Source organism: Miscanthus floridulus, chromosome 10 (assembly GCF_019320115.1).
Source record: "Miscanthus floridulus cultivar M001 chromosome 10, ASM1932011v1, whole genome shotgun sequence".
Lineage (NCBI taxonomy): Eukaryota > Viridiplantae > Streptophyta > Magnoliopsida > Poales > Poaceae > Miscanthus > Miscanthus floridulus.
The window spans coordinates 45,515,089-45,587,177 of record NC_089589.1 but is presented as its reverse complement, the minus strand read 5'-3'; the positions used below and the strand labels follow the sequence as shown (position 1 = coordinate 45,587,177).

At 46.3% G+C, this 72,089-nt stretch overlaps 3 protein-coding genes and 1 pseudogene across 4 annotated transcripts; 3 read left to right on the top strand and 1 right to left on the bottom strand.

The window, feature by feature from the left end:
- The first annotated feature begins 31,558 nt into the window (after positions 1–31,558).
- LOC136488542 (pistil-specific extensin-like protein) lies at positions 31,559–32,029 on the top strand. Its single transcript, XM_066485445.1, has one exon. It carries the CDS (start codon positions 31,559–31,561, stop codon positions 32,027–32,029), a length of 471 nt encoding a protein of 156 aa, XP_066341542.1.
- Positions 32,030–39,890: 7,861 nt separating this feature from the next.
- Positions 39,891–40,691, top strand: LOC136488541 (ankyrin repeat-containing protein NPR4-like; annotated as a pseudogene).
- A 7,100-nt stretch (positions 40,692–47,791) lies between these two features.
- Positions 47,792–49,378, top strand: LOC136490147 (uncharacterized). Of its 2 annotated transcripts, XM_066486630.1 has the most exons (2): positions 47,792–48,557; positions 48,723–49,378. In XM_066486630.1, exons 1-2 carry the CDS (start codon positions 47,868–47,870, stop codon positions 49,257–49,259), a joined length of 1,227 nt encoding a protein of 408 aa, XP_066342727.1. In that variant the 5' UTR covers positions 47,792–47,867; the 3' UTR covers positions 49,260–49,378. The 2 variants fall into 2 exon arrangements, with proteins under 2 accessions (XP_066342727.1, XP_066342726.1); XM_066486629.1 differs by having other exon boundaries at positions 47,792–49,378.
- Positions 49,379–58,717: 9,339 nt separating this feature from the next.
- Positions 58,718–66,594, bottom strand: LOC136488540 (uncharacterized). The gene is made up of 4 exons (XM_066485444.1): positions 66,330–66,594; positions 65,070–65,104; positions 64,362–64,439; positions 58,718–59,008 (listed from the first exon to the last, which is right to left on the bottom strand). The coding sequence occupies exons 1-4, from the start codon at positions 66,592–66,594 to the stop codon at positions 58,718–58,720; spliced, it is 669 nt and encodes a 222-aa protein (XP_066341541.1).
- Between the last annotated feature and the right edge of the window lie 5,495 nt (positions 66,595–72,089).

Here is a 72,089-nt window from a genome sequence, read left to right as displayed (position 1 = left end):
GAAGCGGAGATGGGGATAGCTCGAGCGACTCACCTCGCGCAGCCGGTAGGACGGAAGGGGCTGGCTGCTGCTACATGCGGCCTGGCGCTGGCCGACCGAGCTGGCAATTACCGAGGGGAGGACTATGGCAATCCCACGGCACTAGAGCGCTCGGCGCTCGTAGTATTGCCTCCCCACAACCCGCATCGAGCTCATCCTCGCCGTCGCACCTGCTTGCCAGATCCAGGCTTCTCCTCGCCGGATCTGGTGGGAGAGAGGGAGGGGCGGCGTGGGGGAGAGACGGAGGGGCTCGGAGGAGAGGGAGAGCGAGGGAGAGAGAGATGGAGTCGAGACAGAGAGAGAGAGAGAGAGAGGAGGGCAACAAATATTTTGGACGGTTCACTTAGTTAGCGTATATGGGGCATTTATAGGGGCGGCTCAATCACCAGCCGCCCCTACAAATATAAACACCGAGGGCGGCTGGTGAGTGAGCCGCCCCTACAAATCCTACCCATTTATAGGGGCGGCTCGTATCAACAGCCGCCCCTACTTATTCATTTGTAGGGGTGGCTGGTCTCGTGGATGCCGAACACGTCACTATAGAGGCGGCTCTATCACCAGCCGCCCCTAAAAAAATCTGTCCCGTTGCTACAAATTGTTTTTCACATAGTGGTACAACACTGTTCAATAGAATACACATACATCATTTTGCATTGTTCGATCTGTCTTGCTCTCTCTACTCTTAACAGTTTGGAGACTCTTCCGGCTCTGCTATAGTTACACTACAGTAGTGGAGCTGGAGCCCCAAGAGCCACACCAAACACAACCTAAATCAAAAGCGAACACACCATTGTCATCAGAAAAGCCAAAAACTAAAGTCATGTGTCCTATAAATAAAACAAAAAAAAAACAATTGAATGGTTCTATGTAGCACCCGCCAACACTAGTAATAGTAAAATTTATTTTTGGCCCCCTAATTTTAACTGATTATTAAATAAATGATTTAACAGGTGGAGGATACCGAACACATGTGAATAGCAAACTGCAAGAATTTTGCATAATGAAAAGTACTCTAATGAAAAGAGAAAAAGAGGTGCCGATGGTTTTCAAGCTTACTACAGAAATAACAAGTTTTACTCCTAGCTATTTTTTTTAGTTAGGGTCATCATGTAAAATGATTAATTTTAATAGACAGATTCATATGCTAAATTTCTTGCTGACAAGGTGCACTACATGGATTCTATTGTAAATGGCCCTTTTGTGAAAGCCCCACACAGTGCGTATAAACAGATTGGATATGAACTGATAACCACATACACGAATACAAATAGCTACAGTGTTTATCAAATTTAAATTCGGATATCATACTATTTAATTATAAATTTATTTTTCATTTCAACAACTAGATATTTTTTTTACTTACGACAAAGGTATATATTTTTTTTTTGAAATTAGTTGTAACTTGAGCATGACGCTAAAAAATAGCAAAGGACAAAAAATATAGATCTACTGTTGTTCCTACAAAAGCAATATAGTTATGTATATATGAACGGTACCACTACAAGGTAATATTTAAAATAACTAATTAGAATTATTAACAGTCGCTAAAGATTTTTTTGACTATCCACAAATGCTATTTTTATCTAAACATTAGTATTTTTCATCTTCAATTGCGTGCAGTACTAGAGCTAACCATGCGAGATAGACAGATAGTGCGGTGTTGCACATAGGACAAGCAACAAAATTGAAAAGTTTGAGGATTGAATGTGCTTTATTAGTTCATGATGTAATTGAGACAAAAATCGCAAAAGGTTGACTTTGCTAGTCCTGGTATAAAACTGAGCCCAAAAATAAATTTTGAAGAAATGGTCATTTTGAAAAGTTTAAAGACAAAAATGAACCTCAGACAATATTTGATGATCACAATGCCTATTCCACTAAAATAAATAGAGTAAATTTCACAAGCGGTTTATCGGGGACCAATATTAGGGTACCTAAAGAGGAGGAGCTAACGACCGTCGAACGTTGACTCATCCGCACAATAAAGAGCGCGACTATACCGCTTACCGAGTCACTCCTCGTCCGTCCACCGGGACCATGGGCCCCGCCCCAAGCTGACTCCACCTCGCCCAACGTCCAGGGGCTGGCTCCGCCTCGCCCGACGTCTGAGGGCAGACTTTGCCTCGCCCAACGTCTGAGGGCAGACTCCGCCTCGTCCAATGTCTTAGGCAGGCTCCGTGTCGCCCGACATCTAAAGGCAGACTCCGCCTCGCCCGACATCCGGGGGCTAGCTCCGCCTCGCCCGACGTCTGAGGGCAGACTCCGCCTCGCCCGAGGTCCGGGGGTTGGCTCCGCCTCGCACGACGTTAGAGGGCTAGCTCCGTCTCGCCCGACGTCTGAGTGAGGGCAGGCTCCGCCTCGCCCAACCCCCGAGGGCTAGCTCCGCCTCGCCCGACATCTGCACGCTGTTCCTTCATAACTACGCGCGCAGATAAGACAGGACACTCAAGTCAACCATAATACCGAGGACCATACCCAGCACGCCTGCAGGAAAGTACCGATAGCATATGACAAGATGGCCCTTTAAAGCCCTTCCGGACATGTCAGAGCCCGATCAGTGTTGTAGGCGCCAACATTTGTTTTACAGTGTCGTGGGCGCCGCCATTTGCCCTCGGGCGCGGATCCTGACGGAAGAATACGACAACCACTATGGTACAGGAGGAGACTCACATCCTCTACAGTGATGGACATGCGGTCACTGCGTCGTTCGCTCCCCGTAGGGTCGCGGATCAACACCCTAGTCCGTCGTGCCGCTCGTCGGGGCAAGATGAGATGTGACCACTTGCTGATCAAGCCAGAGCATGGCATCATCAGCGGGTGGACGCCCAGCATGGAGCTATCCCTGGCACCATCTTCCGTGTCAGTAGGGTTCGCTCAGAGGAAAAGGAAGACCCGACACCTTCGAAGGACCTTCTTTGCCTATGGTTTTTCTTCTTTCTCCCGTCTATAATCCCTACTTCCCCTTGGTCTATAAAAAAGGAAGGTAGGGCACCCCACTAGGGGGGATCGATCAACAGAACACACCATGCATTAGATAACACACAGCTGAGCAACAACAAAGCTCTTAGCGTCCTTTTAACCTTTCCATCAAAGACTTGGGACCTGTCCCTCTCTCGCCCATTTGTAACCCTGCTATGAACCTTTCAGTGCTAATAACACGAGCAACAGCCGCAAACTGGACGTAAGGACATTCTGCCCGAACCAGTATAAACCTTGTGTCTTTTAGCACACCATCTAGGTCCAACGCGCAATAATACAAATTTACTCGTTGGTGTTTACTCGAAACACCAACAGTTGGCACGCCAGGTAGGGGCCTTTGCGCGTTTCGACATTAACATTAGGGCACGGATGGCTAGCCACGATATCAGCTGGGTCCCGGGCGCACACGTGTGCCTTGGGGACCTAGACTTCATCGTCACAATGGGAGGAGAGTTGGCATTGGTTCACGCCGCCATCCAACCTCTCCCTTCCATCGGCCTCGACTACAGGAGGATTGGGCACCAACTCAGCGTCTCCCTAGGACCCTAGCCATCCAGGGGGACCCGCGCCACCTTGCCTTCTCTAATGCCAACGTCATGGCATGGCTCGTCGGAGGGGAACCCTTCTCTCCGGAACACCACATACGGAGCGCCCCAATAGTGCTTCCTTTCGATCCTCGCAACGCCACGACAACCGTTAGCCACCTTGTGGCACAACACATGGTTCCACCTCCCACGAATGATGAATTCGTGGGGGTGATCGAACACGTCACGAAGTCCTTCCACGACCTCCTGGCCGAGGAGCCAGAATCGCCCACGGGCTCTGACTTTAGCAGGGGCAGCCATCACCCCTCTCGCAAATGCTTCATGACGGGTACCCCTGAGGGACACATCGAAAGCGTCCGTGAGGGGGAAGCTACCCCAACAAATGACCTCAATGACGAAGCAGAGATGGAGATAGCGGCTCCACCACGTATGCTGGTGATGCAGCTGAAAGCCTAACACCGAGAGATCGAGGAAGCATGACTCTAGCTTGAGTAGGAATGCGCAGAGCTTGATCAGGAGATCGAGCGCTGTGGAGATAGTGGGCGCGCCCACACCATGGCCCACGACATGAACCGAAGGATCATCGCCGACGATGAAGCCCTAACTCGCTTCGCCCATGGGAGCCAGAACATCGCTGCCGCGGTGGCCTTGCTCCATGGCCTTCCAGAGGCCGCGACGCCCGAGGATCATAAGGTCCACCATGAGATTCACATGCTGCTCGAGCGTGCGGTGGCGTAGTAGGCCCAAAGCGCATTGTCTCGGCGACGCGAGCTAGCGCACACCCTTGGAGCACCTCGGTAGGGACACATCGGTCCACCAGGAGCCACATGGAAGTAGGCAGCGCACCATGGTCCTGGTGCGTCAGTGCCTCGGCCACCACCGTGACGTACGCAACACCCTCGATGCCCGTAGACATGCCTATAACAACCCAAGAGAGGGAGCCAGACGCGGCTATCACCCTTGTCTTGGCGGATGCTATGACAGCGGTGAGGATCGAAGTCTGAGCCCTAGCTTGCTAGGGCCTCAGGCCTTTGGCCATCACATCCTCAATGCTGCTTTCCTGCCGAGGTACTGACTGCCAACCAATATCCCAAGTACTCTAGGGAAACAAACCCCGGACTATGGTGCGAAGACTATCGGCTTGCTTGCTAAGCTGGTGGTGCGGATAATGATGACTTCATTATCTATAACCTTCCCCTGTTCTTGGCCAATTCAGCATGAGCATGGCTGGAACACCTGTCGTCCAACAGAATCTAGAGTTGGGCAGACCTGAGGGAGATGTTTGTGGGGAACTTCCAGGGCACATACAAGCGCCCTGGGAACCCGTGGGACCTCAAGAACTACCGACATAAGGTCGGTGAAACCCTCTGTGGGTACATCCCGCGCTTCTCCCAGTAGTGCAATGAGCTACCTAAAGTCACCGACGCCAACGTTATAGGAGCTTTCCTATCGGGGACTACCAACAAGTCTCTGGTTCATAAGCTAGGACGCAAGGGCCCATGAACCACCAAGGAACTCCTGGACATCACCACCAGCCATGCCTCTGGAGAAGAAGCGGTTGGAGCGATCTTTGATCATCTCGATGGCAAGACAAGGCGAGACGAGGGCATCGGCAAAGGCGCCTACAATCGTTCTGCCAAAAGGAAGAACAAGAAGTAATGGCGCGAGGGCTTGCTCATGGATTTGTGAATTTGTTCTAATAATGCGTAAGGATCGGCAATTGTCCAAAGTACAATGACACTTATCCGAGATAACCCAACCTATTTGACTAACCATCCCCTCCGGGGGAGAACTATCTCTTTGACTCTATCCGCCAGGTCCTGCGAGAGGAGCCACCGCTGTCTCTATCTCATCCCGCTCAGAGGCTTCATAGGCAAGCGCTAAGCCAAGGCTCATTGTCTCCAAGTCAATACTATCAGCGTAGTGGGAGCGGGCGATGGCAAAGGCTTGGGTGATCCTGAAGTAGAGAGCTTCCCTCTCAAGCTGGCGCACCTACGCTGTGATATCTATGGCATGGGCCACAAGCGAGCTGGTTCCCTCCGACCGCACCACCTCTAGGTCGTCGAGGACCACCCCGAGGGTAGCACGAAGGAGATCGTGCTCATTGCTCTCCACCTAAAGGCCCCTCCATGCCTTAGCGAGCTCCATGGCTAGCCTAGTGGAGACGCTCTTGGCCTCTAGCCTTTGGGCTACCGCAGTTCCGATATCGGCCTACAGGGAGCCGATCCTCTACTGCGCCTCATCGCACTCTTGGATGGCCTGGTCGTGCTCTTTGTAGGCCATGCCATGCTCTAAGCAGAGCCTCTCCATAGTCTGGTGCAACTCGTCTCGCTCCCTATGTAGCCGGGCAACTGCCTTGGCGTCTAGGTTCGCCCTCTGCTATAGGGCGGCGGACCTCTCCTCGGCTCCTAGCTTGAGCTCCCGCTCCTTCTCCACCTTGGCCAGGAGGTCGAGGATCCACTGGTGGGCCTCGGTGCCCCTTAGGAGTAGCTCCTCCTACTCCTTCTAGACTCTGGTGGCCTCCTCCTCATCCTGCCACCCCCTCGTCGACAGATCCTGGAACACCTTCACGACATCCTCTGTGTCCCGACGGGCCTCGGCCTCCTACTGTTGGAGACTGGCCGCCTCCTCAGCTAGGGGAGTCAGCTCATCCACCCTCTGTCGGGGGACAACAAGCTGGGCGCTTACATCCCCACGCAGTCGGGCCTCTTCAGCGAGGTGGTCCCATTTCCCCTTCTGCCCGTGAAGGAACCGGGACTTCTCCTGGCTACGAGCGATAAGGGACTGAAAGAAGATCAAGGTCAAAACAAAAATATACATGAAGAAATAAGAAAGCAAAAGGAGAGAATAAATGAATACCCGGCAAGTAGGGATGATGACGTCGCGCAGAATGCTCCTAGCCTGGTTTAGAGCTTCTAGCATGGCCAAGATCCCCTCGTTGAGACTCTCCCGCTCTATGCTCTCGGTAGCATAATCGAGCGAGAAGAGTATCGACGTCGGGTCTTATGGATCCATCCACTGGAGCAGTGGCTCTCCCCACATGGGTGAGTGGCTGCCCCCGACATTAGGGCTAAGGACGACTCCCCGCCGGTCCCCTCCACCACCGCCACGGCACCCGGGGACCTCTCGGTCATGCTTTGCTCCGACTAGCCCGCGTCGGGTGCCATAACTTGGGTCGCCGGTGGCGCAGATTGCACTACTCCCTCAGGCACCACCAAAGCTACTATTGGCTACGCCTGGATGGTCACAGTCACTGCTGCCTCCATTTGCATCGGAGGGGCCTCGACCGGTGGCGTCATGCCCACGGTAGTCGGCTCCATGAGTGCGAGCAGCAGCTCCATCGGCTCTAACATCGGCAGCAGAATCGCTTCCATCGCTAGTTGCTCGATGACCTCCGAGGGCGCTCCTTCAGCCTCGGCACCCATTTGGCCCATCGAGGGCAAGGGCACCATCGTAGGTGGCGCCTGACCAGCCGACAAGGCTATGACGTTGGCTCCGCTCCTGCCCAAAACAAGTGCGACATCGGGCGATGGTCGATGTCTCGCCTGAATGGCGACACTCTTCTTGGGTGCCAGTGCCAAAGAGTGGCCCTATCTTAGGACGCTGCAAGAAGCAAAAGGCGTGAGTCACACTAAAAACAAAGAAAAACACAGAAAAACATTGAAGTCAATGACTTACGTAGGCACCGTTGGGTGCAGGATACGTTTGGGGGATGAACCCCTAGGTCCTTGCTCTGCCCCCTCGGGATGGGGTCATTTGGTGCCCGCCCCCTGCTCCTGGGCCAAGGTGCTCGCCTCTCTTGCACTCGAGGGCACGGTGGCAGATCCATCCCCCTCCCTTGGCACCTCGGGCGTGGCGGCAGATCCACCTGGCCGATCCACCTGCCCCCACTGACTCTTGAGGCACGGCGGTAGGGCCGCTCCCCTCCGCTGACACCTTGAGTGTGGTGGTAGATCCGCCTGCCCCTACTTGTTCTAAGGATGGGCCAACAGTTCGGCCTGCCTCCACCGGCCTCACAAACTCACTTCCTCCCACATGAAATAGGAAGGGTCCCTGCATGGATGAGTGGATACCTATCAGTGTATCCTCGCTCTCTAGGTCATCCCACTTGGTGTTGACAACTACCTCATCTTCTTCTTCCTTGTCATCATCATCATCACTGTCGGTTTCCTCCCTATGCTCCCGCATGTGTAGCTTCTGCTGCTTCTTCCTCCTCTTGTCCTCCTTTGCCTTCCGCTGTCGCTCGGCTGTGGCGCGGTTGGTCGCCATCATGGCTGGGTCCTTCGACAGCAGAGCCAGAAGATCCATAAGGCGAGCTTCTTTGGCTGGTCCCCCTATCTCAATATTAGCATCAAGAGGTCGGAAGTTTGATTAAAAAAGAGGCATGAGGAAAGAAAACTTATGAAGACAATGTACCCTAGTTCCGGCCACATTGGGGGATGCCCTGTCACTGGGTATATGAAATCAAGGACAATGCCGATGTCGTCCCATGGTGGCTCCATTGCCTCCTTGATGCGCTGCACCACTATGGAGGGGGAGAGTGCTCCCTCGGTGAGCGCCGTCCCATCAAGTGATGCCTCGGCGCCATCATGTGTAGGGGAAGCGCGCACCTCATCAGTGGTGCCACCCTGCATGCATGGTAGGAGCCGATGACCCCAACCCCTTCATGCCCCTCTCCTTTAGAATTCGGACAGCGGTGAGATGGCCTTGGATTTTCTTCTTATCTTTCTCTGGGACTCCCTACCTCCTCCATGATTCTAGGACCTCTTTGATGAGGCGCTCGGTGAACTCTAGCAAGGGGGTGGCTGTGTCATTCTTGACGTAGAACCAATGTGAATGCCACCCCTTGTTGGAGGTCGACAGACGCATCAGCGGATACTCATTGATGCCATTGTTACGGAGTTGAATGCCGGCGCATCCCATTGGCACATTCAACTCCTGCTTCTTCTCCCGCTTCTTTGGGAGGGTGACGGCGAAGAAGTACCACCATAGGTCAAAGTGGGGACTAATCCCTAGGAACCCCTCACACAAGGCATGATGAGTACAGGCCCGATCTTCCGAGAGGTAGCCAGTAAGTTCGATTTGTGGAGATCTCGACATTGGCGATCCAGCTTCAAATCAGACGTGATTCGAACCCTGCAACCATTACACCACTGCTCCGTTGGTTATCAACCAAGCACAACTTGATTGACCACGCCAAGAAGGCTTTTCCTGTAGGCTAATCGAAGAGCACAAGCAAGAAGGTAAAACACGTAATCTGAAATTGCAAATATGAATGATGCGAATATCAATAGAGGATTCAAGAACTCGGTTCCAAAGGACTAATCAACACAGTGGAGGAGATCAAGAACGGGGGCCCTGGATCACTGTAAAAGGATTTGTCACCACAGTTACAATGAACGATTCAGTTTCTCGATGGAAAACTAAACTCTAAACAAAACCCAATTGTGTAGCAGCGGTGGCGGCTGTGTTTATAGTCTAAGACTCGACCTAGGGTTGGGGATGGCCAGGGGTTGGGTGCCCACAACTTGGGCTTAAGGCCCGACACGATACATGGCCAAGTTGGCCCAAATAGGTGACGCGGCACCTTGCCGTGGTCACACAGAATGATCCACGAACCTTCTGGAGCTGGGACCAGATCCAAAACGATGGTGTCGTCGTCCCCTTTCCAACGCATCCAAGAACGGCCCGTTTTGATGTCGTATGAGAAAGTTATGACCGAAACAGTGACGACGTGTCTGCTGAATCCGAGGGTGACATGGCAGCTGAGTTGGGAACGAATTGCAACTTGGGGAAGACCATGGCGTCGGTGTGTCCAGCATGGCGATGTCCTCATCAGGGCGACGAACGCCGCAATGTGTTGGATTCCATTGGGATTAAGATGTTGCAACTGCACCTTGTAGTAGTGTAGCAATCCCTAAAGAAACTTATGGGCGGGGGTGGTGAATCCCCGCTCATGGAAGTGAGCGAAGGATACGACATAGTTGTCGGGTAGAGATGGCGCGTCCTCATCACCGGGCAGTCACCACTCCTTGGTGGCAGTCCACGCACAAAGAAGACCACGGCGAACGAGGCCCTCCTGGCGCTGGATGGTGATATCAGAGCGGCACCATGGATCCATTGGAGGATTGGGGAGAGTGGATGCGAATTCGATGATGGCTGAGATGCGGATGTGGGAGGCTTAGGCGATTCGCAGTGGAGGTTGTAGATGCAAAGGCAAGGAGGCAATGTACGAAACCCTAGGGGCAAACCCTTTTGTTTTATAGGGGTGACGGGCACGAGGAATGCAACTGTCCGCCTAGATCTCTGGCCTGCCACGATCCATCACCATGTCACGACACAGGATATGCGCCCCCAATCCCTATCCTTTCCCTCCAAAGTCACGCTGGATGTTTCGCCTCCCAAGGAAGACTAGGACTCTTTACTAGCAAAAGGATACAAGTTAAAATGCATTCTTCCAGCCCATCTAGGCCTAGGAGTTTGAAGGCTGGCCCATCAACGGTTTCGACGGCCATCCCAAGGCACTCTTACGACAAAGGATGGGCCCATGATTGGCCAAAACTCAGGCGCATAAGCTTCATGGGAGTCTCGGCCTACAATCGGCTGGGCTGACACTGACTAGATCCCCACGAATGGGATGTTAGGATCCCAGTTGGGCTATCCGACTGAACAACCACCAAGTCTCATGACCATACCCACACAGGGTCCAACCTTGGCGAAGAAGAAATCACATCTTCAGGGCACGCTGTGGGCAACAATGGAAGGCTAGGGCTCTCAGAATCCTCTCTTTCAGAAAACCCTACACAGGAGTATCCTACTCCTCTATAGGCTCAGGGGCTACACCCACCGGGTGCGCTCACACACACCCACTGGCAAGTCAAAAATCCCCCGGGCAATTCTGCTCGAATCACCCGGGGGCTACTGTCGGGGACCAATATTAGGGTACCCGAAGAGGAGGAGCTGTCGACAGATTATCATCGGCAGTCCTCCGAGGGGTATTCCACGAAGGTAGATTGATCGGTAGAGGAGCGCGAGATCAAGAACAAGAAGGCAACAGAGACACACGAGTTATACAGGTTCAGGCCGTCAGTATGATATAATACCTTACTCCTGTGGTCTATTGGTTTGTATTAGCTATCGTATGATATGCCGTGATTTTAGAGGGGGTCCCTATCCACCTTATATAGTCTAGGTTGCAGGGTTACAAGTCGGTTAGATCTAAGAGATAACCAGAAAGTAATAACTGATTACAGGAATCTTGGGGATCATACATATCCTAACAAATCTCATAGTATCTTTAGGATATCTTCCTGATGTCTTGCGGAAGGCGCCGAGCAGAGTCGTGCCTCGCAAGGCTTCTTCTTGTGGGCTGGGCCACCCCTAGGGGCGCAGCCCATGTGGTCTGTCGTGGGTATCTGGGGTCGTACCCCCCACAGCTAGTCCCTGAGCACCTTGTACCCATTGTGCAACGCCGCCTTGAGCTTGTCCGAGCAGTTGCGAATGATGCCGAGCAGTCAAGCCCATGGTCCAACCACCATGCTTAACTACCGAGCAGCGTGAACCGTCGCTGAGCAGTATGAACCGTTGCAGAGCAACACGACCTATCACCAAGCAGCATGAACCATCACCGAGCAGCATGACCCAAGTACAGCTTGCCATAAGGGTGTAAGGAGCTCAAGTATAGAATCAAAAAATTCTCCATAGTGAACCAAGTGTGCCCACTTAGAGCCCGAACAAGATTGTAGGAGTCAATCTTCCTCTATAGTCATGCAGTCTTCGAGAAAAAATCCCGCACACTCACCACTAGGTGAATTGTGCCCACTTAGTCCCCGAGCCTGGTAGCAGATGATGTAATCTTGTGGTGCCAGGATCAGAAACTAGAAGAAAAAATAGAAAACCAGCCGAGCAGGCAAATAGTCCCTGGGCACGGCCCAAAAAGAAACACAGCACATTCACCGCAAGGTGAAGTGTGCCCACTTAGTCCCTGAGCCTGACAGTAGGTGATGTAGTCACGTGGTGCCAGGGTCAGAAACAGAAAAACAACCTAAAACCAACAAAAAAGACCACTAGTCCCCGAGCTGCAGGCGGAGTTATAGGAGTAAACCAACCATGGAGAAAAAACCAGAGTAACAACTGGGCAGTGTCAGTTACTGAGCCTCAATAAATGGCGGAGAAGTTGGCAATATTTAGGCGAGGAGCAACTGAAGGCAGCGATAAATGAGCACCATGGGCTGCGGTTTGTGCGGAAGCCCATGTAACGGCCCATTTGGCGCATCGGAGAAATCGTAGCGACGCTGATCGTGGGAATGGTTTCCCAAAAACCCTTGAGTTATAAAGGTGGGGAAAGTGCGTTGTAATAGTACCGCCACCCACCTTTGCCACTCCGCCATTTCATCTTCCATCTCAGCCACCACACCTCTTAAGCCAACGTTGAATCATCCGCACAATCAAGAGCGCAACTACACCACTTACTAGGTCACTCCTCGCCTGTCCACTAGGACCATGGGCCCTACCCCAAGCTGACTCTGCCTTGCCTGATGTCCAGGGGCTGGCTCTACCTCGCCCGACCCCCGGGGGCTGGCTCTGCCTCGCCCGACCCTCGGGGGCTGGCTCTGCCTCGCCCGATGTCTGAGTGAGGGCAGGCTCTGCCTCGCCCGACATCTGGAGGCTGGCTTCGCCTCGCTCGATGTCTAGGGGCTGGCTCCACCTCGCCCGACCCCCAGGGACTAGCTCCGCCTCACCCGACATCTACGCGCCGCTCCTTCATAACTACACGCGTAGATAATGCTGGACACTCAAGTCAATCGCAATACCGAGGACCATACCCTACATGCCTATAGGAAAGTACCGACATGATATGACAAGATGGGCGCTTTAAATCCCTTCCGAACATGTTAGAGCCTGAATAGTATTCTGGGCACCAACATTTGTTTTATAGTGTTGTAGGTGCCGCCATTTGCCCTCGGGAGCGGATCCTGACAGAAGAATACAACAACCACTATGGTCTAGGAGGAGACTCACATCATCTATAGTGATGGACATGCGGTCACTGCGTCGTCTACTCCCCATAGGGTCGCAAATCAACACCCTGGTCTGTCGCCCCGCCCATTGAGGCGAGATGGGATGTGACCACTTGCTGATCAAGCTAGAGCATTGCATCATCAGCAGGTGGACACCTAGCATGGAGCTATCCCTAGCACCGTCTTCCATGTTAGTAGGGCTCGCTCAAAGGAAAAGGAAGACCCAACACCTTTGAAGGACCTTCTTTTCCTCTGGTTTTTCTTCTTTCTCCCGTCTATAATCTCTACTTCCCCTTGGTCTATAAAAAGGGAAGGCAGGGCACCCCACTAGGGGGATCGATCAATAGAACACACCATGCATCAGATAACACATAGCTGAGCAACAACAAAGCTCTTAGCATCCTTTCAACCTTTCCATCAGATACTTGGGACCTGTCCCTCTCTCGCCCGTTTGTAACCCCTGCTACAAACCTTTCAGTGCTAATAACATGAGCAATAGCCGCAAACTGTACGTAGGGACATTCTGCCTGAACCAGTATAAACCTTGTGTCTTTTAGCACACCATCCGGGTCCAACGCACAATAATACAAATTTACTCATTGGTGTTTACTCGAAACATCAACATGGTTCTTGAACTTCTTCTGAGTTTTCATCCAGGTATGATACTTACAAAATTCCACATTTTTATCTCTAACCTTGTCCTGAGTTCTCCTTCCAATCCTAGGTACTTACAATTTGCACACATGGCTCCCTAAGCATGAACTTTTAGCTCCTTAAACTTGTCCCATGTTCTCATCTCAATCCCTAGTACTTACAAAATACACTGCCAACTCCCTAAACTTGTACTACTATACCATCATGGTCCACCTCCTCTCCCATGCACCCCCATACTATGTTTCACATGTCCATTGCACCCGTGTGGCCACATCACACTGAACCGCATTCATCCATCCATAGGGGTGTAGCACACTGGGATTGGGACATGTAACAAGGGATCAATGAGATGTGCAAACACAACTAGCATTTTGAACTTCTCCTAGTGTGGTGGACTTCTCCTAGTGTTTTACCATTCAATTTTTAGTATAAACTTTCCCTATTAAATGTCTCCTAGTGAGGATTCCCATGTGCATGACTAGTGGCAGTGTTTTATTACTACTTAAAAACACTAGGAGAATTCCACTATTTTGGTAGTGAAACCTAGCTTTCTAGGACCTGCCATGCCGCTTGGCTATCTGTGTCGTGCTTTCCCTACGCAAGTCCCATATGATGGTATGAGCCACCACCATGGCCCTCCTCGCTTCCACTCGACTCGCTCATGCACCACACCTCATCACCATGTTGTTGTCCCCCAGCCTTGTGGCAATTACACCAAACACTACCATTCTCACCACCACACTCCTTCAACTCCCCTATGACATAGGATCTCATGCTCATTCTCATTCTCTCTATCTCCTCACAATGGTTCCCCACCGATGGATGATGAGGATGACTTGAGAGGGGGGTTGAATAGTCATTTTTAAAACTAATTAGGAAGCCTAGCTAAATAAGAATGCGGAAATAAGACTAACAGTCTAGACATGACTTCACCCCAAAGCATAAGATCACTTGCACCCTAAGAAGAGATGAAAGATAAAGCCACTAAGGGTGACAAGCAATCAAGGAGCACGCCCACACAATTCTAGTAATGCTCAAACAAGAAGGCAGAACAACTAGAATTGAACAACAAAAACACTAGCAAAGATCAACTACTCAAGATAAGCATACTAGTGAACAATCTAGGAACTCTACTCTATTGAAAAGAACAACATAATGTAAATGCACAAGTAGAGAGTGGGCAAAACAATAAGTGGGATGGCACACGATATATCTCATGGTTCGGTGACTTATTGATCAGTTATTCCACATCATCGTGAGTTCAAGGATCATCGCTCCTCCGCTACCTCAACTATCTCACAAGGTAGGCTTTGGCGTGAGCACTAGACTATGAGCCAGCTAATCACAATGCAAGTCACTCCACGAGCCTCCAATCCACTAGAGTTGCTCTGTGCTTTCCTCCATCCGGATGAGCATAAGAGCCTCGTATAAAGTTTCCTCCGTAGCTATGGCACGGGCATGAGTGAGGTAGGCATATGCAATGTGGTGAGGGTGAGGGCGAGGACGGTGAGGTGCCAGGTAGATGAACCAGAATGGTACAATAATGCAACTTGAGGAAGTTGAGTTTGCAATTTGCAAGTAATGGGACACCAATAAAAATTCAGGACATGTTTAAGGACCTCTAGTGAAATTTACTCAAACAAATATGAGTAGTGATGTACCTTAACTGCCGGTTCTGAGCTTGAAAATGAGAAAATGATTGGGGCTGGGCTAAAACTGGCAGCAAAGGACAACATCACTGTTGATTTGTGGCTTGCACCGGCAGTGAATTGGCATACACTTATCACTGACGGTTCTAACCGATAGTCGATAGTGATTTGGTGCTATCACTATTGGTTTGAGCCAAGAACCAACGGTGATAAATAGCAGTACAAAAAGCTAGCGCTGTCCTCTTCTTCCTCCTCTCTTCCATCCCGAGCACAGAGGCGCGCGTTTGGGATGCTCCCTCTATTGTTGCGACTGCTCTTCACCCTGAAGCTAGCTCTTGGATTTGGAAGAATGGCTTGATCTTTTTTGCTTTAAGGTTAATAACAAGCATCCACTCCTTTGATTTTGTAGGTTAATTAGTGTTGTTTTGATGGCTAGATTGCTTGATTCTCATTCTAGTTCTTTCTCCAATCTAGAGAGCACTTTTCCAATTGGACTTTGTGCGAGGCTTCCAAGCAAATTGTGGTGAATCCATCATCCAAAAGGTTGGTGTCTTTGAACACATTTAAAATCCTAGCTAATTACATGGTGGTCAAGATCATTGTTAGTATGTGATGCTATAATTAGTTCTTGATAAGAGTAGAGTAGATTCTTTTACAATTTTGGTGAGCAAATTAATCCATGTGTCACCTACCAACACATTGTTTGGAGCTACATTGTCGTTCATGCTCATGTCTCCAATTTTAGTCCTTTTTTAAAAAAATAGTGTCTCCATTTTTATGTGGCATCGAGTAGAATAATTGTTCTTCACTATTGTGCAATAATTGTTTTTTATGGGGCTACGATTTTCAATTTATATGGCCGGGGCTACCAATTTCAATTTTCCAATAATTAGTGTACAATAATATTTTCCAAAAATGGGGTGACTAAATTAAATAAGTGTAGAATAAATAGTACTTTCGAGCTACAATTGTTGTTCATGAAGCTTGACTTCTTATTAATTTCTCTATAATTACTGTCTCAATATTTTTTTGTGCAGAGATGGATCAAGAGTGGATGCATCTGTCCCGAATGGACAAGCGATACATGCATGGAGTCAGCAAGTTTATCACCAATGCCAAAGCTCAAGCTAGGAATGGGAACCTTGTCTTCTGCCCATACAAAGATTGCATGAATCAAAGGAAATGGGCTCAAATTGAGTCTGTACGAATGCACTTGATTACCAGGGGGTTCATGCCAAACTATATGATATGGACTATGCATAGCGAGGTTGGTGTGAATGTTCCGTAGGAAAACGATGATGACATGGCCATGCCTGACGTAGCCAACCACAATGCTGACGAGGAACCCGATGTTAATATGGAACTATGGCCATAGTTAATGATATGTTTAGGAACACGCTAGCTGATGACACCAAGGATAACGATGGCATTTCTTAGCCGCTACATAATGTAGAGACTAGATGTCTTAGTGAAAGATAACTAAGAAAGCTAGAGAAAATAAGACAAGATGACAAAACACCATTGTATAAGAATTGTCCAATGAACAAATTGGAAGCCGACATAATGCGGTTAGAGTTCAAATTGACAAACGGATTGAGTGATAAAGGCTTTGATCAGTTGTTAGGTATAATAAGGAAAATGCTCCCAGAAAAAAATGAGTTGCCAGAAAAGACATACCTGACCAAGCAAATGATCTGTGCCATTGGCCTCAAGGTTGAAAAAATCCACGCATGTTCCAATGATTGCATATTGTACCATGGAGACGAATACAAAGACTTGGATATGTGCCCCAAGTGTGAAGCTCCATGGTACAAGGAAGGGTCGTCACATGAGGGTACCAAGACCAGAGGAGGTCCTATTAAGGTCGTTTGGTATTTCTCTATAGCTCCCCGGATGCATAGGACGTTTGCATGTGCAAAGTCAGCCAAGATGTTGTGCTGGCATGGCGAAGAGCGTAAGAAAGATACAATAATGTGGCACCCCGCCGATGGGAAGTACTCGAGGACAATCAATACTATGTTCTATAAGAACATCGGTGGAGAGGTAAGGCACCTTTGGTTTGGTTTGAGCACAAATGGGATGAATCCTTTCGACCAGGTTAGAAGCAATCATAGCACGCGACCAGTGAAGCTCTGTATATACAAACCTTCCACCTTGGCTCTGTATGAAGCAGTCATACCTCCATATGCCACTACTAATACAAGGGCCAAGACGACCTGAGAATGACATCGATGTATTTCTGGAACCAGTGATCGATGAACTAGTGGAGATGTTTAAAAAGGGTGTGAAGGATGTTTGGGACGAGTACAAAAAGGAACATGTCATGATCAAGGCAATACTTATTGCTATAATCACCAACCTGCCAGGTCGAGGTTGCTTGTCTAGAGAGAAGACAAAAGGCTATATTGGATGTGTTGGATGTGTCTAGTGCTTGGATGACACCGATGCCGTACATCTACCAAAGAACTCAAAGATAGTTTATATGGGACACCGTAGGTTCCTATCTAAGGATCACCCTTACCATAGGAATAGAAAAGATTTTGATGGGACTATCGAGAAACGCTTACCTCCAAAATATCAAGACGGGCATGCGATACTTCAAGAAGTCAACAAACTAGAGGTTGTCCTTGGGAAGGCGGACAATGTAGTAGCAGCGCCTGATGGGAGTGTCAGGAAGAAAAAATTGGTTTTCTAGAAACTACCTTACTGGCCAATGTTGAGTGTATGCCACTGTCTTGATCCCATGCACATTACTAAAAACGTGTGCGGTAATATGCTTAACACCTTGATTGACACCGGGGGACATCGAAGGATTCACTAGCCACATGTCTAGACATGCAACACTTGGGAATCAAGAAGGAGCTGTATCCCATGGCGCTAGAGGATGGCTAGTTCGAAACTTCCGGTTGCATTGTGGACCCTGAAGAAGGAAGAAAAGTGTGTGCTTATTTCTTTCTTCAATGAACTCAAATTCCCGATGGGCTACTGTGTGAACCCGAAGAGGCTAGTGAACATGAGAGAACTGAAGTTCAACTATGGCTATATGAAGGCCCATGACTGTCATGTCATTATGACTGAGCTGGTCCCTATTGCCCTGCATGGTATCCTCCCCCAAAGGTCGGTGCCCCAATCATAAAGCTATGCTCGTTCTTCAACACGATCTAAAAAGGTCATTGTTGTGTCCACGCTAGACCAGCTGTCAGTGGGACATAGCCTAAAACTCTCGTTAGGCTTGAGATGCATTTCTCACTGACTTACTTTGATATCTTAGTGCATCTACTCGTTCATCTTGTTGACCAAATTAGAGCCCTTGGCCCAATGTACCTGCATCAGATGTTCCCTTTTGAAAGGTTGATGAAAGTTTTTAGGAGGTATGTTAGGAACAGATTCGGGCCAAAATGGGGCATGGTTGAAGGATGGTCAATGGAGGAGGCCATTGAGTTATGCACATATATATCTAGACATTAATAGGGTCATAGTTCTAGAATCTCATCATGAGGGAAGACTAGGTGGCAAAGGAATGATCGGGGAGAAATCTATCATAGTAGACGACCCTATTTCTTTCAGATAGGCATAGTTTGCTATTCTCCTGCAAGCAGAGGATGTGATGCCATACATTGACGAGCATAGGCAATCGCTGCAAATTTTGTATTCGAGCAGGTCGCGAGCTTGGCTTGATAAAAAACATAAGGAGGAATTTATCAGCTGGTTGCGATGCTGCTTGATCAGGAACAACATTGGGTAATCGCTGGATATCTTAGCCAAGGGACCTTTCGAGTACATTGCTTAAGTACCAAGGGTATGAGATCAATGGATTTACATTTTACAGAAAAAAGCAAGATGGAAAGAGCACATACAAAACAGTGGTGTTCGTTTCGATGCTCACAGACAAAAAAGGCAACATGTAGGCGACAGTACTATGGTTTCATAGAGGAGATATATGAGCTAGACTACTGATCGATTGAAGGCAACTCTTTTTCACCGCTAGTGGGTCTGGCCTGAGGGAAATCACCACCAACAGAGAATGGTTTACTACCAGTTCATCTCACCAAGACCGCATACAGAGACAACCCCTTAGTCCTTGCAAAAGACGTTATGCAAATCTTCTATGCAGGAGACAATAAGACAAAAGGAAAGCTAAAAGTAGTCCTAGAAGGAAAAAGGAAGATTGTCAGTGTCGATAGAGTGACTGGATGAAGAAGACTATAGGGGCTATCAGAAAATGCCTGCATTTGGGGCGAACGTGCTTACATCTGGCGTGATCACGCTGAGGCCCTCATTATTGGACCCGACGAAGATAGTTAGATTATTATTAACTATACAATCATTATTCAGACGTTGTATCAATAATTCACATTGAATATCTAATTTATATTTTGTGCGCATCTCTATAATTAAATTATTGACTATGTAATCAAATATTGAGATGATGTTCACAAACACTATTATTTAATAATTATAGACCATTAATTAATTATCATAGAATTAAATAATCAAGACATAAATTTTTGTCTAATTTTAGAATATAAACTTACTGCATTATTTCTATTAATAAATAAAAAAGAAAAGCAAACTAACCCAACTCCCTATCCTAGCTTAGCGGTTAAGACCGTGCACTTTATACTCCGAGACCTGTGCTCAAATCCTAGGCGGGCCAAACTTTTTTGATTTTTCATTTATTATTTAGTAGTGCGTTATGACAGGATAAAAGAGAAAATAAAACCAATCTAACCGAACTCCCTATCCTAGCTCAACGGTTAAGGCCACGCACTCTCGACACCGCGATCCATGCTCGAATCTCAGGCGAGCCAAACGTTTTTTATTTTACATTTATTATGTAGTAGTGCTTTACTATGGGATAAAAGAAAACATACAACTAATTCTAACATAATCCCTATTTTAACATAGTGGTTATGACTCCAAACTAAGAACCCCAAGACCTGGGTTCGAATCCTAGGCGCAGGAAAAAAATTATATTTTTTATAAAAGGCTGCGACGGCAGGTAGCCCAACTGCTGGGTGTCCGCATGGCAGGGCCCATCACTGTCGGTTCCCATAACCGGCACAGAAGGCCACCTTCACTATAACCGACAGTGATGTCTAGATTCTCCTCACAAGCCAACAGTGCTCCCGCTGACCACCACAGCAGGAGCACTGCTCCCACCTACCCCGACAGCTTTATTTAAAAAAAACATACCACGATTGCTATCCCCTATAAAATGGCCCTCGGTCGGGAGCCTCTCAACAAATAAGTCTTGCCACCCTCTTGCTGCTTATTTCTCACTTCGTTCTCTCTAGCTAGTATACACATCTATGGCCTCTCTGTGGGAGAAAGCCCTCCACATACAAATTTTAATAAACGTGGTCATCCGCAAGGATGGTGCACACCAAAGGTACTAGAAGAATATTTCTAAAGATAGAGCAATGCCAAAACTTGGGGATGCCATGAGGTTGACAGAGTCATCCTATGCGGTGTGCTCTGGACTGTCTGACCAGAGTGGCATGGATTCATCGATGCTCAGCAATCGTCTGATGTGCTCTGGATTGTCTATGCGGAGAGGCATTCAACAACCTCTCCGTTTGTCTCCCGAAGGCGTAGCTCGTTAGCCATCTTTGGCATTCTCTGACGGCTATTCGACCCTACTTGGGTGCTAGAAGAATGCTTCTGAGATGGTTATCTTATAATGTATTTGTACACTTCGATTGTAACATTAACCTAGATAGAAATATGTTTTTGTTATCGTATATTTAATTTTATTGTCATGTCTTTATTATCGTATATGTAATTTTATTTCAAGGTTTCTTTTATGTTATGTTGTATTTCTATAACCAATATATATATATATATATATATATATATATATATATATATATATATATATATATATATATATATATATATATATATCGATGTTTGTGTCTTCAAATGGCAATGCATGTATGGATATTTTACATATATATGGTGCCCTAATAATTAATTATGAAGCATTTTTTGGGTGGACGACGGTGTTTTTGTACCCATATATGAAATAATGCAATTGATACGAAATTTTTGGACATTATTTGTGCATTAAATAAAGATCACAGGATTACTATTTTTTTTGTAAGTAATGACCTTTATTGCAGCATGGATGTATGCATAGAAGTATGTGTTGTCAGCTACATCACTGTCGGTTTTCATACAAAACCGACAATGATAGGGTTACATCACTATCGGTTTCATTACAAAACCAATAGTGATGGACACCATCAATATCAGTTTTGTTTTAAAACTGGCAGTGATATGTCTGCCCCCAATAAAAAGGAACCAGGAACGTACTGTACGGTTGAGATGGCGACTAGAGGGGGTGAATAGTCGTTTCTAAATTTAATCGCGTCGGCTAAGCGAAACAAATACAGAATTTAAAACAATCGGTCTAGCCAAGACTACACCCCTCTATCTAAGTATACAAGCACCTTATAAAGATCCTAATTAGGCAACAAAGGTGTCGGGCTAGCTAGAGCTCACCTATCCAATTCTAGGAGCAAGGTCACACAAACCTATGCCACTAGTACTTTAAGCAACGAGGGAGCTCCTACACATGCTAGTAAGCAAAAGCACAACGCTACCTAAGCTCACTAGCAATGCTCAATAACAAGGCTACACAAACTAAATTATAGAGTGCAAATTACTTAGCTACACAAACTAAGCAATGTGACCAACAAGGTTACACAAACCAAATTAGCCACGCAAGGGACCTACTTCTATGCTTCACAAGCAAGAAGGTAACTAGTGAGCTACACAAGCTAACTAAATACAAGAGCAACTACACAAGCACAATGTATATGAAAGTAACTACAAACTTGTGTAAGGGGATTACAAACCAATAGGAAGAACAATGTTGACATGGTGATTTTCTCCCAAGGTTCATGTGCTTGCCAACACATTACGTCCCCGTTGTGTCGACCGCTCACTTGGTGGTTCGGCGGCAAATTGGCATCACCCGCCAAGCCCGCACGTTGAGCACTGTAAGAACCTACCCTAAAAGTGAGGGTAGCTCAATGACACGCTCAACTAGAGTTGCTCTTCGTGGCTCCCACGGGGCAAGCACAATGCCCCTCACAAAGCTCTTCTTCAGAGCATCGCACAAGCTTCTTGCGGGCTTCGACGAAGACCACCACCAAGCCATCTAGCATGTGGCAACCTCCAAGAGTAACAAGCACCACTGGCTTGCAAGATGACCACCTATTGCCACTCTATGCAACCTCATGATGCAATCACACTAGAATCGCTCACTCACTCGATCGGATGAATACTATCAAGCTCAAGTCGGTTAGAGGGCTCCCAAGCACTACCACATAAGCCACCAAGGCTCTAGTGTGCTCAGCTATTGGCCAAAGGTAGACCACCACTTCTATTTATAGCCCCATGGGAAAAATAGCCGTTACCCCTTCACTGAACATTTTTCAGGACGACCGGACACGCAGGTCGTGTGCACCGGACGCATCCGGTGGTGACTGGACACGTCTAGTCGCCTACATCTGATCATTGCCTGATCCCCATGTGGCCCATTCAAACTAGCCATTGCCACCAATGGCTCTCTCTAACATGTCGGATCAGACACGTCTGGTGTGTCGATCGGACACAGGAGAATGCTAGTGCAACTTATCAAAGGGCGATGAATTATATTTTCCATAAGTTGATCGGCAATATTGTTGAAATCTATATTGATGATGTGGTGGTGAAATCCAAAGGGTACAAAGAACATCTAGCAGATCTGCGAGAGACTTTTGCAGTGCATAAGAAAACATGGTTTAAAGATGGATCCTAATAAGTGTGCCTTTGGAGTGTCAGCTGGACAATTTTTGGGTTTTATGGTCCACGAGAGAGGAATTTAGAGATTTTGCTGTTAGTATGGGAATTAAATTATTAAATTCTTCTCCTTATTATGCTCAAACTAATGGCCAGACAGAGGCATCTAATCACATTTTGATTAAGTTAATTAAGAAGAAAATTAAAGAGCAACCAAGAAAGTGGTACCTGACACTTAATGAAGCATTGTGGGCATATAGGATGGCTTGCCTTAGATCGATTAAATCATCACCTTATGAGTTAGTATATGGGCATAATGCTATTCTTCCTTGGGAGATTTAGACTGGATCAAGACGTGTTATATTACAAAATGATTTGACAGTCGAAGTCTATAAAAGCCTTATGATGAATGATTTGGAGGACTTAAGTTGTCATCGGCTGGGCGCTCTTGAAAATATTGAGGCCAATAAATTAAGGGTTGTAAAGCATTATAATAAAAAAGTCAAGAACAAATAGTTTTGCGAAGGAGAGTTAGTTTGGAAAGTAAGATTACCGATTTGGTCTAAAGACAGCAGGTTTGGCAAATGGTTGCCTAATTGGGAAGGTCCTTATCGGATTAAACGGTGTGCACCTGGCAATGCTTATATTTTGGAAATGCTAGAAGGGGAAGAGGAGTTTGATAGGACAATCAATGGAAAATTCCTAAAGAAGTATTATCCTAGTGTTTGGATTAATACTTGATAGCCGATTTGTTTAGTCATTGGCTCTAATAGCTGGTACCAGAAGGGTATGGCCTTTAGTTCAAAAATCAGCCCTAAGGGGAAAACCGATATGATATGTATCGCCTATAGAGCAAAAACAAACACAAAAACAATCAGACTTATATTTTAGCAGATTCAGAAACACATTCATAAAGAGAAGCAGGAATTTTATTCATTGATAGTTTGTTCCTAGTACAAACTAATCAAAAACTTTATTAATCACATCCTAGGCGGATGTAATGTCCACGATGGCCACAGCCACATCATCGAAGTCCTCGATCAACTCCTCATGCATGTTGGGGTCGTCGGCCATCGGGAAGCCTGGTTCCATGGTGCGGAGATCATGTCCAGTCTGGACTTGTGCTGTGGCCAGGACTACTGCTGCACCACGGTAGACATCATGGAGGGCAATCTCCTAGACGCGCACCAAGACATCGTGCATGCGGTTGTTGAGTAAGGGGCCGCGGGCGTTGACAGCCACCGTAGCTGCGTTCGCCGCTAGTTGGAGGTTCTCCAACTGCACCATCAGGGCTGGCAATCACAGAAATAAAGAAACTATGAAGACAAAGGTAGAAAAAATAAGAATAGAGGTTTTCTTGGAATCCATCTTACCCGCCACCAAGGTATCGGACTCAACCAACCATGCTCGGGCGGCATTGGTTTCTTCCTCGGCAGTGAGGAGGGCGGCTTGAGAGGGCTCGAGGCAGATCTCAAGCTAACCATTCTCCCTAGTTGCCTCGGAGTAACGGTCTTTGGCCACCCTCCATTCTTGGAGGAAGCACCAAGCGTCGTCGCCATTGTAGGAGTCGGAGGAGTCCGACGACGAGTCTGGTGCAAGGACGTTAGCAAACTCAGCATTGGAGGACTCGTCGGCCCTTGGAGGAGGAGGAGGAAGCCTATTGTTCAAGACAAACCTGTAGACACATCAGAAGGTGATTTGTTGATACGAGCAGGAGTCGTTTGGTCCTACCTCATGCGGCAGAGCCGCTGGCTCATTGGCATCTCCTCCTCCGGGAGGTCTTCCGCTACATGCTTGCCGCAGTTATCTTCACCGGCCATGGGTGTTGGTTTAGATCTTGAGGGGAGCAGAAGAGGAAACTACTATATGGTCTATGAAGGTGGAAGGTGACAAAAAATGAGAGCAGTTGCAAATGTAAATGTGTTTGAGGTCGAAGCCCTTGGCTAGTATTTATAGCCACGAAGGCGAGACAGTAGATATCTTGGGACATGTGAAAGTAACCCCAATTAATTGAAGGGGAAGCGCTGCTTTGCTAATATCGAGGGGAACATGGCATTGATGACTAAGAAGGAATTCGAAGGGTATTGTGATAAGAGCCATTTTTAGATTCGGTTAAGTCAAAAATGAAGTCAGAAATAAAAAATCGGCTAATTTAAATCGGCTCTTCTAGCCGAACCAAAAATATAGTTATCATTAGGTTTATGTGCTACAGTTACTAGAATGTAAATTACAATTTAAGAACATCATGGATTGCTTGTAGTGCTTTTAGCCAAATAGCATCAACTTCTGTAATTTGTTGTTTATCTTTTTTGGCTGATACGAGAATGCTCTAAAGACTGCTGCGAATGGCTTTGCCTTCTTTGACCTTGATCAGCATTTTTTGCTTCTTCTGTTTGATAGCATTAGGGATTTGAGTCAAGTTGGACTCATAACGTTTGATGATAGCCTTCACACTTTCTAGTTCTTTTTCAATTTTGGAAGAAGAATTCTTCAGATTGTCGATCAGCTGTGCCAATTCTTTGGCTTCCTGCTTGTTAGAGTTCTTCTTAGCCATCAAAGCTTCATGGTCCGTCAAGTTTCTTTGAGCCTTTTTCACCTTGGGAGCTTGATCTTCGATGTTGAACAAAGGTATCAAGGCTTCAACAAGATTTGTGGGCATATCCTTCTTAATGGTTAAGAAGATTCTTCTCATTGAATCTGCATCCTGGACCAAATTGGCTATGTTCCTCTCGAGCATTGGCAGCATGTCTTTTAGCCAATTTTTGGTCTCGTCTGATAATATTTCTTGAAAAGAGATGGCTGATGAGCTAATCTCACTTTCATATATGTATTCTTCAAAGTTAAAGGAGTAGCTTAGAGCTAGAGAATTAAGTGCCTACATGTGAACAAAAGGAACCTTATTAGGAATGGCAAATAAGTTGATAATGAGATGAATGGTGAGGAGGATACAACATCTTTTTTGGAAGAAGCTCTGGCTGAGGAGAAGGAACAACCGATGATGTGCCAACATCTTTTTCAATATTTGGTTGAATTGGCTCTGGATTTTCGATGCTAGTGTCTGTAGGCATCAAGAAGTTTTTTCGGTATATATTTGTTATAGAAGGACAAGAATGAGCATATGAATTTCTTACCATCGATTGTTTGCTAAGTTGGAGAATCAATAGTTTGGGTATCAGTATCAATAGGGTCATCTTCAACTGTTGGATTGTTAGACCTTTGCTCTTGTGCAGATGTTTTCTTAGGTAGTATCTGATAAAGGAGAATGATCAGAGAAGTGTGAGGATTACATAAGATTAAAAGGGTTGAGGAGATACCTTGGTAGCATCAGGATGTGAAGTAGAGAGGTTCTTATCTTCTGCTGTTTTGGGTCTGTCAGAAGCATTGGTTATTTTAGTTGTAATTGGCTCCTTGGGAGGATTAGCCGATGAGGGGTTGATAGAAGCCGATTCAAATGCCTGAGATAACAATTTGGCACCCAAAATAGATTGAGATGCAATAGTCGATGACTACAAGAAAGGGATTGAATTAGAAGTTGGATATCATCTTAAGAGGAAAGATAAGTTAAGTTACCTGAGCAATTGATGATTTTGTTCTGCGAAGTCTCTTCCCAATGGTGGTTTTTTGAGTTACACCTTGGGTTGCCTTGCATTTTGAAGACTGATATGTGAGTATTGTTGGGGCAGTTGGGGTTTTCATAAAGTTTTTTAGAGTGGGTGCAGTTGATCCCATTCTTGAGGCTGAACATGGTGGATAATATTCTATGGGATGCCCTTTCCTGTCCAAGCTTGGCGGATCAAATTCGGTATCCTACAAAAGATTTGTTAGTTGAATTGATAGGAGAACTTGTTAGATAATCCTTCTGAAAGAAAAATAGTAAATTACCTCACTATCAGAAGTAAATTCTTGATCCAGGGCTAAACAGTTGGGATGAATTGGACTGTAGAAGAGGTGAGAGTGTCATTCTTGCCACCAGGAGTCAAACAAATTTGAGAAGAATGTAGCTCTTGTCCATTCATGCAGTCAAAAAGAAGGAAGGTCTGATCCTAGTTGAAAAACTCTAGAAGCTTCCATCATCTCACTGATACCTTCTCTTGGCTTTAGAGTATTCCTAAAGAATAGCCAAGGAGGTAGTTGACCAAGGCTGAATTGACAGGCCACAAAAGAAGGATTATAGAATTCATAAGTTGGAAGGTTATCTGGGAGAAAAGAACCAGTAGCCATTTTGCTGCGGCCATGGCAAAATTCGGCTGGCAGTACATAGGGTTTGATAATACAACTAAAAATTACAACAGCTATTTCATCTGAGCAACCTGATTCAAACCAAAATTTGACTGGTAGAACTAGTTCATTGTCTTCATCCTCATCATAAGACAACCAAGTCAAGATGTTTGCATCAAACCCTTTGAAGAATTTCTTAAAAAGGTGGCCTACATCAACAACAATTGTTATGGCTGAAGCAGCTTCACCATAATTCATACACTGTCGAGTTCTTCCTTCTTTTCCTTTGTAATCTTCAGCAAGGTTGGAAGAAGGGAAGCTCAGATTCCTGAGATTGGGCCTTGCAATTTTATAAATGTACAGATTCAGTCACAATTGTATTAACCACCAAGGGTCACTGATGGTATGCATTGGTTCATCTTTCAGCAATTGAACGGACACTTGGTGCATCAGGTGATAAGCAGGCCCCAGCATATATTTTTCGAGGGGGATTTCATTGCCGGCTGCTAGATGTTCTGCCATGTATCTATGATTATAAGTTGGTCCACAAGATGACCCACAAAATATGAATTTTTTCAGCCCCATATTCAGGAAAACTACATGCTCTCTTTCATCAACAATCGATCCATCTCCAATATGGTTCAGAATATAGCTTGTCCATCCTATGCAGTCTGATATTTTGACTAATTTCTTGGATCCAACACTTAAGAAATCATAGGGTTGCATTGATCATGTTATTCTAAAGCCAGTCAACATGTAAATATCGGCCAAACTGATGGTCATTGGACCTTGACCGAAAACAAAAGCATTCAAAGTGTTGGACCAAAACTAAGATGCAGAAATCAGAAGTGAGTCATTCCTCTCCATTCCAGATAGTGAGAGTGTCAGGCATTGATTCAAGTCATAAATTTTCCAATCTCCAGCCTTTTTCTCTAATACCCTACGTAACCAATCCCTCCATCCCTTAGGCATTTTAGGCCAGTTTTTAAAGGGAGTTTTGTTGTTCCAAGAAGATAAATCTACTATAGATTGTTTGAAGGTGATTCGGTTGATTCCTTGATTGATGAAATCGGATGGATCAGGGTCACCCATGGGTCCAAGATAATAGACATTAGGAACAACAGCTGATGGAATCATAATTTCATTCCTCATTTCCTAGAAGTCAATTGGGATGAATTTAAGAAAAAGAAAAATACGGAGTAGCGGCTAACACTTGAAAGGCAGAAGTTTGAAGGCATACCTCGGGAACGTGATCGCTGGTTGCCATTGTAGCCAAAATGAATCTGAATTTGAGGAAAGTTACTTGAACAGCACCTTGGTAGAGCAGAGGATTTGCTAGGGTTAAGGCTTTGGCGTTGGCGGCTTTGGCTGTTGAAGTTTGTTCGAGAAAGAAGGGGAAAGTAAGCAGACCAAGCAAATTGGAAATGATACTATTGGGGTATTATATAGACTTTGGTCCGAGAAGTCAGGAGCCATACGCTTATTTTTGGAATGAGCGGTTGTGACACGGGGAACAGATGAATAGGAATTTTGAAATAAAATTATTTTTATCCCCAAATTGGGGGGCATGTGTTTACACCAAATTTGGGAAGAAGAACGTGGGAACTCGAAGCTTCTAGGATTATGCCATCAAGGAATCGATTGGATGAGAATCGGTATCAGCTGATTTAGATGTAATGTTAGAATCGGCTATTTTATGGATGACGTCAGCAGACAGCGTCAATAGGTTATACTTGAGTAGCGCCAGGGAGATGTGTCGGACTCTGCTAATAAGAAAAATTGGGGTCCATGTTATTATTAAGTTAGGAAGTTTTCTTTTATTCCAAGAATTGTAATGAGTCGTATTTGAGTAGTATTGACGTTTAGGTTCCGGGTATAAATATTAGACCCTGGTTATTGTAAAGAGGGACGAACATTCAATCAATATAATCTTTTTGGCTTTCGCCATCATATTAGGAGTAGGAGTATTGTAGATCTCGATGAATTCTTCAACAAACAGGGCTACATCGACTGATCGACCTATAGCTTGCTTGTGAGTACCGTCACTACTTGTATTGTGCTTGTAAAGCTGCATCAGTTGATTGATCTTTTATGAGCCATAATATAAGTTAGTTATCGATCTGTATCGTAGTTTGTAAGGCTGAATCAGCTGACTGATCTCTTATGAATCATAATATAGATCAAAGATATCGATCTTGTGTTAAATAACTTGTTGTTTAATACAATGTCACCAGTTATCGAATTTGCTAAGATTAGTAAGATTTCCTTGTTGTTTTATGTTGATTCACTAGTTATCGATCTTGCTATAATTAATGTTTTATTAATTATAACAAAATTACCCGATTGAAATAGAGATAGATTGGCATCATATCATCTTAATCGGTCGTCTTTTGATCTGATCATGCTTCAAATCTTATAATTGAAGGCTTAATTCCACTAGATCGGCTATTTTATCTCCATTCCAGTCAAACATAGTATGTATCCAAAGACATATTTCAATCTTGAATAAACTCATTAGTCAATGAGGTCTAATCTAATGACACTACCATAGTTGCATCGATCCGGTCGAACCTCACTAGTAAGACTTTAGATTAGAAATTATCGATTAGTGGTCTTGTTCATGATCAAGATATGTACTCTGTTTGTTTGCTATGACTGCATCGGCTATTTTAGCCGATTTGCCTATACTCTCACGCATATAGCATGTTTTCATGAATCTATCAACATATAGATGGTTTTGTAGATTTTTTGGCTTTAGTTTGTTATCATTATCATAGCTGTATCGATTCGATCGAACCTCACTGTTGATGAGAATAGATTAGATTCAATCTGTTTGTAGATTCATTTATATTAGACAGTCGATTTGTTCGCATGTTATACTCTTTTCAGGGATACGCGGGATATCGACAATTTAGTCGATAACCTCATTGAATCGACTATTTAGCCATACATTTGGAACTGTTTGGTACAACACCGACATGTTTTATCTTATATTACTGATAAGATTTTCTCTCCTTGTCAATTGCAGATCAAATTGACTGGCATGTCGTTGAGTTTTCATAATCAACTGGTTCTGTGTTGAAGATCTCAGGTATCGTTCCACTCAAATCTTTCGGCTTACTGTGTGTTGATCACATTGCCATATTTTTCTGTCAACACATGGATAGCGAGCGGATGAATCCGACGCTGTACAAGGCAGCAACTAAAGGGAAGGTTGCGAGGCTGAAGTAGCTGGTGAATCCGAAGGACCCCAGCGTCCTCAGCTCCATGAGCCCCAGCTCAACACGGCGCTGCACCTCACCGCCATGCACGGCCACACCGAGTTCGCTGGTGAGGTCCTGGACATGTACGAGGAGCTGCTCGTCACCCGCAACAGCGATGGCGACACCCCGCTGCACCTGGTGGCCAAGGCGGGCAAGCTGGAAGTGGTGAAGCTGCTTATCAACCGTGCTCTTACCTAGCCACAAGACAAGGTGAACCCTCTGATCATGACCAACAAGGCCGGCAATACTGCCATGCACGAGGCAGTGCTGCACGGCTCGGGCGTCGTGGCGGTGATTCTGCTGGACGCCAACCCCAGCCACGGACACAACCTCAATGAGCAGATGGAGTCGCCGCTGCACATTGCCGCACGTGAGGGCCTCGTCCAAGTCATCAAAAGGATCATCGATTACCCTTGGGTCGAGCAGGAGTACTTGCCCTCTCATTCCCTCAGCGGCAGGCTCTGCACCAAGCCGTGCTCGACCGAAACCTCTGTAAGAGCTACTCCATTTCTGTTGTCCCGTATATATCACTACGGGAAACAAAGCCTTTGCCGAGTGTCAAAAATCAGGCACTCAGCAAAGACCTTCTTTGCCGAGTGCGGCACTCGGCAAAAAAGGGCACTCGGCAAAGGACTTTTTTGCCGAGTGCTAGGCTCTCGGCAAAATCTCGGCACTCGGCACAGGCTGCCCCACGTAATGGTGTTCAGCCACGTCCTTCTTTGCCGAGTGCCTGCTGTTAGGCACTCGGTAAAGATTTTTTTTAGAAAATACTTTGCCGAGTGCCCCTGACACGACGCTTGGCAAAGATTCAATATCTTTTTTTTAAATGTCTTTGCCGAGTGCCTAATAGCTTCGGCACTCGGCAAAGGGAGGAATTAAAAAATTACATTTTTTTTTAATTACCTTTGCCGAGTGCCCCTGTGAAGGCACTCAGCAAAGACCCCATTTGCCGAGTGCCATGCCCTGGCACTCGGCAAAGTTTTTTTTGTTTTTTGCCTCCAAATTTTTTGTGCAGCACTTCTAAAGTACCAGGAACTCCTAGTTAGAATTTGGGGATTTTTTGTGGCTTTTTGATATATTTAGTTACTTTATTTTGTTTACTTGAATTTTTTTGAAAAATATAAATTTGAACTGCACGTGGTACGAATAATGGAATTTAATGATTCAAAAATTGATAGTCATGTTAGTGAGTGTAGTGTGAGGCTGTATCTAGGAACGGACCCAAAATTTCAGACATCTTGTTCATGAAACATGACTGCGAACTTGCGTGCGAAGTGTTTTTAAATTCTATAAAAAGCAAACAAAGTCCGAAAATAATGAAACTTGTTGAGATATCGTGATATCGTATGTGTAGGCTATGATAAAAATTTTAGAAGATTTCGTGCACGTTGTCACATACGATGCCCACGCAGGCCCGCCCGCGCTCCGTGCGCCACCCTCCGTGCCCACACTGGCCCGCCCCCGCGCCGCATGCTGCCATCCTCACCCACGCCGGCCCGCCCTCGCGCTATGCGCTGCCATCCGCGCCCACGCCAGCCTACCCCCGCCCCAGCGCCGCGCGCCGCCCTCCCCTCCCCGTGCACCGCGCCTGTGGCCGCCCACACGCCCACCAGCCACCGGGCCACACGCCGGCGCTTGCCCTCGCCCCCGCGCCCGCGTGTGGCCGAGCGTGGCCAGGTCGCCCACGTCGGCCTACCAACGCCGAGGAGCCAGCCCTACCCCCGGCCGTGCCCCGTGGACCGCCCGCCCCGACGCTGCCCGTGCCCGACCCTGTTCCTGACTCCAACAACCCCGACCCTGACCCCGACGCCGCCCGCCCCTACCCCCGGCGCCCATCAGGTATGCCCTCTCTCTTGTTGTTGTCGTGGTAGTGATAGTTGTAGTAGTATTAGTTGTAGTAGTTGTGCTAGTGGTAGTAGTAGTAGTAGAAGTAGTGGTAGTAGTAGAAGTAGTGGTAGTAGTAGTAATAGAACTAGTGGTAGTAGTAGTAGCAATAGTGGTAGTAGTAGTAGCAATAGTGGAAGTAGTAGTAGAAGTAGTGGTACTACTTGGATATATTCTTCTGCATGGATTGATATCCAAACTACATGGCTTCTCTTGAGACATATGTGCTTGTTGGCCATCGTGCCGCTGTTTTTTGTAGGTTTTGGAAACCTCACCATGCAGGGGAGGTTCTGCCAAAATTTTTTTAAATGATAGTATTTTGTTCCATTTTTGTAGAGAAGAGCCCGTCGGAGCCAAGTCAGAGTTCCCGTTGCCGTGTCGGTCTGCCTGCACCGCGTCGCCTCGCCACTGCACCAACCCGCCATGGCCCCGCTAGCCTGACTTCGCCGCCACCCTAGGTATAACCCCTCTTTCCGTATCATGGTTGTAGATCACGTAACCCAGTTAGGCGTCTCCCGTTCGAAAGAGATACGGTTGGAGGTATGCAGATCTTTGCATATCTATGACCGTATCTATTTTGGATTGTCCATGTTTTTTGGATAGCCCGCGGATGCATAGATGGGTTAGTTTCCATGGTCTGCTCCGGTCCGAGAAAGAGTTTTGGCATCACCTCCCTATTGTTCTCTGGATACGCACTCTTCTTTGGCAGGACGTGTATCTAGAGAACAGCGGGGAGGTGCTGCCAAAATTCTATCTCGGATAGGAGTAGAGCATGGAAACTAATCTCATCTACGCATCCGCGGGTGGGATTAGGACCTATCCTCACCTATTAGACAGTAGGAACACCATGTAGATGCAATTGATAGTTACATTACTCACTGATACATATGTTAGAGGATGGATGACCATCAGTGGATGTACACGGGCCGGAGAAGTCAGAGTGATTACACCACGAAATGGATGAACAAGACCAATGCTTTCTTGAACAGTGCATTTGGCAAGGCTGCTAAAGGACATTGCCTAGTTTTGTGTCCCTGCAGCAAATGTGGAAATAGGAGAAGGGTAAACAAAGGTGGAAATGGGTAAACATCTTGTGAAGAATGGATTTACGTCGGACTACACCCAGTGGGTCCACCATGGTGAAGCCCATCGTATGAGAGAGGAGGTGGTGAGACCATGGGTGGAGGCTTTTGATGCTGATGCGGGGGTAGCAGACATGTTAGATGACTTTCACCAAGGACAGTTCGATGAGGGACATGAGAAGGAGGAGATGGAGGCGATTGCACATGCATTCTATGACATGATGGACTCGGCACAGAAACCCCTTCATGATCGGTCAATGGTGTCTCAACTGGATGCCATTGGACGCTTAGTGGGGTTGAAGTCTGAGTTAAACTTGAGTCGAGAAGGCTTTGATAAGATGTTGGCCATGATTGGCACCCTACTTCTGAAGGGCCACATTCTGCCAAAGAGCATGTACGAGTCACAGAAACTCCTTCGTGCATTTAAGATGCCGTATGAGCAGATACATGCTTGTCCAAAGGGGTGCGTCCTATTTAGGAAAGAACATGAGCATGCAAAGTTCTGTCCAAAGTGTAAATCCTCCAGGTACCTAGAGGTAGACTCTGATGATGGCCAGAAGAGGCAACTTATGATCCCCGTGAAAATCCTATGGTACCTTCCATTCCTACCGAGGATCCAACGGCTATACATGACCGAGGAATCCGTGAAACAGATGACATAGCACAAAAATGGCAAACGGTATAATCCTAAAAAGATGGTACATCCATCCGATGGTGAAGCTTGGATCCGCTTTAATGACAAACATCGTGACAAAGTAGATGAGGCTCGTAATGTACGTGTCGTGCTGGCAATAGATGGGTTCAATCCTTATGGAATGATGTCTGCCCCATACACATGTTGGCCCATCTTTGTTATCCCCCTTAATCTCCCCCCGGTGTCTCCTTTCAACGACATAATGTATTCTTGTTGTTGATAATTCCTGGACACCCAGGGAGTAATATGGGTGTGTTCATGGAGCCCATGTTTGATGAATTGGTCCGTGCTTGGGACGAAGGGGTATGGACATACGATCGAGCTACAAAGACAACCTTCAAAATGCACGTTTGGTACCACTACTCCCTGCATGACTTCCTGGCGTATGGGATATTCTACGCCTGGTGTGTTCATGGGAAGTTCCCATGCCCAATATGCAAGGAAGGTGTGAGGTTCATTTGGTTGCAGAAGGGTGGCAAGTATTCGTCGTTCGACAGACATCATCAATTCCTACCTCTTGACCATCCATTCAGACAAGACATCAAGAACTTTATGAAAGGTGTCAAAGTGACAAACCCTACACCGCGGATGATGACTGGTGTCGAGATTCATGCTCAGATAGATGCTCTTGTGCCCAATGAAGAAGGTGGTTTTGTGGGATATGGTGAGCAACATATGTGGACTCATATCTCAGGCATGACGAGGCTCCCCTATTTCGATGACCTTCTTCTACCACATAACATTGATGTAATGCACACTGAAAAGAATATCGTCGAGGCACTTTGGGCAACACTCATGGACACTAATGTTCCCTGATGGGTATGCAGCGAATCTAAAGAGGGGAGTGAACTTAGGCACTTTGTGAGTCAACGGGATGAAGAGTCATGACTACCACATATGGATTGAGCGGCTTCTTTCGGTGATGGTTTGAGGCTATGTCCCGGAGCATGTCTGGCAAGTGCTGCTAGAGTTGAGCTACTTATTCCGCCAGCTTTGTGCCAAGGAGCTCTCTCAGACCGTCATTGATGACTTGGAAAAAATGGCACCCGTGTTGTTCTGTAAGTTGGAGAAGATCTTTCCACCTGGCTGCTTCTTGCCGATGCAGCATTTGATTGTGCACCTCCCGTATGAGGCATGGATGGGGGGCCATGCAGGACCATTGGTGCTATCCAATCAAGAGATGTCTGAAGACTCTTCGCAAAAAATGTAGAAATAAAGCCAAAATTGAGGCTTCCATTGCAGAGGCATACATTCTAGAGGAGGTGTCGAACTTCATAGAGAAATACTACACTGAGAACATTCCTAGCATTTATAATCCACCCCCTCGTTACAATGCTGGCGAAAATGAATCGAACCTCAGCCTTTTCCAAGGGCAACTATGAAGCGCAAGTGCATCGACCACTAAGCAATTGAAAAATGAAGAGTGGCGCAGTATCATGCTATATGTGTTGACCAACCTTGTCGAGGTGCAGCCATTCATTAGGTAAGTTCTGAATGAACTTGTTTCATTTCGCCGTATGTCCTTGTTTCTTCGTCCAACCCCCTTGTTTCTCGTTGGTATAGGGAATTTCTTCATCAATCCTGGCATGGATCAAGGCAACCTACCCCGCAAGAAAATGATACCCTTCTTTCATAGGGTGCAGGACCAGAGAGCCCTGATTTCATTTGTTGGTTCAAACAGAAAGCCCAAACTAATGCGCCTATAAGTGACGAGCTGAGATAGGTTGCAAACGGCTATGCCGTTAGGGTCAAGTCATTTACTGGTTATGACATGAATGGATATCGTTTTCACACAGCAGGCTATGAGCAGAGTCGGCCCAATCGAAAAACCACAAACAGCGGAGTTGTTACGCCTGACACTGATGGACTCGACTATTATGGAAGAATTGAAAAAATTTATGAACTATCATTCTATGGTTCCAAACCTCTTACTCCTGTCATATTCAAATGCCACTGGTTTCATCCTGGAGTAATGAGACGGGCCCCTAAGCTTGGGCTAGTCAAGATTCGATAGGATTCCGTCTATCTAGGAAAAGATGTCTACATTGTGGCTCAACAGGCCATCCAGGTTTATTATACGTCATACGCGTGCAAAGACGCCGAGCATCTTAAGGGTTGGTCTATTGTGCACAAGTTATCGCCACACGGTAAACTACCTATCCCAAATGATGAAGATTACAACTTCAACCCAAACACATATGATGGAGAGTTCTATCAAGAAGAGGGGCTACAAGAGAGGTTTGACATAGACTTAACTGAAGAGATTGGAATGGAAGTAGACAATGAAAGGGATGATGACGAGGATGTTGGAGACGAGGTCCAAAATCTGAAGGACATACAAATGCTTGAGCGATTACGTTTAGTCAATGACAATGAAGACAACATTCCTCCTTCGGATAGTGTTGATGAGTTGGACAATGTTGATAGTGATGACAAGACCTATGATCCAGCTAATCTCAATCATGAAGATTAATTCTAATACATGTAATACTATGTTTTTTGTAATTATGTTTTGTTTATTTTTGCATATATTTCTAATACATGTATTACTATGTTTTTTGTAATTATGTTTTGTTCATTTTTGCACCTATTTCTAATTACGTCTTGTTTTTCTTTTTTATTGTAGTTGATTGAACAAAGATGGTGGGTGACCATCATAGGTCCGTGAACTTGATTTACCAAAGACCACGCTGGCTGCAGGAGGAGACAAAGGGGGCGGTGGAGGGATCGGATAGGAGGAGGAGGAGGACCGCCAGCCACAGGAGGGGGGCGTCTCCTCCCACGCCGCACGAGGAGGAGGTGGCGCCCGTGGATGAATCGGACGAGGAGTTGGTTCGCCAGACGGATGAGGAGGAGGGGCCGCATGAGGACGATGAGTGCGAGGCGATAGGCACGGGTTCCGCTTCCTCGGACTCCTCTTCAAGTGTCTACTTGCGAGGTCCCACGAGCCTCCCACAGGTTCCGCTTCCTCACCAATGCCTAGTGATTCGGCCCGAAGGGCAAAAGTAAGTAACTTTATATGTTATCACCACTACTTCATATGATATGACAAAAAAAAACTAATATTTTTCTTAATCACTTATGCAGGAACTGGGTGGTTGTGTCGAGTGGTAGCGCACGGCTAGTCAATGGCATCCTGGGTCTTCTGTGCAGGCAACACTTCCCCGGCATTGTCATGTACGCATCGAAGACGGAGCCGGCCTACTCGTTTGACCACTACGTCGTCGCCCTCGATGCGGAGTACCCCAACTAGGCGGCGTGGGTGAAGGCAGAGTTTTGGGTAAGTCTCACTCGCACAACATTGCTCAATACGTCGTATTCATTGGACTTTTCTTGAAATAATGAATAGATACATCGCTTTTGTATGCAGACTTATTACAGATGCGAGGAGGGATTTGAGGCTAGGGCAGAGCAGGTGACTACCAAAGCCTGTAAAAAACTCGTCACCGACATGCATCACGAGGTGCGCATCCAGGCCATCGTAACCTACTACGGGTCGAAGCTTGGAGAGAGGAAAACCAAGAAAGACGCAAGAGAGATGTAGCTGACCCGGGAGCAGTACCTTGAGGTAAATGAAGAACATCAATATTGATTCGTTTTGAGATTAAATTGGTTTAATTTGATCTTCTTATATGTCCAATACTTGATGACGTGTAGATGATTCCCTGGTGGTGTCAAGCGTATCCCGAGTGTTGGGCGATGATGGTGGAGAGGTGGCTCACGGAGGAGTACCTCAAGATGCACAGGGATGCCCGGGACCGTCGTTTGCAGATGCAAGGTCCAGCACACCATCAAGGCAGCTGTAGCCTCACCGGATACAAACAAGCATGGGTACGTGAATTCATTTATCTATTGTGATGCTCAGTTCTGCCTAATTTGTAATCATCGTGCTGTCTATCTCGTAGTCGGCGTCACATAGTGGCCAGGCTTGCTCGGACTTTCAGGCATGGTGTATGGCCCACAAGGGCAAGGCGATGTCCGATGTCTCCTTCAACCTGGAGGCCCCGCCCGAGGCATACACGAACCCAAGCGTCCACTCCCGTATCAATGAGTACACTGAGGTGGCGAGATTGCTCCATAGGCCAGACCACGATCCGAGCACCCAGGACTTCGATGGAGAGGCTGTCATGAGGGCGGGGCAAGGCAAGAAGCATGGGCGGTTCTGGCTTGGCGACGACGTCATCGACACGGCCTCTACTCCCTCTCTCTCCTAGATCCGAGCACGGAGCACAAGCGAGAGCCCGGCCATTCGCACATGGTCGACCGCTGCACAGCACCGAGTCGACGCACTCGAGGTTATTCCTGTTTTACTCGTCATACATTGATATTTACACACCTTAATTAGCTTTGCATTACTGAAACATTAGAGTGAAATATTGCAGGCCCGACTGGAACAAGAAATGAGGCAATGTCAGGAGCTGGAGGCCAGGCACCAGAGGATGGTGGCCCAGCTGGAGGCCGAGCGGGTCAAGCGGGAGGCCGAGCGGGCCGAGCGGTAGGCCCAGGCACAGAGGCAGACGGACATTACGGAGTTCCTACAAGGGCTTGGGCAACGTGTGGACTTCTCTCTGTCACCTGGGCTGTTGGTTCCACCTCCGCCTCCGCGTCCTGCAGCTCCAGCTACTCCTGTGAGTATGAAAGTTTTTTACTTTCGCTTGTGCTTTGGTTGTATGGCCTCTACCTTCCTAGATTAGCTATCCAAATAATCTTGTCTCACATGCAACCTTTTCTCCTTTGTGCAGTCTTCATCTGACGGTGGTTCTAATAATCCACCTCATGCACCTCCGAATGATGGAGCTGGGCCTTTACCACAGTCGTAGTGGTCGAGATAAGTGCACATTGTATTTTTTTCATTTGTTGTTCACTTGGTGATGGACTTGTGATATACTTGTGATGCACTTGTGGACTTTGATGGACTTGTGGATTTATTTAGATGGACTTGAGCACTTATTATTATATATGTGATATATATTGTGATGGATGTGATATGTGCGGATGGATGTGTGGATGGATGAGATATATATGTGATGGATGAGATATATATGTGATGAATGAGACATATATATGTGATATATGTTTATATGAATTTATTTGTCATGATGGAATGTAAAAAAAATTAAAAATTACCATTTTGGGTCACTTTGCCGAGTGTTGCACTCGGCAAAGTACCCCGTTGCTGAGTGCCATGGTCATAGCATTCGGCAAAGCTGGAAAAATGGGCCGAGTGCCATGACCATGGCACTCGGCAAAGAATTTTTTTAAAAAAAAATTCAAACTTTGCCGAGTGCCGGCCAGAGGGCACTCAGCAAAGAATTTTTTTTAAAAAAAATCAAACTTTACCGAGTGCCAGCCAGAAGGCACTCGGCAAAGTTATTTTTTTAAAAAAAATCAAACTTTACCGAGCGCCGGCAAGGATGCACTCGGCAAAGAATTTTTAGAAAAAAAAAATAAAACATCTTTGCCGAGGGCCGGATAGAGGGCACTCGGCAAAGAATTTTTTTTAAAAAAAAATCTTTGCCGAGGGCCTGCAGGGTTGGCACTCGGCAAAGCGACCGTCAACGGGGCCGGCGCTGTGACGGACGCTTTTCTTTGCCGAGTGCCCCCGGGACTCTCGGCAAAGCCTTTGTCGAGTGCCCGATAAAAGACACTCGGCAAAGAAGGCTTTGCCGATCAATTTTTTATCATGTGTTCTTTGCCGAGTGCCGCACTCGGTAAAGGATTTGCCGAGTGCAATTTGGCTTTTACCGAGTGCCTCAGGCACTCGGCAAAGCAGTAGTGTATAGTCCTACATAAATACCATTGCACGCACACTGCAGTGATCTTGGAGATCCTGCTCGACAAGCGGCCTGATCTTATCGACCTGACCGACGACGATGGCAACAACGCCATGCACTACGCTGCGCAGAAGGACGACCAGAGAGGCAGAGAGCGATGGAGATGCTGCTCAAGAAGCGGACGGAGCTGGCCTATAAGCGCAATCACAGGAGTATGTCCCCGCTGCACGTCGCCGCGCAATACGGCTCGACGGATGCTATCAAGGCACTGCTCGGGCATTGCCCGGACGTGGCCGAGATGGTGGACTGCAACGGCCACAACGCCTTGCGCACCTCCGTCTTCAACGGCAAGGAGAACGCGCTCCGATGCCTTATCCGCCATGTCAGTCCCGCGGAGCCGCTTAACCGGCTCGACTCCAACGGCGACACGCCTCTGCACCTCGCCGCCAAGATGAGCCGCGTCCAGAGCGGACTGCTGCTGCTCAGCGACCGTCGCGTCGACCCCTGCGCCCGCGACCACGACGGCCAGACGGCGCGCAGCCTCCTCGAGAAAAAGTGGACAACCGGCATGATGGAGACCTACGAGGTGCACCTCCGGAATCAGCTCAAGAAGCAAGAGTCCAAAAAGGTGACTGTTGCCGCCCACTGTCTCTGGCGGACGCAGGAGCATCAACAACAAGGACTTCGACAGTGTCGTTGACGCCTACTTCCTCGCCGCCACCCTCTCATCGCCACCGTCACCTTCACCGCCACCTTCACCATGCCCGGCGACTAGGACCAGACCAAGGGTATCGCCCTTCACGGCCACAACAGCGAGTTCAAGATCTTCGTGGTCTCCAATACCGTCGCCATGCGCAGCTAAATCGTCGTCATCATCTTGGTCATGTGGGCCAGGCAGGAGCCCGTCAAGCTCAGGCTCCACAACCTTATGTGGAGCCAAACACTGACCATCGTCGCCTGCCTCGCCATGCTCCTCTCGCTCATGACTGCCGTCTACATCACCGTGGCGCCAACAGCTCCATGGCCTGCCTACGCCGTCATAAGCATTGGTATTTCCAGTCCAGCCCTCTTCTTCGTCATATTATGGATGGGGAGGTGATGATCCAAGTCCGCTAGAAGCCGTCATCAACATATATATGTCACTATGTAAAAAAAGTTGATCCAAGACGCGTGTTAATGCACATCACGGACGCGGTTTTACGCGTCTCTCATAATGCGTCTATGATTACTGCTTACTTCAAACACGTAAATCCACGTTTGTAATAAGTACATATCACATACGTGTGTTCATAAAAGACGTCTGTGATAAGGGTACACGCATATGTGATAGGAGTCACTCATCACAGATGCATAGTCAAAACGTGTCTGTGACGACCCTTATCACAGACGCACATAGCCAAAACGCATCCTTGATCACGATTTACAAAAATAAAAAATAAAAATCCACAATGCCGGCGTCCCGGCCGTTGGCGGTGGTGGCGCAGACATGGTGTTCGACGAAGTGCGGCCCTGGTTCAGAGGCACCAAGGCTCAACGAGGCGCAGCCGCGCAGGATCCGCAGCACCGGCCGTGGGTGGACCTCCAGTGGACATCCTCAGCGTCGTGGCCGGTCGCCTCACCCTCTTGGAGGACCACGCCAGGCTGCACTCCGTCAGCCGCGTGTGGTGAACCAACCTTGGTTTGTGTATTTTTTTTAGCAAGATGTGTTGCGTGGTTCCGTAACATACACGGACATGTTACTTGGTGAACCAACTTTGGTATATATTTCCAGCTCTCTTCCTGTTGCTTGCTGCTCTCTTCCTGTTGCTTGCTGCTGTATCCGCAACAAGCATGCCGAGCACAAATCGACCAAGTTTGGTGTGTTGACTTCCTTTTCTTTGAAGCAAACTTTTGTATCTTACTCTCTCGCTTTAAGCATGATCATGATCCCATCTATCTATACTAATCCTTCTCTTAGTCATTGGATCAACCACTACTGGAAAACTGGACTCTGCCGAGTGCCTGAGACTTTGCCGAGTACTTTTTATCGGGGCACTCGGCAAAACAATATTTTGTCGAGTGCCGCACTCGGCAAAATAAAGCACTCGGCAAAGGTGGCTTTGCCGAGTGCCAGGCACTCGGTAAAGCCTGGCTCTCGGCAAAACTGGGCTTTGCCGAGTGCCGCGGCACTCGGCAAAGATCCCACTCGGCAAAAGGTGGCCGGCCCGTGACGGCGGCCACCTGCCGTCAGATTTTGCCGAGTGCCTAACGGCTGGCACTCGGCAAATTTTTTTTTATTTTTAAAAACTTATTTTGCCGAGTGCCAGCCCCAGGCACTTGGCAAATTTTTTTTTATTTTTTAAAAACATATTTTGCCGAGTGCCAGCCCATGGCACTCCGCAAATTTTTTTTAAATATTTTGCCGAGTGTAAGCCTTGGGCACTCGGCAAAAAAAATTATTTTTTAAAACTTATTTTGCCGAGTGCCAGCGCTAGGCACTCGGAAATTTTTTTTATTTTTTAAAAACATATTTTGCCGTGCCCCGATGGCACTCGGCAAAAAAATATTGATTTTGGGTCCAAATTTTTTTCTAGGGCCTTGTGACAGTATTTCAAACTCTATTTAAAAATTTGGGGCAATTTTGACTTTTTTTATATATTTCATTAGTTTATTTCGTTTCGTCGAATTTTTCGGGTTATTTCAAATTTGAACTGCATGTACATGGAATAATAGACTTTGGTCATCCAAAAATTGATACTCATAATATTTAGGGTATGTTTAGGCCGTATCCAGGAACTCACATGAAATCTCGAGCATCTCATTGACATAACATGTCGAGGTACTTGTTGGAAATGTGATTTTAAATTATATAAAATGCAAACGAAGTCCGAAAATCATGAAACTTGTCGAGGCGTCGTGTTATCGCATGTGGAGGCTGTGGTAAAAAATTGAGAAGGTTTCGAGCAAGTTGTGACGTCGGATGCCAAAAACCCTCAGCGCCCCACTCCCGACTCCACCCACCGTCGACGAGCACACTAGGTTCGCCCTTCCCTTTCTATTCAAATCGTGCAATTGATGTCGGCCATCGAGCCCTTGTTAGTAGTAATAGTTGTTGTATGTGGTTTTCGGCCATCGAGCCGTTGTTTGTGGATGTTGGCATTCGTGCTGATCTTTTTTGCAGGTTTTTGAAACCTCCCCGTGCACGGGAGGTTCTATCAAAATTTTCAATTGTCACTAATGTATCGCCTTTTTATGCAGGAGGAGGCCCCAGCGGAGGGACCTCGGTGACCCCGATTGTCTTCGTCAGCATTGCGGGTCTGCTTGCACCGCATCGCGGCGCCACTTCACTGACTCGCCACAGCCCCGCTAGCCTGACCTCACCGGCACCCTAGGTATAACCCCTCTATCCGTATCATGGTCTTAGGTCGCTGATCCCAGTTAGGCGTCTCCCATCCAAGTGCAGTTGCCAGCTCCAGCTCCGGTTCGACACTTCACTCCTGTGAGTATGAAAGTTTAATGCGTTCGTGCCGTTGGGATTGTCGGCCTTCGTGTCGTTGTGATTTTCGGCCTTCGTGCCGTTGGGATTGTCGGCCTTCATGCCGTTGTGATTGTCGGCCTTCGTGTCGTTGTTTCTTGCAGGTTGGAAACCTCCCCGTGCAGGGGAGGTGCTGCTGAAATTTTCAATTTTGAGTCTAACACATGCAATCTCTTCTCTTTTGTGCAGCCTCCGTCGGTGGGTTCAAACAATCCCGCTACCGTGTCACCGACAGCTGATCGCGTCAACCCTTCGCCGTAGTTCGGTCCTTCACCGCAGTCCAGGGGGCCACACCTGCAGTCTCCGTCGCCGCAGTAGGGATGTTGAACTTTGTGATGTTGAACTTGTAATAATAAACTTGTGATGTTGAACTTTGGTGCATTTGTGATGGATTATATATATATATATATATATATATATATATATATATATATATATATATATATATATATATATATATATATATATATATATATATATATATATATTGTCTGTTACAATGGAATGTAAAAAAAAATTGCAATTCTCGGGGTCTTTGCCGAGTGCCATGGGCAAGGTACTCGGCAAAGATTTTTTTTTAAAAAAAATTCTTTGCCGAGTGCCTTGCCGCGGCACTCAGCAAAGTATTTTTTTAAAAAAAATCAGAAATTCTTTGCCGAGTGCCTAAATAGAGGCACTCGGCAAAGAAATTATTTTAAAAAAATAAAAAAAAAACTTTGCCGAGTGCTTGGGCAGGGGCACTCGGCAAAGTAATTTTTAAAAAAAAATAAAAAAAACTTTGCCGAGTGCCTGGGCAGGGGCACTCGGCAAAGTACTTTTTTAAAAAAAAAACTTTGCCGAGTGCCTAGGCTGGGGCACTCGGCAAAGTAATTTTTAAAAAAATAAATTTTTTTTTGCCGAGTGCTGGGTCGGGCACTCGGCAAAATAACCGTTAACGGCCGGCGCCGCAACGGCCGAAAATATTTTGCCGAGTGCCGCCCCAAGCACTCGGCAAATTTTTTTTTATTTTGCCGAGTGCCCGAATAAAAAGCACTCGGCAAAGACCCTTTGCCGAGCGGACTTTGCCGAGTGCTACACTCGGCAAAGCCTTTACCGAGTGCAAAGGGCTCTTTGCCGAGTGTAAAAACACACGGCAAAGCCGCGGCCTCCAATAGTGAACAAAACTGTTTCTCAACTTGGTCCAAACCACTACAACTGCAAGTCCAATCAAAATCAAGTCTCACATCTATTCCTCCTCAACAAAACTCTGGTCTTATTTGGCTGCACTCTAATGATCACCTCAATCCGTATGTATTATTGTAGTGGATTAGAGTAAAAACTAATTATTTTTCTATCATATTGTACCCAATACATGTGGAATGAGGATGGATTTGAAGTGCAGCCAAACATGGCCCTTAGCGGGTTTTCACGTTTCCACTGCATGCAATGGTGGGTTGAAATCTAAAATTGCCGCTTTCACTATACCTCCACGCATCTTCACCACACTAACATAGCGTTAGGTTGGCAGAAATGTAACGAGATATGATTATATGAGTAACGATTGCATTGCAAGTTGAGTGTTTGTTTCAGCCCCTCAGTAAACAAAGGCCACATTAGCAAATACAGATCAGCAGATAGCGGATACCCCTCTAAATCGTGTGGAATGGGATGCCGGTCATTCTTGTCTCTTCTTCACATGGGTGCTGGAGCCGCTGAACAAACCTCCTGGTGCTGCTTCTTCACGTGGGCGCAAGAGCTGCAAAGAACAAGGCGCTCGGTGCTGACTGCTGAGGATGCAAGAGTGAGCGAAAGCGTTTCCATTACCGACTAGAACCAAACAAATATTATGATCTGATACATTGTTTACATTTCCGGTTCAATTGGATTCCATTACTGTTTGCATTTACACTTACCAACCAAACAACACCATGAGAGAGGTTCATTCACTACCTGCCCACTCTTAAACTTTGAAATGAATCAGAATTTTTAAATGGAAACTCAGATCTCTTTGCCCATCGTGATAGTCCCATGATACCCTAACTATTACAAGCAACCACTTTTCAACTATTTATAGTTCCGTACAAGCATGTCAAGATACATAATACGAATATTACACTTTTTTAGTACGAATCCTTAGGCTAAATAAAGAAAAAAACTCTGAAGAGTTCAAACGTTGCAGCGAAGCTTGGTGAACTGCCTTCCGTAGGCACCCTTAAGTGTGAATGGCACCACCCACTATGGCCCTGTTTATTTGGGCTTCCTAGGATCTTTTGGACCTCAGCTTTGGGGCCTTCCAAAAGCCAAAAAAACTCTCGAAAACCAAAAGTCAGAAGCTCCTCAAAGTGAGCTTTTTTGGGTTTTTTTTTTTTGGCTCATGGTAGCTTTTTAGCTTTTGGAAGGTCGCAAAGCTGAGATTCAAAAGCTCCTAGGAAGCTAAAATAAATAGGGCCTATATATTCTCAACACTTCTATAAATTCAAACTCTGCACACCATCAAAATTGTGAAGACCATGGTGTATGTGGTCAATTTTGTGGATCCTTGTCGTGATTGTCTACATATATGTAGTTAGAGTTTGGATTCAGTACAAAGAGGTGTTGAATTTCACTATATTTTGGTGATATTTTGTTGAAAGATTACATTTTTACTTTTGTAAAATAATAGATACCAAATGCAATACTGAACATGCTTATATTATAAGATTGTAGACAATTCGTCACTTTTCAGTGTAGAAGTGCACCATCGTGGATTTTTTTCATGTGCTTCCATGGAACAGGGTGTATACTAAGGAATGATAGAAAGGTCGATTAGTAGTTTTTTATGGTTGTGATGCTAAGGAATGATCACTCCCATTTTTGCAAAATATTGTTGATGTATAGAGTTAGGCTATGTAGAGCAAAGACCGGTCAGCTGGTGGTATTAGTGTCTTCTAGATTATAGTGTGGCAAAGGAGTTTTGCTTCTAATGATATGTGATTTTTTTTAGAAAAAGAAAAAATTTTATTTTTGCCTCTGCAAGAGTTTTGGCAACCATTTATTATTACAGATCTACCCTCCGGCTGATTGAAGACTCAAAAAAATAAAAGATGATTTTGAGATAAACTCAAACTTGTATTAGAAGACAAATACCAACAAGTTGTAGGAGATGGCTATCGACCTGTCTGGATGATGCAGCTCCTGGGAGCTAATTGCGAAGCACGTGATACCATGGACACGTCTCCCTCATCCACGGCCCGCAGCAGGATGGCACGCACCATAGAGTCGTCTGTGAACGTGCACGGTGCACCGCATCCCATGAAGAGACTATTCGCGCCTTCGCGGCTCCGTATTCAATCCTCATGGCGACCACGAATGTGCTCCGTCATGCAAAATATCGATTTGACCTCTAGATTTTGGGTGCTTGTTTACGAATTTGGGAGGGTTGAGAAATAAGAAGATCATAGGTACGCTAAATTGTGAGAGGACCAAATTGCAAGATGAAAATGAATTTTTAGAAAAACATCCAAACATGCCACGTTAGTGGCGGCAACAGCAACATGACTTTTTTTTGCTTACATGTCTCGTTCAGACATAGTTGTACACCGGCCACCTAAATTGTTGAAGTAGGCCAGATCAGTATTAGACATCATGTAGCATAACTTAAACCAACATAAACGTGTGTGATGTCTTGGTGTTTGATAGTTCTACACAAGCAAGTCGTTTGATGAAATTATGTTTTGTTGTTTATAGTTTGTTGCACGTAGTCACATTCATGTTGTAATTGAGGTCTCATGTTTCTAGTAAAGATACGGATATAGGGATATAATGGCCCCGTTCGGCTTACCCCATATTCGGCTTGTTTTTTCAGCTGTAACAGTATTTTTCTCTCACAACAATTCAGCCAGAACAGTATTTTTTAGCTAGTTTCAGCCAAGATTCAGACCAGCGAATGTGGCCAATTTATTTTTGTGTGAAGCATCGTCTTGTGCAAACTTGTATTGATCTAATACAACTAAATTTGTCATACTAGCTAATGCAATATTGGGTCTTATTTGAGCATTGTCTAAATCTGCCTAAGAACCTATCCAGGTGACCAAATACGAGTGAACTGCAATGCACAGACATGGATACAGGTTAATACAGTCAGCCAATATAATCAAACCCTATTTGTGGAGGATGCAGAGAAAAAGCACGCCGCACATTGACTGAAAAACAGTGGCAAATGCTTCTATTATAAGTGGCGAGCCTTACTTAGTAGGGAACTAAACATCTACCGAAGCACATGTGGCAAGTCGTGGCACACAACCAAACAACCTCTAGATATAGATGCACCTATATCTTTACTTGTTAAAAAAATTTGTGCTTGGCACATATAAGGGTTTGGAATACTAATTGGGTATGAAGTATATAGATGCACCTCATCTTTAGCAAATTATTTTCTAAAATTGTTTTTTAAACTTGCCAAATTGTTAAAAAATTTACTTGAATTATTTTTGAAATACTAATTGTTTTTCTAAAATTGTTTAAAAATTTGCTTAAAAAGTTACTGCACAAATTCACTGTATTCTGAGTTAAAAAAAATCTCAAGATAGTGGCCCGCCGATTGGCCCCACTAGTCTCTGAAAAAAAGATAGTTGTCCCACGTGTCAGAGTGAGACCAACCAGGACTTTGAAAGGTCAAATCTCGTAGAAGCCAGAGTCGCCCCCGACCCCGAGGCGAGGAGCAAAAACAAAGGTCCGTCGAGCAAGACTCTCCTCCCCGAGCCGGGATCCCGGCGGCCGGCGCCGCAACGCTGTTCGGCAACCATGGACTCCGGGACGGGAAGCTCCGCTGATCAGATTCGTGACGCGTCTCTACTTGTTTGCGCCCGCAACAGGTCCAAGGCGTCCCGGTCCCTGGCGGCGGTGGCGCAGACAAGGTGTTCGACGAAGTGCGTCCCTGGTTCGGAGGCACCAAGGCTCGACGAGGTGCAGCATCCGCAGCACCGGCCTTGGGCGGACCTCCCACCGGACATCCTAGGCGTCGTGGCCGGTCGCCTCGTCCTCTTGGAGGACCGCGCCAGGCTGCGCTCCGTCTGCCGCGCGTGGCGCGCCGCGGCGCGCATCCACCGGCGGCTGCCGCCGTGCCCGCCCCTGCTGGTGCTGTCCGACTTCTCGTTCTTCAGCTTTCGCTCCGAAGGGACCTTGATGGGCGCGTGTCGCCGCGTCCCGCTGCCGGAGAGGGAGACGGCAGGGTCTGGCAACGTCCGCTGCGTGGGCTCGTTCGAGGGGTGGCTCGTGGGCGTGAAGCGCAACAAAAGTCGTTACTTTGGCGACCTCCGGTGCTTCCTGATGAACGCTTTCTCCCAGGTTGTCATCCGTCTTCCTCCTCCTTCAGGTCGTTCAGGAGCTGCACGCTCCGCCGATACCTTCAGCACGTCTCTCCCCATCATCAATGGCTCTGGTGTGGTGAATTGCGCGTTCAACACTGCACCGTGCGTCATGTCATTCACCAAGGTCATCTTATCCTCCCCACCGGACTCCGGTTCCAAGTGTGTTGTGGCTTCCCTCTCCGACGTCAAGAGTGCTGCTAAGCTTGCTCTCTGGCGGTCTGGGATGAAGTCATGGTGCGTATGTGATGGTGCCTGGAGAGCTCATTTCATTGATATTGTCTTCTGCCAGGGGAAGCTATTCATGCTCAGTTGCAGTGAAGTCGCTGCAGACCTCTTGATCTTTGAGATCGCTGATGACAACAGTGGCTTGATGGTTTCTCATGTCGAATGTTGTGCAATTGAAATGCCAGAGGTCAGTGATAGCATTTGTAAGAACATTTGGTGCATACTAGAGTGGCGTGGAAAACTATTAATTGTTGAGATATGCCATGGCAATGATGAATTTGGGGAAAGCTTTGTTGAGGTTAGAGTATTTGAGGCAGACTTGAGCACAAACCCTGTAAGATTAACTGAGATTGAGAGCTTGGATGGCGACTGCATCTTCATCAGCCCATGCAGCAGCAAGTCATTCCATTCGTGTCATTATGGTGAAGGTGGAGGTGAAGGTGATCTTATCTATATCTTTTTGTGGGGTCACCTCCACCGATTTGTGTACAACATGAAAGATGGTACTATGGCACCATTTGCTGCAGACATACCAGAGGACAAACTTGGGGAAGCAGATGGTAAAGTGATGAATTCAACATTGTTATTTCCTCCTGAATGAACTTATGGAGATCAACTCTGTTAGCCTGATCCTATGCCACTTGGGGCCAGGGGCCATGATGTTTTATTTCTCACAGCTGAGACAAGTTTTCTGTTGTTTCATATGGCCTTCTGGTGATTTTTTTTTTTTTGGGCAGTAAACTTATGTGCACTTATTTTGTTTTCAAGTTCCAGATTTTTAGTGCATTTGCACTTGTGCCTTGTGGGGGGGAGTCATACTAGTTCCTATCTAGATGAGCATCGGTTTCAGATTTGCTGGACACTATTATGCTGATGTTCCTTTATACCAATATTTCTTGCAATTCATGGTTAAGTGTGCTTGGTGTTTCTAGGCTGTTCGTGGAATCCTATCCTTTAAAGTTGTTTTGACGTAATCGAAGAAGATATTTTGAATACAGGCGAGGCATGTTATTGGCTCTGTTTGTTTCGCTAAAATGCCAGGCTAAAAAGTATTGTTCACTACTACACTCGCACCTTTCGCAGCAACGTTGTAATCCATATCGCAGTCTAATTTTAGCCTCGGCAGTAAGCTGTCGACAGTGATGGTCATAGCCTTCACTGTCGTCATCTGGGACCGACTGCGGTGTACACTAACACCGCTGATTGGCTTATGATCCGTCCGTGATTAGGTCCTTACTTCAGTTGCATTGGAGCACGACCCGGCTATGGATGTACACTAACACTATCGCATTGACAAATGATCCGACTGTGTTGAGGCTATCAAAACCATCGTGTGGGCACATCAACCGCCTGTGTAGTGGTCACCAGCACCGTCGCCTTATACTTCGATCTACTGTCAGCGGTGCGGGTTCACTGTCGGTTCGTCGACCGAGACGCCTATGTAGAGGTTAACACCGTCGTCGCTTCAACGTATGATCCGTCAGTACAAAGGTCATGGCCACCGTCGCCTTGCACCACGATCCGCCTTTGATGATCGTTTAGTCGGTGTCGGGCTACTAAAGGATTCGGCGGTGATATACTTTTGATCCCTGCCGCATCATACCTATAGCGACGGTGACAGAATTTCATTCCGTTTCATAATAGTTACTAATTCAGCTGAGCCCTTAATAGCTTGATGAACACAAAGCATACATATATATAATCATTACACCCATAAATCATGTTCACAAATAAGAGTACTTTTTACAATAACAATGGACGCTATCATAACATCTTTCTCAACTGATGTCCTAACACAAGTGGTACATAGAGCATACTAAAGGTACTGATCTATAAAGACTTACATAACGAAACGACGTAGCTATGCTCCTTATATGTGGCACTCCTGCTTGCAAGGCAAAATGAATATAATTAGTGCATCCTTCAGATTGGTAGCCAATATACCATGGAACTCCTCTTATTCATCTCTGATCCATAACTTGAACAAAGCAACAGAATTAATAATATTGAACATACAATTCCTTTAGTTAACAAGCCAAAATTGGTCTATACATGCATAGAATGAAAACAACTGCCTACCTGAACAAATACTGTCTTGACGATGAAATACAGGAAATGCACCTTTACTGCTCTAGTAATGACTCCATGAACAAGGGAACATAAGAAAGGTAGTAAGGCCTGTTCATATGGAAACGCCCTCTTGATCTACAAAAGCTGATGACATGGGCATGGATGACATGAACCTTTCTGCGGTCCACGTCGTATGCAATCAATGTTCTATCCTTCCCAACAAGGAAAATAAAATTCCATTTTGGGTGAACTGTAACCACTCTGTACTCCTTACCACAAAGCTTAGAACCAACTTTAATATTCATGCATCCAAACAGTTCCTCCGTGTCCACAGCATGCTTCAAATTCTAGTTATTAGTACCATAGTTTTCAATTATCCACACTAAAAGCCAAGACCTATTGCAAAAATCGGCATAGCACACACACAGGTGACCCTGAGCTTGATGGATGGACATTTTAGCACCACCTGGTTTACAAATTGTCCTCCATGTCTTTCCCTCCATATCCATGGCAACTATCGCAGAGTACTCAACCATGTGCATAAAACCATTAAGAAAAACACTTCTCGATTTTGAACGTAGAACAATACTACCCTCGCTCCATTCAGATTCCTTAAAGATCCATGCTGCAGTTTTAGATGAGTATATCTCCACACCTACGCACGCACCCTTCACCTCAACAAATTCAATCACATGAAAGTGCGAGGACGTTGGTTCAAAACCTAAGCGAGCCTGACCAACAGAACGGATGCTACGCGGCAGTACATGTCATTTGTCGGTCACCGGATTGCAAACAACATAGCGACGTAATACATCAGGCCCAGCACACCAGCAAAGGATGAGGCCGCTGCAACAATCTGAGACTAGGACTTTTTTAAGGGGGAAGGGCAAGAAGGACAAGGAGGGCCATTCACCGGTGATGCTGGTGAAGTGGCGATTGCCCTTCCACCAGCTGCCATAGAAGAAGTCGATGACAGTTTATGAAAGCTTTTTACGTTGATAGGAGTCGAAGATGACGCGCCTCTAGGAGCGATAGACACACTTGCAGCAGCACAAGGACCGGGCGGGGAGGTAGTTGAAGATGTCGGCAAGCACATCGTCTGAGAGGCTGTCCACAGCGTTCCTCATATTGTGGGCCTCCTTCATCTGGAAGGACACCACCAGCCAAAGAGATGAGGCCACCCTGCCGTGGAATTGCATCAATAAACATTAGTAAGGAGATGAATTTTGAGAAGAAGGGACGGCGATGCAAGTAAGGCCTTATTACACTTGCCTTTGGATCTAAACCGTGGTGAGCACGAGTGGCAATGCCGGTGATAGCAGCAGCTCGTGCGCTAGTGGTCATGAGCAGGAGCGGCGATGACGAACAGCAGCAATGAGGACAAGAAAAGCTATGTGTGTGGGGGGGAGGGAAGGGGGCGGTGGTAGGGGAAAGGGTTAAGGAAGGATGTTGGGGCAGGGGTTGCTTGCTCTCTGCATAACTTTTATGCCACACGGGAATCAAAATTTCATTAGTTCCGCACGGGAGGATTCAAACACGGGATTAGAAATTTTGCAACTAAGCAGCGGTGAATGCATAGTACCATCACTGGCGGTTGGGTCCTATTACCACCCAAAGACCGCCATATGATACGATGATGAACACTAAGGCACACAATCTTAACATTTGGCATTGAAACAAAGCGAAACTGCGCACTTAGAAAACTAAGAAAAGCACAATTGCAGTACTCAAATTGAAAGGAAGCCAACTTGAGTTCGATGGTGAATAATAAGGCACACAGATTTACATTGAAAGAAAGCCAAACTACACACTTAGAAAACATAAGAAAATCACAATGCCAGTACTCTCGGATTGAAAGGAATCCAACTTGAGTTCCAAACATTCATACCGAATAAGTAGGTGCACACTACCAAGCTAACAAACATTCTGAAAGCTAAAATGCAAATACTAATTAGGCTGACACTATGCAAAAGTTAAAAGACCTTCATATGTACATCATTGGTTGAATAATTAATCATTCTTCATGCAGATCCTAGTTGACCTCCATGGGATCGTTGTGAATCTCCGTAATATCCTGCAGATCGTTGTCGACCTCCATGGGATTGTTGTCAATCTCTATGTTATCCCGAGCATTGACCACAACCCTATCCACATCCATTGGTACACTTTCATTTAGCTCATCGACTTTGTTCACAAAGCACTAATTTGGTGAACCAATACTGAGGACAATAAGGCTAACAAGCTGCACTCCACGGATATACAAGGCCACAAACTCCAGAACGAGAAAATGCATTTTCATCTACAGATCCAACAAAATCACTGTAGCTAGGTTGGAGGTGAAGGAGCAGATCCAGTGTAGTTACCTTAGATCCGGATGGAGCAGAGAAGCAAGGACGACGCGCTAAAGATTTGTGCGACGGCGAGGTTGGAGGTGAAGGAGCAGTGAGCACGCGAGAGGCTGCCTTTCGTTCAACGCTAGCAGGGTGAAGCAGAGCAAGGGAGCAGAGTGGGGAATTGATGGGAGGAAGGTGTGGTAGGACCGTAGGAGTGTATATACAGTTCAATAAATTGGTTGCCCCTGTACCAGGGCCTAGTGTCTAGAGAAGTAGGATGCATCCAACACATCAATTGATACTTGGATCTACTATCATTTACAGTTCAATAAATTGAACACCTGGTTAATCACCTTGCATTTAGTTCAATAATAGTTGTACAATAGTGATAAATTTTAGCCCGACACATCAATTGATACTTGGATGTACAAGCATTTATATTTCAATAAATTGAACACCTAGATAATCACCTTGCATTTAGTGTAACAATAGTTGTACAAAAGTGATAGATTTTAGTCTGATACATCATAAATTGATACTTGAATCTACTACAGTGAACTAAGCAACTTACCAATGAATATGCCAAGAACTAAGGTAAGTACAAAATAGGTGAAAGAAGAACAGGAAGCACATTTCTTTCTCAAAGGTATGAAATCTTCCATCATCTTCATTGGTGAAAGGATCAAGATGCCCAAGAGGGGGGGGGTGAATTGGGCTAATTCTAAATTCTCTTGCAATAATCAAATCCTACGGATAGCCCAATTAACCCCTTGTGCCTAGAAAAGTGTTTGAATCAAACTAATGCACAACAACCTCTCAACCTATGTTGCAAACTTACTCTAGCAAGCAATTCTATGGATGTAAAACAAGTATTGAATTTGCTCAAAGTAAATACTCAAAGTAAGAGCTCAAAGTAAGTAGAGAGAGAAAGGAACGCGGCGATGTTTTGCCGAGGTATCGGAGAGTCGCCACTCCCCACTAGTCCTCGTTGGAGCACCCACGCAAGGGTGTAGCTCCCCCTTGATCCGCGCAAGGATCAAGTGCTCTCTACGGGTTGATTCTTCGACACTCCGTCGCGGCGAATCACCCAAAGCCGCTCACAACTTGAGTTGGGTCACCCACAAGCTCCGCCGGGTGAACACCAAACTCCCAATCACCACCAAGCCGTCTAGGTGATGGCGATCACCAAGAGTAACAAGCACGAACTCTCACTTGACCACGCGAAGCCTAATAAGAAGATGGATGCACACTTTGCTACTCTTGATTTGCTAGTGAGGCTACTCTCTTGGATTCTCAAATCATAAACACCTCACTAGGATCTTGCTCTTCTTGGCACTCACAAACGTGTTTCTCAGCTGTTGGAATGAGCAAAGGATGCTCCACTCACGAGTGGAGCTTCTATTTATAAGCCAGCCTGAAAAACGAACCGTTATGAGCTTCTGCGGGATGACCGGACGCTCCGGTCGTGATGACCGGACGCTCCGGTCAGTTCAACCCGCGAACCAGCATTCAAGTGATGATCGGACGCTGTCAGGGTCCGGTCAGTACCGACCGAACGCGTCCGGTCGCTCTTGGATGCTTACTGTAAACGACTGGACGCTGGATACTCAGGGTCCGGTCACACTGACCGGACGCGTCCGGTCGCACTTTTCCAAGTCTGGACCCTTACTGGAGTTGACCGGACGCTGGCCCTCAGCGTTCGGTCACATGACCTCCCAGCGTCCGGTCACACCAGACTTGATCTTCTCGGTCAAATGAACTGACCGGACCCTGCGGCCAGCGTCCGGTCGCACCGGAGCCAGCGTCCGGTCAGTATTTGACCCTCCATTCACTTCCAACTTCCGAACATATGTGAATGAAGTTTGCTCCAAAGGATCTTAGGCATTCATAGGAGCTACCTAGAGCTAGTTTTAACAAGTGTGCACCACACCTAACTCACTAGACTCAACTAGGTCAAGCTACCCGTTCATACCCCCCTTCATAGTACGGCCAAAGGAAAAAACAAAGTCCTAAACTACTCTAAGTGTCTCTCCAACTTCAATCGACACTTAGAACTAGTTATCCTTAACCTTGTCGTCCATCCTTTGAAAACCGAAACGATTTCCATCGTAGGGGCATGACAATCTCGATTGCCCAATCGATCTCCATTACCATGACCTAACTTAATTGTCTCTGCAAAACACACGTTAGTCATAGTAATCTTTGTATTGACATTAATCACCGAAATCCAACTAGGGGCCTAGATGCTTTCAATCTCCCCCTTTTTGGTGATTGATGACAATACCACCTCGAGTATGTTATGGAGTGAGGTTTTTGACGGGCTTGGTTCATATAAGCTTTTGTCAATAAGAACAAAAGAGTTAATCAAGCTTATATGACCCAAGCCAACACAATGTACTCAAAGGATATGAATTAAGCATGAGTACAAATAACAAAGCTCATTTGCTTCAAAGTAAAAACGCGGAAGCAAAAGCAAATGAGCATTCCACAAGTGATATGACATATAGATAAAGCAAAGTAGAAATCACACATGTCAAATATCACAATCATGTAGATAGCACTATCACATGTATATATAATAGTATGCATGAAAGAAAACACACGAATGCATAAGTAATAGTGTATCACACAAATAAAACTCCAAATGTATATAATAAGCTAATACTAGATAACTAGCTCCCCCTAAAACTCGCTCCCCCTAAGTCTACATACACAAACCCTCTCCCCCTTTGGCGTCAAACACCAAAACCTAAGGGTCGGTCGGCGGGGCTGCAGCGGACGAGTCGGGCGCTGAAGTACGTGGAGCAAGATGGAACTGGGCGCCATCATCATCTGACCCTGAGCTCTGAACTGACTGACCCTCTGAAGCAGGAAGTGTCGCTGAAGCGGTCTGGGTCTGAGCTGGGGCTGGTGCTGCCTGTGAAGCTGCAAGTATGTCTATCGTAGGATCTGACGAGGCGACAGACGAGGGGAGCCTCTAAGTGGTCATGATAGCTGGAGCTGCTGTAGACGGACCGGCAGAATGCATGTGAGGCGGAGTAGGCATGCCGGTCAACTCGCTGAATGATGCTCCAAGACTCCTGGAGACTGACGACTCAGGCACGAATAGCGAGGAAGTCTGCTCTGGTGAGAAACCCGTGTGATAAGGAGTGAACTGCGGGGCTATACCAGGTGAAGCTAACCACTGGGACACCTGTACAGGAGGTGAAGTAAACTGAGCTAGAGGCTGTCCCTGACTCTGAAGCCCGATGGGCTATACTGCTGGAGTCGTCGAAGTGGTAGGAGGCTGTGCAAGCTGGGGCGAAGTCTGTGGCAGTGGAATCCCAATGGTTGTCACTACATGCTGTATGAATCCCATGAGCTGCTGCTGCATGAGTAACTGCTGGTGCTGAAGGAGCTGCTGCTGCTGCTAAAACTCGTCCTGACAAGCCTGAAACTGTGCGAAGTTTGTAGCTGTCTCCTGTGCCTGTCGTGTCTGATCCTGCTGCATCCGCTCAAGAATAGCAATGAGAGCGGGGTCTGTCTGTGGAGCAGGTGGAGCAGAACTGGAGCTACCGGCCTCTGCATTGTGTCTGCGTGGAGGCATCTGAGGTATAGGCTGGTAGTCGTTGTCAGAGCTGTCACTGTACTCACTCACTCCCTGCTGTGCCTCTAGCTCCTCCTCCTCAGTGGCTGCAATCCCTCTGATGATCTCGTCCTGCTGAGCTGCAGACTCTGGCACATCGGGGCGATGGCTAGGCTGACTGGGTGCCTGAGGAGTGGCGTGTCTGATCCTCTGTGACAGGTTGTAAGCTAGGAACTCTGTAGTGGCACCTGTATACTCATCCATCATGCCAGGGGGCTTATCAATCACAACTCTACGGATGAGGAACGTGATCCAGTGAGCATAGGGAAGCTGCCTGCGACCCTTGAATCCCTCAGCTATAGTATCCTCCATCTCTAAAAGAAGGAGGTCCCAGATGTCAAACACTGTCATCTGCATGATGGCATTGAGAAGCCAGAGCTGTAAGCGAGTCAGGCCCTCCCTGTATCCCAACCTGGGAAGCAGTGTCCTCCTAATGATGGCCTCTAGTATCCTCGCTGTAGGAGTCAAGTCACTGGGGTTCCTGCTCGACCCCTCACCAAATGGCTCCTTGAAGCAATGGCGCACTAAGTCTGTAGGGGGCACCAACCCTCCATGAGGACGCCTGGGAGGCTCCTGATGTCCATAGCAAACCTCATGCAACCTTACAGGCTGCTCCTGTAGTCTCAATATCTCTCTGGCCCTGCTACTCGTCACTCTATAGTCTTTGCCGTTGAAGGCAAAGTGAATGAATCTGTGATGAGGATCGATGTAGAGCGAGGCATAAAACTGACGAACCCAAGAAGGTACATATATCCCTGTCCGTCCAATCAGATCTGACAGTCCTGGCAAATATGACAAGTATTGCCGAATGCCCTCTCCGGCTGCTGCCACAATGGACTCTATCGGACAGACCCTCTGTGATCTGAACACTGCCCCACTGTTTAGATATGCATTGTAGAAATCCTCCTGCAGTGGCGTGTAGAACCCCTCAGCTGCTCTCTCATCCCTCCTCGGAGGGAACCAAACCTCAAACTCAACAAACCACAGCTGCTGAACCTGCCTGGCTGTAGCGGCCCTCAAGTCGAGGTGAACCACTGGAGGCGGACCCTGTGGTCTGGGCGGAGGGCGTGAACCCCTGCGCCGTGTAGCTGGCCTTGGTGGAACTGCAGCACTGGTACGACTCGAGCGGCGTAGCTGAGGTGCCGGCTCGGTCTCCTGACTCTCCTGAGTCTCCTGGGCTAGCTGAGGCTCTGCTGGTGGAGGCTGCTGCTGTGCTGACGGACCCTCCTCAATGGCAACCCGTCGTCCTACAAACGTGGCAGTCCCTGCTGGACTACCATGACGACGCTCAACCTCCTCAATCGCAGCTCTGACTGCGGGTGAAACTGGCTGATCTGCAATGACAACTCCGCTGCGGGTGCCACCTCTCTCGGCACGCTCTGCGGCCTCTGCAACAGCTGCTGCTCTCGCTGTCTCTGCGTCGGGGTACTTCCGCTTCTTGGATGTTACTTGCTTGGTTGATTTGCCCTTGGATCCAGCTGGCTGACGAGGCGGGGGCCTCCGATCATCTTCACCTGGGCCACCACCAACATTCTTGGTGCGAGCCATCTGAACAGACAAGATGGTGAACTGACGCTGATGAAGATCAACTGTCAAACTGTCGCTTTCGAGGCTTGGCCTCGATCCTTACTCACGAGCTTGGCTCCGAGTTAACTGCCAACTGCCAATTGAAACACAACGGAACCGACTCGCTGCACGATAGAATAGATGGATATACAAATAAATACCATATATCTAATAGATGCGAAATCCTAATAGAGAAAGCAATTTTAGATGTGAACTTGAATCGAGTGGCTTTCTACCTGACGATCAGCGATCCGAGAATAGATAAGACGTCACGTGGGGGATCTCGGAACCGGTTAGGGTTAGGTCAAACGCCCTGAATGCAATGGGGAATCAATGTATTTAGAATTTGATCTAGGTCACAATTTGGAGATCAAGATTGAACCACAAGATTTTCCTTACCAAACAATGGAAGGATAGGGCAAGAGCGGCGAAGATTGGCAGCCTTGGCAACGATGAAGCAACGAGCTAGGGCGCGAGGAGGCCGGCGAGGCACTGAGCAGAGGCAAGGCAGGGCCGGAGCTCGGCGGCGCTTGGTTGCGACGGACCGGTGGTGGCGCGGGACAGGGGCACGGAGGCGCACGGCTGGGCAGGCGTGGTGGCGCGCGGCTGGGCAGGCGTGGTGGCGCGGCGAGGCTGCAGCGGCGTGCGGCTGCTCGGGCTAGGGCTGGCGAGCGAGGCTACGGCGGCGCGGCTAGGCAGGAGGTGGCGGCTTGGTTGCGGGCTCACGGAGGCGCTGGTTAGGTCAAGGCAGGTGAACTGAAGGTCCGGATTTATAAAGCCCCAAACACGATAGAAAAGGAAACCGAAAAGAGACTTGAAGTCGCGCGAGATCCACTGACCGGACGCTCCGGTGGTAGCGACCGGACGCTACCACCCAGTGTCCGGTCGATTCCAGAGAGGTCCAAATCCTCTGGAATCGCGACCGGACGCGTCCGGTGGTCCATGACCGGACGCAGGCAGGGTCCGGTCAGTTTAACTTTGTCATCCTCCGATCGACCGGACGCTGAGCCCTTTCTGACCGGACGCACAGACACAGCGTCCGGTCACTCCTTCAACAGCAGTTCACCTCCTGTGAACTGACCGGACGCTGGACAGCAGCGTCCGGTGCAGCGTCCGGTGCACCTTTTCCAGCAATCCTTCAACCTTCCTTTGCGCTGCCTGTTCCCAATCAAGTCCCAACTTGAATAAGATCCAAATAAACACCAATTGGGACTGATGTGAGTGACCTCTCTCAAACCCTCATATTTTTCAAAATATTTTGCCTTAGGCTATAATTCTTTTTAAGAAACTAGGCAACAAGAGGGCAAATGGAACAAAACGACAAAACAACATTCATGCATATGTAATGCTTGTAAGTAAATCTAGTTGCTTGTCAAGTTTGATCCATGGTTAAGCTTCTTCACACGCTTTTCGGCGGTTATCTTAACCATGTTAGACAAGCCCTATATGCATTGCCACAAATTAAACATGTTGTATATTACAATGAATGCAAGGGACAACACAAGCTCAATTTTTAGTGAAGTTACTAAAATCAAGTACATTGAGCTCATTCCGCAATCTACAAAATGTAGCTTCATCTAGCGGTTTAGTGAAGATATCCGCTAATTGATCTTCGGATCTTACACCTTCTAGTGATATATCATTTTTAGCTACATGATCTCTTAGAAAGTGATGGCGGATATCTATATGCTTGGTGCGAGAGTGTTGAACCGGATTATTTGCAAGTTTTACCGCACTTTCATTATCGCACAAAAGAGGTACTTTCTCTAGAACTACTCCATAGTCTAGTAAAGTTTGTTTCATGTATAATATTTGTGCACAACAAGCACCCGCGGCAATGTATTCCGCTTCGGCGGTGGACAAAGCCACACTATTTTGTTTCTTGGAGGACCAAGACACAAGTGATCTACCAAGCAAATGGCACCCTCCGGATGTGCTCTTTCTATCAACTTTGCATCCGGCGTAGTCCGAATCGGAATAGCCAATTAATTCAAATAAAGCTCCTTTGGGATACCAAAGGCCTATGCTTGGTGTGTGCTTAAGATACCTAAGGATTCTTTTTACGGCAATTAAATGTGTTTCCTTAGGACTAGCTTGAAATCTAGCACACATACACACACTAAACATGATGTCGGGCCTAGATGCGGTTAAATATAACAAGCTACCAATCATAGAACGGTAGAGAGTTTGATCAACCGAGTTACCTCCCTCATCTAGGTCGAGATGTCCATTGGTAGGCATTGGGGTCTTGATTGGCTTACATTCATCCATCTTGAATCTCTTGAGAAGATCTTTTGTGTATTTCTCTTGAGAGATGAATATGCCTTCTTTCATTTGCTTGACTTGAAAACCGAGAAAGAATGTAAGCTCACCAATCATTGACATCTCGAACTCCTTAGACATCAATTCACCAAATTCTTTGCAAGAGTCTTCATTTGATGATCCAAAGATGATATCATCAACATATACTTGACAAATAAAGATATGCCCATCAAGCTTCTTGGTGAATAGTGTGGTGTCGACCTTCCCAATGGTGAAGCCCTTTTCAATAAGGAAGTCCCGAAGGCGCTCATACCAAGCTCTTGGGGCTTGCTTAAGCCCATATAGTGCCTTGTACAACCTATAAACATGATTAGGATATCTAGGGTCTTCAAACTCGGGAGGTTGATCAACATAGACTAGTTCATTAATAAAGCCATTTAAGAATGCACTTTTCACATCCATTTGATATAGTTTCATTTCATGATGTGATGCATATGCAAGAAGGATACGGATGGCTTCTAATCTTGCAACCGGTGCAAAGGTTTCTCCAAAATCTAGACCTTCAACTTGAGAGAACCCCTTTGCCACTAGTCTTGCCTTGTTCCTCACAACAACACCTTGATCATCTTGTTTGTTGCGGAACACCCACTTTGTTCCAATAACTCTTGCATCTTTTGGTCGCTCTTCAAGATTCCAAACTTCATTGTGAGTGAAGTTGTTCAACTCTTCATGCATGGCATTGATCCAATCCGGATCTTTAAGAGCATCTTCTACCTTGGTAGGCTCATAGCAAGAGACAAAGGAGTGATGAGCAATAAATGAAGTAAGTTTTTGAGATCAAGTCATCACCCCCTTTGTTGGACTCCCTATGATGAGATCTTGTGGATGATCTTGTAGGAGAGGTGTATTTCTTCTATTGACCACTTGAGGAGGAGGTTGTGGGGCATCAACATCTTGTGCTTGTACCACCATTTGCTCATGGGAGATATGAGTATCTTCATTTTCTACTCTCCCAACTTTTTCACCATCTTGTGGTACATTTGATGAAGAGGGTTGATTAATGACTTGTACATCATCTTTATCATCTTTTGGCTTGATGTCTCCCACCGGAATATTCTTCATAGCCTCCCTCAATGGTTCATCACCTACATCATCAAGATTCTCATGTGCTCCTTGGGAGCCGTTAGATTCATCAAATTCCACATCATATGTTTCTTCAACCAAGCCGGTGGCATGATTAAATACTCTATATGCTTTGGACTTCAATGAGTAACCAACAAGAAAACCTATATCACAACGCCTTTGAAACTTCCCTAGGTGTTGCCGCTTCTTGTAGATGTAGCACTTGCAACCAAACACCCTAAAGAAGGAGACGTCCGGCTTCTTCCCATTTAGCAACTCATATGGTGTCTTGACAAGGAACTTTTGAAGAAATAGGCGGTTGGATGCATAACATGCGGTGTTGATTGCTTCCGCCCATAGAGCTTCGGGGGTGTTGTACTCATCTAGCATTGTCCTTGCAAGAGTGATCAAAGTCCGGTTCTTCCTCTCAACTACACCATTTTGTTGAGGAGTATAGGTTGCGGAGACTTCATATTTGATTCCAACTTCATCACAATAAGCTTCTATATTTGTGTTGTCAAACTCTTTGCCATTGTCACTCCTTATCTTCTTGAGCTTCACTTCAAATTCATTTTGAGCTCTCTTGGCAAATTTCTTGAAACAAGATGCAACTTCGGATGGTGACATTTGAGTAAGTCCAAGCCCATTGACTTCCTCTACAAGAACATTTAATCGAGAATACATCTCATTAGCACTTTCTTTGGGAAACATCTCAAAAGAATTTAGCTTTTTAATCACAAGATGATAGCGTTCCTCACGCTCACTCTTGGTTCCCTCATGGAGCGCACAAACGTCCGACCATAGAGCATGGGCGTCTTTGTGGTTCCTTACACGATTGAACACCTCTTTGCAAAGGCCTCTAAAAATGGTGTTGCGAGCCTTTGCATTCCATTTCTCATAATTCACTTCATCGCCTTGAAGTTGTGTGGCATTCCTAGGTGTGGGGAACCCTTGAGAGGCGGCTCTAAGAATTCCAACATCTAGAGCTTCTAAGTATGCCTCCATGCGGATTTTCCAATATGGAAAATCATCTCCCTCAAAGATAGGAGGAGGTCCATCCCCGTGAGACATCTTGCTCTAAGCGATTAAGCTTAAAAACGTGAGCACGAGGCTCTGATACCAATTGAAAGGATCAAGATGCCCAAGAGGGGGGGTGAATTGGGCTAATTCTAAATTCTCTTGCAATAATCAAATCCTACGGATAGCCCAATTAACCCCTTGTGCCTAGAAAAGTGTTTGAATCAAACTAATGCACAACAGCCTCTCAACCTATGTTCCAAACTTACTCTAGCAAGCAATTCTATGGATGTAAAACAAGTATTGAATTTGCTCAAAGTAAATACTCAAAGTAAGAGCTCAAAGTAAGTAGAGAGAGAAAGGAACGCGGCGATGTTTTGCTGAGGTATCGGAGAGTCGCCACTCCCCACTAGTCCTCGTTGGAGCACCCGCGCAAGGGTGTAGCTCCCCCTTGATCCGCGCAAGGATCAAGTGCTCTCTACGGGTTGATTCTTCGACACTCCGTCGCGGCGAATCACCCAAAGCCGCTCACAACTTGAGTTGGGTCACCCACAAGCTCCGCCGGGTGAACACCAAACTCCCAATCACCACCAAGCCGTCTAGGTGATGGCGATCACCAAGAGTAACAAGCACGAACTCTCACTTGACCACGCGAAGCCTAATGAGAAGATGGATGCACACTTTGCTACTCTTGATTTGCTAGTGAGGCTACTCTCTTGGATTCTCAAATCACAAACACCTCACTAGGATCTTGCTCTTCTTGGCACTCACAAACGTGTTTCTTAGCTGTTGGAATGAGCAAAGGATGCTCCACTCATGAGTGGAGCTTCTATTTATAAGCCAGCCTGAAAAACGAACCGTTATGAGCTTCTGCGGGATGACCGGATGCTCCGGTCGTGATGACCGGACGCTCCGGTCAGTTCAACCCGCGAACCAGCATTCAAGTGATGACCGGACGCTGTCAGGGTCCGGTCAGTACCGACCGGACGCGTCCGGTCGCTCTTGGATGCTTACTGTAAACGACCGGACGCTGGATACTCAGGGTCCGGTCACACTGACCGGACGCGTCCGGTCGCACTTTTCTAAGTCTGGACCCTTACTGGAGTTGACCGGACGCTGGCCCTCAGCGTCCGGTCACATGACCTCCCAGCGTCCGGTCACACCAGACTTGATCTTCTCGGTCAAATGAACTGACCGGACCCTGCGGCCAGCGTCCGGTCGCACCGAAGCCAGCGTCCGGTCAGTATTTGACCCTCCATTCACTTCCAACTTCTGAACATATGTGAATGAAGTTTGCTCCAAAGGATCTTAGGCATTCATAGGAGCTACCTAGAGCTAGTTTTAACAAGTGTGCACCACACCTAACTCACTAGACTCAACTAGGTCAAGCTACCCATTCATACCCCCCTTCATAGTATGGCCAAAGGAAAAAATAAAGTCCTAAACTACTCTAAGTGTCTCTCCAACTTCAATCGACACTTAGAACTAGTTATCCTTACCTTGTCGTCCATCCTTTGAAAACCGAAACGATTTCCATCGTAGGGGCATGACAATCTCGATTGCCCAATCGATCTCCATTACCATGACCTAACTTAATTGTCTCTGCAAAACACACGTTAGTCATAGTAATCTTTGTATTGACATTAATCACCGAAATCCAACTAGGGGCCTAGATGCTTTCAATTGGAACCCTAGTCATTTCTTCAACCTGTGGCATAATCTCTTCCTCCTCCTGCAGATGTTCTTCATTTGTTGTAACATTGGCCTCCGCCTTCAGCTTCCAAATCTTGTTACGTAAATCCAAAATCAAAGTCCTTAGAATTTTTCCATATTAGGGATCGTGCCACTTAAAGAACCCACAATCTAAGTTGGGCTACGAAAAAACCAAATTACCATAAGTACAGCGAGATTTCGGCATTTGCATTGCAAAAACAGAATGAACAAGAAAGAAATTGAGTTACACTATTTGCCCTGTAGCATCTGTGGTACCGACGTCCTGGGTTTCCATCACTCCACGAAATCCATTGAGGCGTCTTCAAGCCGCAGCGACACAAGAGTGATGGCTGGTATGCGTAAGGGTGGTTCTCAACACGGCATAGGATGGGCGGTCCGCTCCCGTTGTAGCCTCCTCCGCTAGAAGCCGGTGTTCTTCTCATGATGGTGCCCTAGGATGGTGCCGACCACTAGGAGGAGTTGGAGCTAGATGCAGCCATGGAGTAGTTAGGGTTCAAAGTATTGCACACTCTGAGTGAAGAGGTCAGCCCAGGCCTTTTATCTACGCTTTTGCCTCCCGCCAAGGCGCCAAAATGTCCTTTGAAACCCTCAGACTCCTGCCAAGATGAAATGTTGTGTCACCGCCGGTTCAGGGTACTATCTGCCTGTAGAAGAAGGCATGTTTTGGATCCTCTGTGCTTACATAGAGGTGTACACGTGGACCATAATCAAGACCAACTGATTCAATTAATAGTTCAACCAAAGTAATAGTTCAATGACTATGTAGTATTAACATAAAAGTTTCACAAATTCTAAGACTTAATGTCGGATGGGTAAGCAGTTGCTAAGGTACTCAATTGGTTGATGCAGTCCCGAAAGCCAGAGGTAGTGAACCATAGCAAAAATGACAGCATCTCCGTCCACGGACACATTGTATCTATAAAATATGTCTACTTCATGTCCAGTCCTACAAAGCATAATAATCTCTCCACAAATAGGGTTTTGAATGATTCTTGTCAAATTTTGTGGTCCGAGGAGGTGACGAACCACGACTTCAACAATCAACAGTCGGTCCAGGTGAATGCTTTGTCCTCAAGTAGCAAACAACATCATCCGGGGGCCTGGTGCCACCCCTAGCCGCCAAAAGGCAAGGTTGCTCGCATTGAATGGCTTCTTCCGAAGTAAGACATCTGTTGCAATGAAGAAATTTCTAATATGAACAAAACTGATACCGAATCCAAAACCAATTGGAACTAAATGCAAACAATGGGGGGTGACCAAATCCATCTAACGTTCATGGGGTGTTATCCACGATGACAATGCAAGGTGCTCGAGGCAGGGCAAGCAAAGGCGGGTGGGGAGGAGAATGAAGATGAAGCAACTAGTAGTGAGAATGAAGATGAAGCAATGGGTGGGGAGAACTAATGGCTTCGTACTGGGGTTTTTAGTGGTTTCAACAGCCGCCAATGCGCCGACAGGGCCGAGGGGAGTTGGGGAATGGATCGGGCAGTTCTAGGTTTCTTTTCCAAACGGATGGTCCAGATTGATTGGCAACGAGAACGGACGTCACGGGATAAGGTAAACAATATCTGTATTAAGTTGACCATTGCCATGCTAATCCAATGCTATAATACAGTGATTGTCAGCAATTGAACTGCTATTAGATTCTTCTGGAACCAGAACCGTACATGACTATTTTTACTTTTCATTAATATATATACAGAAAAAGAAAAAACATTCGTTACGTAGTAATATCTCCTGGAATATAGCAAGGATCAAAGATAGGTAGCAAGAACAGCAGTAGGAAACATAATATTTCAAAGAACTTTTTTTCGTTGATTCATTGCATATATAGATAAATACAATTTGGACGAGTATACGATTTTACTTGTCCAAAAACATAATAACTAACCTAAACTATTTAAACTACTTATACTATCGATAAACTACTTAATCTAAATACCGCTTGCTCGCTTGGGAGGAAGCGAGTCGAAGTCAGAGTTAGAGTCAGAGTCGTCGTTGTCATCGGCGTCGGCGTCGGCGTCAGTGTCGTCCTCCTCGTCCTCGTCCTCCTCCTCCGGGTCCTCCTTCTCGGAGGTCCATGGAGAACTATAATTAGAAGGCATCCAGTCATCAGAGGAGACGTCCTCCTCAGAGGACTGGTGGGCTGGCAAGTCATCCTCGCTGGATGACGGGCTACTTAGAAACTTGATGAGGATGTCCGACATTTTCTTTGCAGATTGGAAGAGAAGGGGATGATGGATGAAGAAGAGGGGTGGTTTTAGAGGGCACCTGAAAGGTCCTTGTGTGGTTTTGGTAATTGAGTGACAACCTAGGTGGACTAATTGTGTTTATGTGAGATACACAGGTGATTAGTCCACAGGTACATATGTGTGAGCAACATATGCCATGAAGGTGAAAATGGCTTAGAGATGTTGCAAAGCTCACACATGTGGTGATGAAGGAGCTCATTGCACATGAGACATGACATTGAGTCATGTGATCAAGGTGGAGAAGATTAAGACATGACTTGGCTTGATGGACCGGTTGCAAGCGTGAAGGGCAAGTCGGAGGCTTTGGAGTGATGGACCACGTGGCGGTGAAGCTTGAGCAAGACTTGGCGCTGATGGACGAAGGCAACGGTGAAAAGCAAGTGAAGTCAAGATCGATGAACCAATATGATCACATGATGATATGAAGTGGATCATATCATTGTTGATCGTGTTGGTGCATGTGTTGCATCGACATTGAAGGAGATGGAATGGAATGCGCAAGGCAAAGGTATAACCTAGGGCATTTCATTTCACCGGTCATAGGTGTGTAGAGAAGTTTATGACCAAGTTTAGGATAGATGGCCATACTATCAAGAGGGGCAAACTTGTTTGCATATCGGTCATCTAGTGCCACTCGAGTGATCTAACTTTGCATCGTCGCTAGGATTGAGTGACGTGACAAGTTGAGTGGCTAACCCTTTGGGAAATGATTATGAAAAGCTAACACACATACACATGGTGGTGTACACTTGGTGGTGTTGGCACTTTTACAAAGGAGATGAAGTTGGAGTTGATGTGGAACAACTCGGTGGAGAAACGGAGATGAGAAAGGTCCCACAGAGTGGACCGGACTCTGGTCACGCAGTGACCAGACGCTGAGGCTTAGCGTCCGGTCAGTGGTGGTAGTCAGCGTGCAGCGTCGGTCAGTCGATCGGACGCTGGCTCTGAAAGTGACCGAATGCTGGAGGTAGTGTCCGGTCCTATTGTCGGATGAAGTAGTATCACTAGAGAGTGACCGGACGCTAGTGCTACATCCGATCATGTCCGACCAGACGCGTCCGGTCAAGGTCGGTACCTTACTGTAAACGACCGGACGCTGAGGGTCCAGCGTCCGGTCAGTTGAAGCTGCTGCGTCCAGTCAGAAGATGACTGTTGAGATCGGAAGAATGCCGTTGAACGCAGGTGACACATGGCTATCATTGGGCGACCGGACGCTGAGGTCCAGCGTCCGGTCAACACGACCGGAGCGTCCGGTCGACCCGACTGTTGCCCAGTGAAGGGGTAACAGCTAGTTTAGCCCTTAGGGCTATAAATAGAAGTGGCCTTTGGCCATGGCTATAGTTGAGCACCTTGGGGGACTTTGTGTCCATGCTTGAGAGTGCTTAGGACCCCTCCATCTCACATATACTTGATAGTGATCATTCGATTGTGTGTGAGAGAGATTCTAGTGCTATTGCATCATGAGGTTGCATCGAGTGGCACTAGGTGATCGAGTTGCAAGCCGGTGGTGCTTGTTACTCTTGGAGGGTGCCACCTCCTAGATGGCTAGGTGGTGGTCTCCGTCGAAGCCCGCAAGAAGCTTGTGCGGCGCTCCGGAGAAGTGCTTTGTGAGGGGCATTGTGCTCGCCGTGCGGGAGCCTCGAAGAGCAACTTTAGTAAAAGCATGTCATTGAGCTACCCTCACTTCCGGGGTAGTTTCTTGCGGTGCCCGACGTACGGGCTTGGCGGGTGATGCCAATTAGCCGCCGAACCACCAAGTGAGCGGTCGACACAATGGGGACTAGCATGTTGGCAAACACATGAACCTCGGGAGAAAAATCATCGTGTCAACCTTGTTCTTCTCGTTGGTTTGCATCCCCATTACACAAGCTTGCAATTACTTTCATATACAATGAGCTTGTGTTGTTGCTTTTGTAATTAGTTAGCTTATGTAGCTTGCTAGTTACCTTCTTGCTTGTGTAGCATAGGAGTAGCTCCCTTGCATGGCTAATTTGGTTTGTGTAACCTTGTTAGTCACATTGCTTAGTTTGTGTAGCTGAGTAATTATGCTCTCTAATTTAGCATTGGTTGCCTTGTTATTGAGCATTGCTAGTGAGCTTAGTTGTCTTTGTGCTTTTGCTTACTAGCATGTGTAGTAACTCCCTTGTCGCTTAAAGTACTAGTGGCATAGGTTTGTGTAACCTTGCTTCTAGAATTGGTTAGGAGAGCTCTAGCTAGACCGGCACCTTTGTTGCTTGATTAGTATCTTTGCAAGGTGCTAGTGAACATAGATAGAGGGGTGTAGTCTTGGCTAGACAGATAGTTTTAATTTCGCACTTGTTTCGGTTAGCCAACGTGATTAAGTTTTAAAAAGGACTATTCACCCCCCCTCTAGTCGCCATCTCGACCCTTTCAATTGGTATTGGAGCCTGGTCTCTCATTTGTGGTCTTCACCGACCCGAGAGGATGGCGTCTAATGGGTAGATGTTTGTGAGGCACACATTTTTTATGGCACAAACTTTGCACTTTAGAAAAATCACATGCTTGATCATTTTTGTGCAAAGGGACCTAAATTTTGGTGGGTTGTCCAAAGTCGTCTCACCCATGTCTTGGACCATAGAAATCTCACCAAAGCTCAAAGAGTTCTCTATGAATTTGATGCACATGCTTGTTGTTTTCTAATGGATGCTTTAAGTTTTGATTTGATGAAACAAGTAAACATCAAGGGAACCGCTCGTGAGATATGGGAGTCCATCAAGGAAACCTTTGGTGATTCCTCCACATGGGATGATGGCAAATTCAAGAAGGAGGATGAGACCAAGAAGGAGGTACATGAGTGTGTTGAGCATGACCACAACTTGGTGATTGTGGAAGATTGCTCCACCTCATGGTCAAGTGATAATGATGATGATCGATCCACTACAAGTTCACTTGACAAGGTTGATGATGACGCCACAAGTGTTGCACATGATGATTCTACCTCAAGCACACTTGATGGTGATCTTGATGATGATGTTGGTTCATGCTCAAGCCATGATGTTGATGCTACTACAAGCTCTCCAACTACACCACATTGTCTCATGTCACAAGGTGACACCAAGGTATCAAATGATAATGTGGTTGATCATGTTGATTCATATGATGAGCTTGTTAGTAGACTTGCTAGCATGACCATGTCTTTAGAAAATGAGAAAGCTAAAACATTGAAATTAGAAAATGAAAACTCATTTCTAAAGAACTCTTGTGAAGAACATAAAGACTTACTTGATGCTTATAAATCTTCACATGATGAGCTTAAATTGAATCATGAGACACTACTTGCATCTCATGATGAATTATTAGAACAACATGCTTCTCTCATTAAAATGTTTACCAAGAAACTTAAAAATAATGAGAGCTCATCACATGGATCAAATGATAAATCACAAATTGTTGCTAACCCTTGTGATGTAGGCAAGAAGCATGTATCCACCTCTTGTAATGATTTATTAGATATGCCATGCTCTTCACATATAGATGCTTGTCCTACTTCTATATCTTGTGAGACTAACCTTTTGAAGGAGAACAATGAGCTAAATGAACAAGTGAAGAAATTGAGCAACAAGTTAGAGAGGTGCTACAACTCTCAAGTCACCTTTGAGCATATGTTGAAGACTCAAAGAAACTTTGGTGACAAGAGTGGAGTCGGCTTCAAGACTAGCAAAGTCAATCATCAAGAAAGCCGCAATGACACAAGTGGCATTGGCTTCAACAAGAGCAAGATCAAGGGCAAAAGATGGGGCAAGAGAAGATATGAAAGAGAGATGAAGAAGCAAGAACAAGAGAAGCTCTCTCATTTCATGTGCTTCAAGTGCCATGAAGTGGGACATCTTGCAAATGGTTGCCCCAATGAAGAAAAGCCCAAGTTGAAGAAAGAAGAAGAGAGGCTAAGGCATGTGAAGTGCTTCAAGTGCCACACTTGGGGTCATCTTACCTCAATGTGCCCAACCAAGCAATTGGTGAAGCAACAAGTGAAGCCTCAACCAAAGCCACAAGTTGAGCAAGAGAAGACACCCCAAGTTCAAATCAAGATCAATCATGAAGATGGTGACTTAATGAAGAAGAAGAAGAAAACAAGAAGGGGTGGAAAGACAAGGCATCCAATGCAAACTCAAGATGCCAAGATGATGAGCAAGAATGAAGATGAGAAGAAAGAGTATGCTCACATCAAGTGCTTCAAGTATGGAAATGTGGGACACTTTGCCTCTAAGTGTCCTACCAAGCTTGAGAAGAAGGCTCAAGCAATCCATGAGAGACAAGGCAATGAGAAGCACCACATGAGCAAAGAAGAGAAGGCTCAAGCAAAAAGAAAGTGCTACTCATGCCGGGAAAGGCGATACATGGCACATTCATGTCCCCTAGGTAAAATTTCTAAGCCTATTTCAATTGATGATCATGATGTGATTAGAAAGGATGGTAATGGTATCTCATTGGTTGCAATTGCAAAACATCCCACTATTCATACTAAGGCTACGCCTAAGTATGTTGCTCCTAACTTGAGAGGACCCAAACTAGTTTGGGTACCATCAAAAAGTGGATGATTGATTGTAGGTACCATCGGCATTGGAGACTTGATTCAATTGATCTCACATTGTTCATCATATGTTGAATCAAGTTATGAAGCGTAGTGCACATCCAAACCCAATGCCAAGTGAAAATTGAGTGAAGTCCAAGTGCTATCAACATACAAGTGCTATAATTCAAGTTGTTGGTGATTCATTGGATATATTTGATGACTTGCAAATAATTGAGTTGAAGCTTGCTAGTTGGATTATCATGAGCTAACCAAGGTATATCTCTTGTTGATCATTTCATTTGGGTGCATATGAGTTGATTGAATTGGATAAATATGCAATGTTGCTTGCTATGAGATGTTTGAATGGATAATTGATTAGTAATCAAGTTTGGATTGATTTGTGTTGGATAAATTCATAAGATGACATTTAGTAAGTGGATTGAATGGACATATGTCTTATGTAAGTATTCAAACGAGTTAGTTTCAAGTTTGATTCATATTTGATGAAGTATAGCTCAAGTGATTGAAATTTGTCCTATATTGAAAATCTGAGCTAGCTGTGATCTTAGCCATGTTTGAGTAATCAACACTTATTGGATTGGCATAAAAATTGGTGTACATTCTCTAGACTTATGGCATAAGATGCTGTACAATTTTCATGAGAATTGGATAAGAAATGCTTCGGTTTTGGAGTGGATCTTGTCAGCTATAGTGCAGCAGTTTTCAGCATGTAGCAGTGGTGGAAGAATTGATATATGGCAGCAATCTAGAAGTCAAATGAAGCTCAAATTTTTACAGCTGCTCGATAACTTAGTAAAGAACATCTCCACCAAATTTCGTGGTATCTGGATTTGTACTTTGGGATATATGCTTATTTCTTTGAAGGGTACAAAATCTGTCAGAAAAGTGACAAATG

Coding starts and splice junctions, on each gene's coding strand:
- LOC136488542 (XM_066485445.1), top strand. CDS start 31,559: ATGCCCACGCAGGCCCGCCCGCGCTCCGTGCGCCACCCTCCGTGCCCA.
- LOC136490147 (XM_066486629.1), top strand. CDS start 47,868: ATGGACTCCGGGACGGGAAGCTCCGCTGATCAGATTCGTGACGCGTCT.
- LOC136488540 (XM_066485444.1), bottom strand. CDS start 66,594: ATGTCGGACATCCTCATCAAGTTTCTAAGTAGCCCGTCATCCAGCGAG. Junction 65,105..66,329: donor TCCTCCCAAGCGAGCAAGCG/GTATTTAGATTA, acceptor TAATTGAATCAG/TTGGTCTTGATTATGGTCCA. Junction 59,009..64,361: donor AGGAAGAGATTATGCCACAG/GTTGAAGAAATG, acceptor CCGGACCTTCAG/TTCACCTGCCTTGACCTAAC.